This window comes from Zingiber officinale, chromosome 8B, assembly GCF_018446385.1.
Source record: "Zingiber officinale cultivar Zhangliang chromosome 8B, Zo_v1.1, whole genome shotgun sequence".
NCBI lineage: Eukaryota > Viridiplantae > Streptophyta > Magnoliopsida > Zingiberales > Zingiberaceae > Zingiber > Zingiber officinale.
The window spans coordinates 7872281-7933228 of record NC_056001.1 but is presented as its reverse complement, the minus strand read 5'-3'; the positions used below and the strand labels follow the sequence as shown (position 1 = coordinate 7933228).

Below are 60948 nucleotides of genomic sequence, written 5' to 3'. Positions count from 1 at the left end.
GAGAAGATGAATACTCTAGGGTTCCCTGGAAAGGGGAGAACCCTCCTCCCAAGGAAGGGGAGGAGCCGCTAGGTCGAAGATGGCTCAAACAAGGATTTTCTTGATCCTTTTATATCATCTCCAAGCTTTCCAGATCTGCCAGATTTGTTGGGCTCTACCAAAATAGGTTTTTTTACCCCTTACACTCGATTTTCTCAGTTGCACTCTAAACCAAATCTTGAAATTATCTACATTTTGATAGGTCGGATGCCTTATGGCTCAAACCGAGCTCAAAATTATGGTCGTTAGAAGTTTAGTCTACAGTTTGAGCCGGAGGCTAACACAGCCATGCCTGGGAGGCATGGCTAGGTCGTGTTTGGCTTGAGAAAAATGGGAAATTAGACACGACCTTGCTTGAGGCATAGGGAAGTCGTGTGAAAGGCTGTAGACTCCATTTTTGCTCTATTTTGCACCAAAATTCATCTGTAGGAATACACACATGTCATGAAACACGACCATAGCATATTCCTTAATTTAAGCTTCAATTTGATGATATTGTGAACGTCATTTTCTTCCCATATAATCCATGTTCGGCTCGATGATGAGGCACGGTCATGCCTAGGTTGAGCCTTTTTTCGCTCCATTATTCTTTTTTTAGTCGTAGGAGCATGCCCATGTCATGGGCACGGCTAGAGCATTCTCCTTGCTTAAACTCCATGTTACAAGGGTTTTATGTTCCAATTTAGCTCCAAGAATGCATCCTATCAATAAAAATAAGAAAAGAGCAGCTCTCCAAAGCAAAAGAGTAAAAGTAATAAAAACACATAGAACGAGGGTGTGCTAATGCAAAATATGCTCATGAAATGCAACAAAATGTATGCTAAATAATGCTTTAAAACATGCATAATTTACACATCACTACAAGTCTATTGTTATCTGGCATTGAATTTGATCAATTTTCTTTTTGAAAAAAATATTTGTTTCATGTTTACATAGCTTTTAATCAGATTAAAATTTCACAGAAGCAATTGACTTTCTTTATATAAAGAAAAAGACAATATTTGCAATATCTTTATCCGAAGATTCCATTAATTTTGTAGTCTTCTAGTCCCACTTGGTCAGTCACTAACCAAATCTATTTTGGCATTGCAGACCTCTATTTCATTATCATTCTCAACACTAGATCAACTAACTAATTTCTATTGGAAATTAAACATGATTTTGATAGAGATAAAATATTATGGATATAGATAGAATGATGAGGTGACAATTCTTGTTGAGAGTTCATGATAGGATAGAGATAGAATTTGATGAGGTGACAATCTTGATAAGAATAAGAGTTTCGTGGAGATAGAATAAAGAAAAATAAAAAAGGTCTAGATTCAATGTATTTGAGATTAGTGTTTATCCAATAAGCCTATAAATATATACTTTTTCCAATGAATGAAGCAAGTTGAGTTCTTTGTTTTATTCTCCTCCTCTTTCACGTAGAGTGCATTTTTCTCTTATAATTCTTTTTTCCAACAAAGTTGTATCAGAGTCATGGCTAATGGAGGTATGACTCCCTTCCAAGTTCCAGTACTCAAGGCGAGCAATTATGATAATTGGAGTATCAAGATAAAGACACTTCTTGGAGCTCATGATGTTTGGAAGGTTATAGAAAAAAGTACATTGAGCCGCATGATGACTTGGCGCTATCTCAGACTGAAAAAGACAGTCTGAGAGATTTAAGAAAGAGAGACAAGAAGGCTCTCTTCCTCATTTATCAAGCTTTAGATGAGGATGGTTTTGAGAAAAAAAAAGCATGGGAAAATCTCCAAGTCTCATATCAAGGAGAAGAAAAGGTAAAAAAGTATGACTTCAGACATTAAGAAGTCAATTTGATGCTCTTCATATGAAAGAAGGTGAGTTGGTATCTGATTATTTTTCTAGAGTCTCTACCATTTCTAATCAACTAAAGAGAAATGGTGAGAAACTAGAAGAAGTAATTATCATTGAGAAAATTCTTCGATCATTGGATTCAAAATTCGATAGCATTACAACCATCATCGAAGAGACCAAGGATCTACAAGCCATAATGATAGAGCAACTCTTGGATTTATTACAAGCCCATGAAGAAAAGAAGAAGATAAATGAAGAAATTACTCAATAACTCTTAAAGATGACTCTTCAACCAACAAAGAAAGATGAAAGCTTCAGTAACAATAGAAGTCAACGTGGAAGAGGTCGTGGATATGGACGAGGCTGTCCTAATGAGCAAGGATGAGTTTCCAACAACAACAATGAAAGAGGAGAACGTTCAACAAGAGGATGTGAAAGAGGGTACACAAATTCGAGGTACGATAAATCTCAAGTTAAGTGCTACAATTGTGACAATTTGGGCATTATGCTAAAGAATGTAGATCACCCAAGAATAAAGTATATGAAAGAGCAAACTATATGAAAGAAAAGAACGAAGAAGATAACACCCTACTGCTAGCATATAAAGATAATGAAAAAGGTGAAGATACAATCTGGTATCTCGACACTGGTGCAAGCAATCATATGTGTGGAAAAATAAACATGTTCGTAGAGCTTGATGAATCAGTTGGTGGTAATGTATCCTTCGGGGATGAATCAAAGATCGAGGTGAAAGGCAAAGATAACATTCTTATTCGTTTGAAGAATGGAAAACATGAATTTATCTCAAATGTATTCTTTGTGCCAAATATGAAGAGTAACATTTTGAGCTTAGGACAACTCTTAGAAAAAAGATATGATATTCATCTAAAAGATAATATGTTTATCTTGAAAGATGATATTGGTTGATTAATTACTAAGGTGCTTATGTCAAGAAATAGAATGTTCTTGCTTAATATTCAAAATGATGTTGTTAATTGTCTCAAAGCTTGTTATAAAGACATCACTTGGCTATGACATCTTGGATTTAGGCATCTCAATTTTGGAGGACTAGAATTGCTTTCAAAGAAGGAGATAGTGAGAGGACTACCTTGCATCAAACATCCTAATCAATTATATGAAGCATGTCTACATGGGAAGCAATTTAGAAAAAGTTTTCCAAAAGAGTCAAGTTCAAGAGCTCAAAAGCCGCTTGAACTTATACACACAGATGTTTACGATTCGATAAAGCCAAGTTCACTTGGTAAGAGTAATTATTTCATTCTTTTCATAGATGACTTTTCTAGAAAAACTTGGGTATACTTCTTAAAGCAAAAAATCGGAGGTCTTCGGCATATTCAAGAAATTTTAAGTTACTATAGAAAAGGAGAGCGGTCTTGAGATCAAAGTTATGTGTTCTGATCGAGGAGGAGAATTTACCTCAATGGAGTTTCAAGAATTTTATGAAGTCAACAGAATATGACTTGACATGAGTAGCAAATAGAATTTTAAAACAGAAAACCCCCTTGTCTGATTGGTGGTTGCACCAAATCAGAGCGGTACCTACTCTGATACCACTTGTTGGACCGTGAAGAATCGATAGAGGGGGGGTGAATATTCGATAACAAAAAAAACGTCGAAAAGAGTTTAGCGCAGCGGAAAATATAAGCAAAAGGAAACAAGGCTAACATAGGTTCTTTTTACTTGGTTCGAAGCATGTGTCGACTCCTACTCTAAGGCCCGCACTCGTCGAGTGCTTTCGTTGGGCAATTCACTAGCAATTCGAATATAGATTACAAATTAAGTACAAAATTGTCAATAAAAAAAATTACCGACAATAAAAAGAATTAGAACATAAAAGGAAAGCTTGTCGGAGATCATAGCGTCGCAGCAGCACGAGGAAGCAGATTGCCAATTCTGAGTTGTCTCTGAAGCTCCACCCCTGACCCTTCTTTTATATGATGCTCGGGGCGCCTGGAACCTTCAGGGCACCTCAACCATGACGTAGCAAGCCCAACCAACGAGCTTCACGTGTCGATGTCGCGTCAAGGGATAAAACTTGCCTCCGGGCGCTCGGATCCCCTCCGGGCGCCCGGACCACCTTTCTCCAGAGACTCCTTCTCCTGCAAGACAAGGTTAGTCTGAGGCAATGTATATCCTGCAAAACAAAGTATTAGCACAGTTTATAATTTTAACATAAAGAGTATGACTTAGATTCCGTCTTTCGAAGATCGGAATCTAGTCACGATCTCAACTTAGATTTCTGAAATGGATCTAAGTTGGATCGACACCTAAGTTCCCTTCCCGGGAACGCGTCCTCACAGTCACTCCCCTCCAGTGCATTACCTTTACTTACCTGCCAGACGTCCAGTCAGCCCTTCAACCCGTCTGGACTTCGTGGCAGCTATCTGGTCAGCCCGTCAACCTAGCTGGACTTCGTGGCAAATGTTCGATCAACGCTTCAACCCATTTGAACTTCGTGCCAGCTATCCGGTCGGCCCGTCGACCTAACTAGGATTCGTGCCAGACATCCGGTCAGCCCGTCGACCTGTCTGGGCTTCGCCTGCACACTCGGTCAAAGTGTTAGATCAACAACAAAACTAACTTAACCTAATTTGTCATTCATCAAAACCCGAGTTAGACTGTTAGTGCTAACCGCACTAACACATTTATCTGTCTAATGACCAGCCCTTAGAAGCAATAATAGCTAGAACAAGCACATTGTTGTCATTTTTGCTAATGGTGCAAATGTCTCATCATAATCAACTTCGTACTCTTGTCGATTTTCGAGTGCCACCAACCTTGCTTTGTATCGATCACGTGAGCCATTATATCTCATCTTAATAGAATATACCCATTTATAACCAATAGGTTTGATACCAGTAGGACAAGGGACAATATCCTAAGTATGGTTCTATTGAAAAGCTTGAAGTTCCTCTTGCATAGATTTCTCCCAACATACATATTTAGTAGCCTGAGATTAAGAGGTAGGAATTGTAATATCAGCTAAAATAGTAGAAAAATCATACCAATAAGGAGGACGACTGATATGATTAGATCTTCGAGGAGCCACTGAAGTGGGCACTCGATCAGGGTCGGGAAGGATTTGCGATGACGGGGATTGTCGTCGTTGATTGACAAAATCAAGTTTAAAACGCTCAATGGAGGGAGATATATCATCAAAGATAGGAAGAAGAACACAATTTGAAGGGAGATATTGCTGCTGAAAATAGTACTCATGTTCAAAGAAAATCACATTTCTAGAAACACGCAGTCGATTAGTGGCAGCATCATAACACAGAAATTCTTTGTGAGTAGTGCTATATCCCATAAATTCACACCTTACTGAATGAGTTGTAAGCTTGTGGCGTTCATGTGGAGGTAAGTGAACAAAGCAAATACATCCAAAAGTGTGAAGCATATGATAATCAGGCTGTATACCAAAAAGGCAAAAGTAAGGAGAATTAAAATTCAATTGTTGAGAAGGTAACCGATTAATCAGATAAACTGCAGTCGGCAGAGCTTCCACCAAAAATCTAGGCGGAATTGATATCTCTAAGAGTAAAGTGTGAACCATATCTAGCAAGTGATGGTTCTTCCATTCAGCCACCTCATTCTGTTGAGGGGTATAAAGGCATGATCGTTGAGATATAATACCTTTCTGTTGTAGGAAATCTTGGAAATCATCTGACATATACTCACCACCATTATCAGACCGTAAAACTTTAACGAAGGTGAAAATTGAGTCTCAATATAAGCCACAAAAATTCTGAAAACAGTTAACACTTCAGCTTTGATACGCAGAAAATATATCCATGTGAAACAACTATAGTCATCAATAAATGTCCATGAAATATTTATATTGCATATGTGAAATGATAGGAGTAACACCCCAAACATCACTATGCATACTCTTAAAACATATATTAGCACGAGTACCATAAGTAGGAAAAAGTAATATTTTACTCTTTCCTAGTTTACAAACAGAGCAATCAAGAGAGAAACTATTAGAAGAACACTGATTTTTGTTGCCAAGAAAATCATGCTTCATCAAATGAGACAATATCACATTATTTGGATGGCCCAATCGTTTATACCAAACGTCAGCCTTATTTTCAATAATAATAGAAGCCAAAAATAAAGTTCTAGGAATAGTAAATTGCAATGGAAATAATCTACCCACTTTAGGCCCCCTCGCGATCACCTTCCCTGACCTCTGATCCTGCACAAGACAATCACAGTGAGAGAAATTTACATCACAGTTATTATATACCAACTGCCCAACAGAAATTAAACTAGTAGACAATCCACGAGAGACAAATACATGACGAAAGGAAGGTCCAATATCACCAATGGTTGGAAGATTACTACCATTAGAAATTTGAATATTTTATTTACCAGTATACTTCTAAAGATTATACAACCAATTAGGTGATCTAGTCATATAATTTGATGCCCCAAAATCAACAAACCAAGGAGAAGAAACAATCTTACCCTGACCATGAAGTCCAAGAGTAGAAAATGCTGTGATGATCATTTGTTGGACCATTTCTAGAGTAGCAAAAGATTGATTTGTGCCATCAATTGTGGTTGTAGAGCTGATAGTGGAAGGGTTTGAGATAGCAGCCTGAAAAGCTTCGCCTCATCAATTTTCTGGGCGTGTAGGACATTGCTTGATAATGTGTCCATTTTGTTTACAATAATTGCAAAATTTCTTACCACAATTGCGGGCAATATACCCGAACTCTTTGCAACTATAGCATTGCATTTGTCCCTTTCCTCGGTTCTTCCCTTGAGCCGCATAAGCAACATTAACAACCTCAGATATCTCCTTAGTCGAACCTAGAACAACTTGTGTAGTCATTCTTTGTTCTTCACACAATAATTCTCTAAGACATATATCCAAGGAAGAGACAGGATTTCTATTCAGTAATCCAGCCCGTACAACTTCAAATTCTAGCCTCAGTTTCATCAAAAACTGATCATGTCTACTATCTTCATGAATTGGTTGAAGGCTGACTAAGGCCTCTTTAGGTACCTTTGAATAGATAAGACGAGAATATTCGCTCCATAGAATAATAAATCCAGAATAATATTGCTCAATAGGGAGATTACCTTGACTAAAGTTACCAATCTAAAGTTCTAGTTGAAATCATCTTGCAATGTTATCTTGATGTTATATGCGTTGCAAATAATCCCACATCTCCTTAGCCATGCTAAAGGAACGCAAATTGTTCACCATATGAGGTTCAATAGAACCTAAAATCCAAGAGATGAGCATCCTTTGCTTCCCATTGACTAAGTTCTATACCTTCTTTAGGAACAAGAGTAGATCCGTCAATGTGATTCCAAAGCTCCTTCCCTTTCAGAAATATTCTGAACTGAAATTCCCATGCTACATAATTCTTTCCTGTGAATTTGATAGCCAAAGTCTCTGTAGACATTCTTCCAAAAAAATTCTCAAACATTCTTCCAAACAAATAAAATCTCAAAGCCAAAGTTGTTGATCAAAAATTAATCAACCCAAAAAAAATGATAGTAAACCAGAAAACTTTGTAAGACATAAGCTAAAAGAAACTGACAAAGATTCGAAGATTCAGTTATGAATTTGTTTTGATACCATGACAATATTTGATAAAATGGCTAAATGCCTCTTTATTTAATGATCTTTTCTTTAGATAAGAATTACTGTACAACCTATTATAGACAAGAAAATATTTATAGCAATTACATTCATTACCGCTAATCTATTTTAGGTAAAAAAATATACTGCTAATGCACAAATTATAGTAAATTAGATTTTGAAATCTCAGCCATAATTTCTGCCATATCTTAGCAATTGATAGTGAAATCTCAGTCATAATTTCTTCCATAATCTTAGCAATTGAGAGTGTCATAATATTTGCCATCGATATCTCTCTCTCTCTTGAATGCACACAACCTCTATTGTCTAGATAACTAGCATTGTAATCTCACTTAGTGTTTAATCAACATTCGTTATAGATCAATATTTTTATTACTTGACAATAAATCGTGCACTTGTGAAATTTTAACTGGTTGAAGGTTATGTAAACTGTAAACATGAAGCATATTTTTTTTCTACAAAAAAATGATTAAATTCAATGGCAGATAACAATGGACTTGTAGCTAGATTTTCAAGTGTTTTACTTGTTTTTTCCTTCCTCCAAAGTGTCTGCCACTAAAATGTCAGGCAATAGTTGTTAGTGCATAAAAAACTCTAGTAGATAAAAAAAAAAGAAATATTTTGTAAACTAACAAGCTACTTATTGAGACCATTCTAAAAACTTGATTCAGTTTTCCTCATAAAGACCACCATAGCATCTAAATCTCCAAAATTAACGTTATTCACAATATTCCTCCTGCTGAAAAACCTCAAAAGAATGAAATTTCATCAGCTACGATTACCGGCTGGTTTGGTTTGCAAACGTACAGCAAATAATAAACTAGTAAACTTTTTCATTTTCTTATAGTTCTATCATCATCGAAAGGGAGACAAGTATGAAAATGATAGCATTTATTATTATATACAGGGACTAACAACAAACAGGTTATCTGCATGACTTCAATCACGAAAGCAAGATATGAAACAGGTAGGCAAAGAAGGCCTTTTTACCAAACCATTACTTTTATATTCCTCCGTAGACTTAGCAGGAATTCCACTCATGGAACACAAGCTGGCATTAGCATGGTTGCTTTTACACGGGGAAAGAAAGCAGGTGACAAGAAGACTACTCATGAGAGCCACCACTTCATCTCTTCGATCAATTAGCACAATGGTAGATTATTTATATTATTTTGATCAAAGCGGAAAAAAAAACCCTCCCATTGCCTAGCCAATTTACCTCTATTCATATAATCTGAAAACGAACTCTCTGAGAGACGAGCGTATCAACTTTTTGTTGATCAAAGCTGAAACAATTCTCGGGCAGGGAATTATCTATGCGTCTTGAGTGTGTGGTAATGAAAGTGATGGCCATTGGCACACGGCAAACCAAGGGACCTTTTAACATTCCAGAGAAGTTTGATGAATCTCTTGTTTGAGTGTGAATTTCCCGTGAGCCAAAATTTAATAAAAATCTTGTTCGAATCGATATCCTTTTCAAAGATATTTAACAAAAAGATTTTTTTGTTAGAATAAAAAAACTTTTGTGAAAGAAAAAAGATGAATTATTGGTATGCAGTTGACGTTTCAACTAACAACTAATATTATTGAAATTACAAGGAATGTATACCCCAGCAGAAGGGCTACCGTCACTCCACGAAAAACATGGTAGTAGCGTAAAACATTCTGATAAAATAAGATTTCCATACTAAAACATTTGCCAGGAGGAATTCATACAGAACATGAAGTGACATGAAACTTTCTTACATTCAAGAATCAAAATTCATATCAACATTTACTGGAGACCATAGACAACAAGCCCACCAACCGCAGCGATCCCGACCACTAGGCCAATTAGCACCCCAATGGGTGGCAACCCACTGCCGATTGTTTTTCCGGTAACAGCATTGTAGCGAGCAAACCGCTTCTTTGGTGCATTGCATTGCGGGCAAATGTATCCATCAGGCTGCAAATGTAAAACCACAAGCTTGCTATGTTAATGTGTTTTCAGAAGAAGAAAGGAAATGCTCATCTATAAGCAAAGCTTGTGTTCCTCCTATTCTAATAAGTTGAAACTCATGATATATGTTGAGTAGTAGCAGAAAGAGTTTTGCAGAATGCAAAGCAATGGAAGATTTGCAAAATTGCGCTTGCCTGCTCTTCAAAAGGCTTTGACAGAAAGTAAATAAAGCCACAGTCGAGGCATATGTGAGTTGCTCTTTCCTGCAAAAGATGCATGTAGGAACCATTTGAACAACTATGAGTGGAAGTATGGAGTTTATACTAATGATAGCATCAGTCACAGGACAACGTCAAGACTGAGGCATAACGATTAGCTTGCCTTTTGTGCTTCAGTCAAGGTGCGACCAAATCGAGGAGGAGCAGGCCTCTTAGTTAGTCTTTTTACATCTACCTCTGCTCCCCTGTTGGAGTGTAAAGAAATGCAACAGGGAGAATAAGAATCAGATAAAAGATAAAGAACGTATTAGGAAAAGTGCAAACATTGTGTCTATAAACTCCCTAATATTCTGAACATTTAAATGTTCCTCTCTTCAAGAAGAAAAGTACATAGATATATTACTGGATGGAAAGCCCTAACAAATATTTTCACCATTTCATATTTAGGTATTTCTGCCAGACATAACAACAGACCCCAGTAGATCATACCTGTTTACTACAAAATAAACAGAGTCTGGCTTTGCTTGGATAGCTGTTTTGGTAAAACCCAGCTTATCAGCAGGCCACAGCTCATCCCCAAAGAAGCTGCTTGTGTACAATACTTGGTCTCCAGCCCTAAGCCCTGCCTTTGCTGCATTTCCACCAGAATCTACTGCCTAGAAAATAATCAATCACGGTACATTAGTCAACCAAAAAAGATTAACCAAATGCCTATCGATATTATATCACTTGATTGGCGTTCTGTTTTATTATGTAGCATTAGAAGTGACAATAGTCTTGAATAGAATTCAATGCAAAAATAAGATTAACATATCATCATGATGAAAATGAGAGCATTATGGTAAGGTCAAGCTACTGGCTAACTTTACCTAGAAATGAAATCTATGCGAGAAACAGATACAAAATTTAATACACTGTTAAACTGACAAAATAAGGAAATATTAAGAGCAAGTAACTGGGAAAATAGCAAAGGAGATGTAAATTGAATGTACTTGGTTGAAACTTGAAAGAGAATACAATGAAGCCATGTAATTTTTGGATAACTTCTTTTTTAATTTTTTTCCCAATTGAGCACAAAGAGAAAGAGATCCCTGTTCATTACTTACTTCTAAGAGCTAAAATAGTACTAATCTCTACAAGTGTCTTTAGAGTTTTCACTTTCCATTGAACTTGTTGATCATTAATGTCAAGAATGCAATTGTGCCACAAGCTGTTAGGAAACGACCAATTTATATGATTATGCAAAAACTATACTTCTACAGATCAAAACTGATTGACTTATCACAGTGAAATGCGCGCAATAGCAACCATAGAAAGATCATCTCACAGTGATAACGACTCCACCGGCGGGCTTCTGCCCCAGTGTTAGGCCCAAGGGCTTGTCGACCTCAACCTCTATGTTCTTCGACGTCCCAGCCGTCCTCGCGTTGACCTCGAGCCCTCGCCTTCCTTCGAGAGAAGCATTCCTCCTCCTACCCTCGATCTTCACCCCCAATGACAAGCCAAGGAAAGAAGACTTCTACACAAGGCACAAACTTGAGGTCGATTAAGATCACGGCCTCATGTTTGAAGGGTCGGAGGAGAAGCACTTTACCTGTGCCGCAGCGCGCGAGGAGGGAGCAAGTAGAGCGCGCTTGGAAATGGAGGAAGCGGCGGCGACGGAGGAAGCGGAAGGTGGAGCTGCTGCCGCTGCTGCTGCCATTTGGGCGACGGTTGGAGTTGACGCATGGGTGGGAGATGGGGATAAAGGATCAAGAAAAGGGAGGTCTGGTTGTGGATGGAGGAGCGCGCACGGAGAGGATAGACTGGAACCTCGTGTTGTGGAAGCAGTTCGGCCACTGGTCTCGTTGAAGGGCAAGCGTGGTGTCAAATTTCCAAGTAAACAAAAACATCACCTTGTTTTATATTTTATCTTTCCAATTACAGCAGGGCCTCCACCGACCGGACCCACGGCCATCATGAAAGAGATAAATCACAGCACCCGAACTAACGGAACGGACCGGGTGAGATACAGGGATAGGAGATTTATTCCCCTACTGCCACTAAGTTTCGACCCGATGATCTCATTACAGCAACTCCCGTCCCATACAGTCTCGGATGACCCACGGGGTCATATTTTATCTTTCCAAGTAAACATAGCGGGTCAAATTTCCTTTGTAAATAAACAGTATCAGTTACCGGACAAATATTTTCCTTATTATTATTCTTTAGTCGAATCGAATTAATTCGAAACTTTTTCCGATTTTATGCGACAGAATAGAAGAAGCCAAAACCCACCGAACGAAAAACTCCTTTGCCAGTTGCCACTTCGGCCACCATCTCTCTCTTTCTCTCTTTCTGTGGATCCTTTCTTCACTCTTCTCCTGATCGAATTACGGTTACCCGAACCCTAACGCGCGGCCTTTGTCTGCTTCCGATATCGGGAGAGAATGGTTGCGGCGAAGAACGCCGGTGGAGAGGCTGCGCCGACGGCAGCCACCGTTAATGCGAACCTAGTCAGCGGCGCGCCACCGCCGTTCCTCAGCAAGACGTATGAGATGGTGGATGACCTCTCTACCAACTCTATCGTCTCGTGGGGAGATGCGAACAACAACTTCGTCGTTTGGAATCCGCCCGAGTTCGCGAGGAACCTCCTCCCCAAGTACTTCAAGCACGACAATTTCTCCAGCTTTGTTAGGCAGCTCAATACATATGTAAGCTTCTTTAAGCTCTGTCTTCCGTGCTTCTGGAGTGTCTGATCGAAGTGTTAATTTTAGCCAGAAGAGACTTGCAGTGAGGTTGGTCATCTAACAGAGATAGACACAAACAAATTGGATTTAGAAATACTATTAATTCCAAAGTTGGAAGTCGGGATTAGTAGGTCGGGTGAGCATGGGAATCCGTCCGATCAATATGTTTGGATGGAAACTTAGATGGTGAGACATCCTTTATCTGTAAGCCAGGGTTTAAGACCATTTGCAGCCGGAGTAAGCAACAGACACAATTGTCCAGTGGTACAATCCTAGTTTGCACAAGCATGATGTAGGTTCCTTGGTCCTACAATCTGTCATCTAGGGTTTTAGAACAGCCACTTTCATAGGTGTAATTTATGGAATATATTTCTTCAAATTAATATGCATTTCTAAGATCAACCTAGCTGCTCTTTTGTGGTACATCAAGAAGCTTTTACTCTAGATATTTGACTTGTTGATGTTCACATCAAATGGACATGTGGTATTTGTTATTAGAAAAAATAATTCAGGCTCGAAATGATAACAAACAAATACCTTTTGTCATTTCGTCTTGGAGCTTTTGGTTATTTCATTGTTATGCTTCACTTGCTCAACATCTTTTTGCATGCTGTTTGAAGGTTTTCAAGTTATTCAAGTTAGCTTGTGTCCTGATTATCTATGAGAGCTATATCTAAGAATTTGCTTACAAGGTATGGACAATTCCAAGTTTGGTTCCAACAAATAACAAACTTACTTGATGTTCATAAAAGATTTTTCATTTGAATACTCCTTAGGCACTTCAATTAACTTTCTTGCTGTTATGTTAATTGATGTGCATAAATGATCTTAATACTTAACTTGAAGGTTCTAGCAATGTTTAAATGACAGTTAAATGCTAGAATCTTGTCTCCATTATGCATTATTATCAAATTAGCAGATATTTTAAATTTTTTAAAAATTTCAGTGGTGTTTGATATGCAGTTATTCTTTTTGAGTGGGGAGGAATCTTGAATCTGCTTATGTTCTAACTGGTTAAACAGGGTTTTAGAAAGGTTGATCCTGATCAATGGGAATTTGCAAATGAGGGGTTCTTAAGAGGCCAGAAACATCTGTTGAAGACCATCAACAGGAGAAAAACTACACATACACAGAACCAACCTCAGGAGTTACAAACACAAAACGCTACTGGGGCAGCATGTGTCGAGTTAGGTAAGTTTGGATTGGTGAAGGAGATTGAGAGGCTTAAGAGGGATAAAAATGTCCTAATGCAAGAACTGGATAGGCTTAGACAGCAGCAGCAATCCACTGATCATCATTTGAAGACCTTAGTGCAACGTCTTCAAGGCATGGAACATCACCAGCAGCAGATGATGTCATTCTTGGCAAAAGCTATGCAGAATCCTGGTTTCCTATCCCAGTTCGTGCAACAAAATGACAGCAGTCAACGGATAGCTGGGGTTAATAAGAAACGTCGATATCCTAATCTGGATAGAACTAAGGTTGAAAACTCATCGCATGAAGGTCAGATTATCAAATACAAGCTGTTGATAAATAAAGCAGCTAAAGCAATGATGATGCAGATTCTAAAGTATGGCACAACTCCCAGGCTGGAATCTGTCAGTGAATCTAGGAACACTTTGGTCGATGACATCCATTCCTCCGTGGAAACCTTAGATTGTGAAACTTTGAGGAACTCCAGAGTTACTCTATCTGAGGTCCCTTCAACATCTAGTGTTTCTTGCTCTCCTGCTCCCACAGAACATTCAATGATTCTTTCATCACCTGCTCCATCAGAGATTCAATCTTCTGAGGCCATGATTACACCAGCTGAGATGGCAAAAACAAATCTGGAACCTGGAATATCGGAGGCCATTGCTCTCTACCATTCTGATCCTTTTGCCGCACAAGTTTCCGCAATGCAAGGTAGGATACCAATTGGGGAAGCTAATGTTACTCAAAATTTAAGTTATTCAATACCCCAGGCAAAGAGCAATTACGTAAACATCAATCATGAATGTGATCTGGTTGTTGTTGAAGCTGGAAAGTTCCCTTCTGATATTGGTATGGATACCTTGAATGAAGATGACAAACTTCCAAGTATAAATGATCCTTTCTGGGAACAATTCCTAGAAGCAAATCCACTTTATGTTGATCTAGAGTTGGTTAATTCTAGCAAAAATGAAGGGATGTAAGGCCAACTTTGGAAACTTTTGGATAGCCTCGAGATAGATCATCTAGCATCAAATATTCAGCAATTCACATCAGAGGAAAAAAGGAAAAAAAAAAACTTATGATAATTACATGTGCCAATTTGCTTTGTTAGGGCATTTTTCTCACGTTATGCTTGTGCTGTGACTAACATAGTTTTGGTGAACGACCAAGCGATTATCTTAAATAGTCGATAATCTAACTTGATCCCGTTACGAGAGTCATGAGTTTGATTTAGTCTATCAGTCATGGTTTGTGCTTCCAAAATGTGTTTCGCAGTTGGACTTCTAATGTGTTGATACAAGCATAGTAATTGCAGAGTATTTGAAGTATAACTAAGAGTTGAGAACACATTTAACTTTGTGCTTGATTGTCAAATCTATGAGGTCAACTATCTTAGATTAAGGAAGACAAATTGTATGGGGTGAAAAGTTGAGGAATATTTTAGACTTAGAGACGTGAAAACTTGAAGAAAATGTTTTACTGTCAGCTTGGTTGGCTAATCCAAGATGGCTTTCAAAGATTAGCGAATGTGAGCACTTATTTTAATAGTTAATTTATTGGAACAGTCTTTCCACGGGCCTAATATAACAATTATTTTTATTATTATTAGGCTTTGCGATTTTGAAACTCTTATATTTAAGCGTCTTGTTTTGTTCGTAATTATATCAAACTTTATCAAAATCTCAGTTGGTTTCTTCATCTTAGTTATTCTTTTCATTACAACTTGATATTTCTTTTAACATTATCAAGAATATGCTATTTTTTGGTTGTAAAAAAACCCTCAAGGTTAAGATTGATTCTCTTCACAAGGACCATTTGGCATATTCATACTGGGGGAGAAAAAAAATTCTGGTTGTTGTAATAAAGGCCTCATCGTGTTCATGAATGATCCTGGAAATATTTATTTACAATACTGAAGGTACCTGGTAGACAGAGAAAAAGAATAGATTGTACTTAAATAAACACTGTTAATTTTAAAAAAATGCCAAAACAAAATGTGATGGGGATGTAGCTCACATGGTAGAGCGCTCGCTTTGCATGCGAGAGGTACGGGGTTCGATACCCCGCATCTCCACTTTTTATTCAATTGAAGAATTAAAAACTCCTCTTTTTGTGCTTTTTTACCACTATAATAATTGAAGAGTAGGGTCGCAGATTTCTTATAATATAATAATATGGATTAATTTTCGATGAACATGCTCTCGGAACAAATTCCGTCCCTAATAATCAAACTGATTAATCATAAAGGTGATCGATCTAATCCTATAAAAAAAATTTACCGAATTGAAAAGCGCTTCTCAATTGAAATTAGGTCCACTTCCCAATTGAAAGAAAAAATTCCATACATGTTGCATCAAGACTCAAACCTTAAATACTTTAATTATCCATTAGAAAATCTAACACCCAAAAACAAGTGTAATAATCTTTTACTAGAAGAGTTAAATTTCTGGAGAATATTTTTTAATCTCAGAGATTTAAATGCATTCCTTCCTCCTTTTCTCAAGAAAGGAAAAGGAATATAGAGAAGATTAAGAAGTCTCGCATAATTTGTGAGTAATAATTTTATTATACTTTTGCTCTTCTTTTATATATTAAAATTCCATAAAACAAAAGCCCAAAAACTAACAGTGACCATTAGAAGTTATTTGTTCTCTTAAAAAACGATAATTCATTTTTAAAGTCCCTGCAAATCTTGTCTACGGTTGAATTCCTACAGAGCCATATTTTTAAAATACCAAAATAATTAGCGAGCGGGAAAAGAAAATGAGTCCATGTTGATATAACCGTGAAACACAAGATTACAACAACGCACACTGAACTCCTTGTAGTCTTGAGTAAACTACCCTGCTGGTGTACTTGAGATGCGAGCCATTTGGGAGAGAAGTAGGTCATGAACTCTGGCCTTCAGCTGATGATAGCAGATGAAAAAAAGAATCACAATAGTATGGTGAAAAAAAAATCTGGAAGAGGATTCAGAAATTCTTGTATCGTGCTTTTGTGATTACCTCGTCGACACCTTGATTGCTCATTATGGAGACATGAATGGCGCCATCAGGTCCACACCTCTTATATCTAGCAAATTCATCATCTGGTAAAATGCAGGCAGGAGACTCTTGCAGGAGATCGCATTTGGAAACAACATCAAGCCAGAGATGATCCTTGAATCTCTCTCTCATCTCTTTGTATGTGACTAACTGCAGTAGCATCAACCATGATAGGAAATGCAAAAGCAAACAATGATGGGAAAAATTGTGATTGTAGATGCCAGCAAAAGAGTGGCATCTGATTCAACATATGAACAAGCAGATACATTCATTAGTTGGTAGGAAAAACTTGAAGGTAATACAAATGTTGGAAAAAGCAATATCGAAATAAGCAGGCAAGTAATTAGCTTTATGCCTATCGTACCTGATTATTAGGTGAAGTCCCACATTCTCCAGACAGATCATGGACATACAATACGGCAGTTGGCAAATAAGAAAGGACAGAGAGTGTCAACCTTTCTATATTGTTCCTCTCATCTGGGTTCATATGATATCATATTTTTGTCAATAGAAATAATCAGTAATTGTAAGTAGAATACTTTGCTACCTCAGGTCACAAAGTAATGGTAGATACATCTCAAAGATATCTGGTAAGGTAAAAACATCAGATGGAAAGGAGAAACGTCACACAACAGGACTTGCAAAATTTCTATAACAAGTCCAGAAGAAAATTTCACCCAAAAAACAAATGTCTCAGTATCATGATGATTCATTTTCAGTGCATGCTGAACTAAAAAAATGCTATTGTTTGGATCACTAACCATCATGTCTTGTAAGAAGACCAGGAGTATCTGTTACCTGCAGTTCAAATGTCTTATTTCTATATGAAGATAAGAGAACGCATCAAACGGGAAAATCAATATAACTGAAATACTAACCTGAAATCGTTCATAGTTCAACATGATATGACCCATTAGAATTCCTCTAGTGGTGAATGGATAATTACAAACCTACATTAAGAAAACCACCATTTAGGAGAACTCTTTGTAACAAGAAAACAAGATAGCGGAACAAATTGAATCTACTTCTCAATTAAACATTCATCAGATAGGTGATGTGTCTGGGCTCATGAAAAGCTAAATAACATGAAAAGGTAAAAAAATTACCTCTGGTTTCCCTGTTGACAGAATACGTACTAGTGATGATTTCCCAACATTAGGCGATCCGACGAGACAAAGGGTAGGTGTTTGTAGGTCCACCACTGGCATCGCACGCAGAGTCTACAAAGCCAATGGTATAAGCAAACTCGGACAAAATGAAGGCAAAGCAAAAGTTAACGAACAAGAGAACCAGCATAGTTTTTCACATTAATGTACGGTAAATACTAATACATGCACTCAAGCATATTCACAATCTGGAAATGAAATCATGATATGAACCTACAAGAAAATCTTGCTAAAAAAATTTGTGAGTCACTGATTTAGAAACATGATTTGGTAAAAAAAAAGTCATATTACCTTTGCAACATTTAACAAATCATCAATAGCAGTTTTTCCAACTTGAAAAGCTTCCTCAAGCTTTTTAAGGCCCTAAAAGTTGAAGTGAATCTATGATGAACATCAGGCAAGAAGCACAATAGAAGTAAATACTACAGATAAATGTGATACACAAATGAAATTGAATCAGAACAAACCTCATTTAGTCGCTCTTCTGCTTCACGTTTTGTTGTGGACTGTCAAGATTAAAGAGCCAACCTGAATAACAGTCTATGCATTCATACTACACATAGAGAGGTGAGCAGGAAAACATTGAAGTTTTGAAAACACAAAGTGCATCGGAAATGAACTTCAATTCAGGCAATTGTTTCTGGTGATAAATTACAAAGCAGTTCTTTGGGACAGATATTATGATATCCAGTCAAATGACAGATAACTAGCAAACTGACTGAAATCATAAGTTTGTGTTTCAAATATGAATTTGATTACAGCAGTACCATTTCTACTCCTAAAAACACACAATATAAGAATTTTTGGGATAGTAAATTTGCATATGTAAACCCAAAACCTAAAAGCAGGCCTGGTAATTTAAAGACTAACCTCTATGTGCTCGTTGATTTTGTTTTCAATCATGAATTAGAACTGTTACATTATGGGGAAACAAGAAGGGGAGCCTTGGCGCAACGGTAAAATTGTTGCCATGTGACCAAAAGGTCACGGGTTCGAATCCTGGAAACAACCTCTTGCAAAAAAACAACAAGGTAAGGCTGCGTACAATGGATCCTTCCCCGGGATCCCGCATGACGGGAGCTTCGTGCACCGGGCTGCCCTTTTACATTATGGGGAAACAAATTATGTTTGTTTCTTAGGTAAACCCTCTATCTATATATGATATTGATCAATGAAAAATATTTCAGACAAGTCCTCATATTACAAGTATTTTCATTTTAATTGATTTATAATCCCCTCAAGTGGTTCAAATATGTGGAAATTTGGCTTGTTATACATATAATCAAGTGTAGAACCCCTTCAAGATTGGATTAGCAAGTTTGTTAGTTAATTGTTGGAGCAAATGAGGTGACAATCTCATTGGATTGCACTTGCTCTCTAATGGAATGGCAATCTGTGTTTTTTTCATAGACAGTCAAAATAGCAATATGGTTGAAAAATCGATATGGCAGTTAAAATAGATTAGTGCGCACTCAGGAATGTGATATGGCATCCTAAACAGACTTAAAGGTTGGACCAATTTAGTGTAGGCAAAGAGAGCATTATGGTTGAAAAATCATTTGAAATCTTTATGAGATTGTAGAACTTTGAACAAAGCCTATAAAATCAACAGTAAATTACACCAAGCAGACTGCAAAGGATGGATAAGTTGCAAAGCAAATGTTAGCCCAAAAGTAACTTTTGTGGTAGTAAATAACCAGGGAGCAATAGAAATTTGGATGAAGAATTGAACATGCAGAGATGGATATGTAATCAGCAAGCAATTGATACATCACCTAGGAAAAATTAAAAAAGAATAACAAGCTCCTCTCATAATTGGAGCATTCTTTCGCTTTTGTTTAGACTCACTCCAAATACATAGACACAACACAAATAATCCACCATAAAAAAACAAATCTATAACAGAGTCAAACCTGAGCGCAAAGAGATGCATGCTGCTTTCCAACAGAAACAAGCTTCTTCCTCAAACAATCAACTCTTTCTAATACCTGATGAGATAGTGAGCATTATGAGCATTAAGGAATATCACACTGTAAGTTAAATGTGCAAAGAGAAATGTCATAAGAGGAAACCTGTTGATTTGGACAGAATGAATAGATTCTAAATCTAGTGTTACTTTTCACTCTTTGGCATATACAAGGAATTCTATATCAGAGAAAGTAACTTAATGATTATAATGGTAAGTTAATTTGGCAAAAAAAAACATATTACATGTAAAGGATTTATCTCTGAAAAAGATTTGCAGAAGATTATGAATTGCATGTACACTTTCTTATGATGCAAGACAGACATGGATTCCAAAGATGAAATAATGAATACAAGTCCAGAAGAGTATTGACAACTTCTGTTTTTCTAGTTGATCAGACTTAGCAACTGCTAAACTTCTGAACCTTTACTGCTTATGAAGATTTATCTTAAAATAACTTTGCTGGTCATATTTCAGTAAGAGCTCAAAAGTGTCAAACTGAACTCCTTTTAAAACCTGCCAAAGCCTTAACTGGTTCTAAGACAAACAGGAACAAAACTATCACGCTTTAGATTCAGTTATATATTACCAATGGTGTGGTCTCCTGAAATTAGAATATAAGCATGTTTCTAAGATGCACCAACATTGAATGCAAGGTTGTCTTTGAAAATATAAGAAAACAGCATTTGTTATGATTATGTCTCTAATTGATATGTGAAAAGCTAGTCGCAACAGGAGACATTTTCAGCCAATTGAACAATGAATTAAAATATCCAGCACTTGACAATGACAAGTTTAATATATTAAGCTAATTGAATAATGAACTTTAAATACCAAACATTTGGTGATGAAAAGTTTAGCATATTCAGCCAACTGAGATTGAACTAAAATTTCAGCACTCGGCAATGTGAACCCACAAAAGAAACTACTGAAGGCAATATGATTATTGGATCAATAGTAGTTGTGAAGAAAACACTTTTTAGTGCACAAGTAGTTGCATCATGAGAAAGGCTATTGCATCAACGAGTAGGTATCTAGTGTCAATTGATTAGTGTGCATATTAATGATGCTAGATCATTCATGTTGATTGTAAAAGGAAGAATGTTAAACAACCTTTTCATAGTTTCCTTGGCCAAAAGTAAGCTCGATGAGAGATCTTTCATATGGATGTAAGTGTCGCTTGTCTGGGAAGGTTTCTGTGTATTGTCTTAAAGGAACAGCTAATTCCTGTAAAATAATTTTAAGTAGAGAACTGATTCAAATACTATTGACCACAAAGAAGTTGCATAAATAAAAAGGAAAAAAAAATAGTATCTAACTTTCATCAGCGCATCAAGTTGTTTCGCGCCTCTATTTCTCTCTCGCTTTGCTATGTTCTGAATACCTATAAATTATTGAACATATGGCTATCAATAACCTAAATAAGCAAAACATCACATTGAATTATAATAAATTGTAATATGACCTAAGAGAAAATCACAAGATGCATTACCCTTAGTAGGAGAGATGTTCCTAGCTTTCCTTTGTGCTGAGGAAAGAATATTCATAGACGGCATCACCATAGGTAGCTTCTGAAATGCACCAGTTGTTTTATCTTTAAGTGAAGGTTCCACCTGAAGATAGTTACAAAGCATTTAAGCATAAAATGATGAAATGAGTCTATACAATTAGTGGGATAATGGTTATCACTATAACAGTCCAAAACCATATTAAGAGAATAGAAGAACTAAGAAATAAACAACAAAAAGGTCATCCCATGGTTCAATAGTCAGCAATATAGTTAAATGTCCTCAAAAAGACATGAAGAGAACCACAGTACTATTGATGCCACTAATATCATAATAACTCAAAAAGAATCTATGGATTTTCATTATCACCCAAACAGGAAGGTGTAGGCTAAAATTTTCAGGTGTGATATCAAATTTAAGGATCTCTTGTCTTAACTATTAATACAAAAACTTCACTATTTATTAAAGTTTGGAGAACGGGTGACACATAATAGATGGAGGCACTAAATCAATAATCTTATAAGCACTACAAAGTGCGAAATACAGGTTTTCATACTGAGGCAATAAAGCACTGGATTTAATTATTACAATTATTAAGATGTCATCGATCAAGAAAGGCATTTCAGAAGTCGGATATACCCAGTTGCATCTCATGGTCATTTTGGCAAAGGAAAATTACCATAATGATGTTTCCATCCTCAGTGGATCTCATCGGATTCTTGTTAGCGAACCCCGGACATGAAGCAGAGAACATTCTTCGCACTCCAAAACCTGACACGTGACATATAAGAAAAAAATGGGAACATGCCGATCCAGACAATTAGCGCCAGCAATCCAACAGCAAGAAAAGAAAACGGGCAAATGCGTAAATTCATTATCGTCGAAATTTCCCATCCGAAAAACTCAATAAGTTTGCTTAAAACTATCCAAACAATCGTGTACGCGGATAGAGGTGTCAAAAGTAGCTTCTGAGATTCGAGTCTCAAAGTAACCACAAGACGAACCATAGATAAAAGTAGGGGGTAAAGAACACTGGTACAAACATCAAATGCTCGACGAAATGACGCAGAAAGATATAAAACGCGAACACAGCATCTGAAACAAGAAAAAAATGACTACGTCTGGAAAAATGGGTGCAAGAACAAATAAATACAGACAAGAAAGCCGACGCTTTGCTAGGTGGCTCGTTCATCGACACTGCAAGGTGGGTGTTTGCTGAAATGGCAACAGGTGATGAAGACGCTGAGTAAAGTAACAACAACCTTTATGAGACGACGGAGAGCTCCTCCTTCCAATCCTTCCCCAGAGTAACTTGCCGGAAGGGACACGCCATTGCTGGAGGAGACCGAAGGCTCTGCCGCTGTTCATCTCCCTCCACAACCCCTCTTTGCTCGACTACTTCACCGTATCACTTCAGCGCGATTTTTATACTGTGCTGACATGGGATCGGATCCATCCGACGGCCAGAAGGTTTTGACAATCTAACAAGGCCCAGCCCATTTATGGCCTATCACTGATCGGATCGACCGTAAAAATGTCCACAACGAAGTAAAGAAAGAAATAAAGAAAACAAACGAGAAGGAAAGGAATCCTCCGTCGACCGCCACCGACTCAGCCAGGCGAACTCGCGGCGAGCCTGCACGAGTTCGCGGTGGTGGCCTCGAGTTCGGCCGCTTGTTTATTATTAATAATTTTTGTTTTTCAAAGCTAAAGTGCTTGGTAAGTATATTTGGCAAACCCAATTATTTTTGGCATTTTCGATGTACTAGTGTGAGAATTTAGAGTGAGATTAACGAGCATAAGAAACAGCACCATATGAAAAGTAAACGAAACAATCATCACAAATTCACAATTATTGTGTGATCAGACGCTTTCCGAGTGTATTTGCTCAACGCATTCAGATGACCGAGAGCCTGTGAGGTATTGTCCATTTCAAATTCTAGATTAGACCTCATCAAGAAAGTAAACAACTAGAAGGTAATGCTTCCTTGACTTGCAAAAAATGATCGAGTTGACTCTAGAGCAAGAAGGATAGATCAATCCCTTGGTGGGCTTTGGAGGGAGAATGTTTTTCCACTAGGATCTGAAAGAACTGGATCAGTTGCCTTGTTTCTGGAAGTTTCAACGTCATCAATCGCATGGCCAGTATAGGTTTTGCTATTGACAGAGGTCTCTGGATGGGAACTTTCTGCAGAGGAAGTAGAGAGATTGGCAGGATTGAGCTGCTTGTATATTGCTAGAGCCTGAGCTATCATGGAAGAAGGATTTTGGATGGCACTAGGGAGTAGAAGGGTAGTTCCCTGCACAAAGAGATGAATGATTTAAATCAGAAACTCTTGCATGTAAAAGGATTTCAATGAACTATTTTAAAATTTGGTTTCATACCTCCTTTGCTATGTGACCAAATGCTTTGATGTATTGCTCAGCAACTCTCAAACTTGCTGCCTGAACACAAACAAAGCACGTTTTTAGAATCCAGATGTATGACCAAATTCAAATTTTAAGAACAAAATTTAAGTGACAATGTTTTTGCTCAGTCTGAGTGTGACGAGGAGGAAAGACGATCTCACCTCTGCACCACCATCAGCTTTGATGGCTTCTGACAATATCTTGAGACCTTGAGCAGTTGCCTGAGACCTAACAAGGATTGCCTCAGCTTCTCCTGATAAGAGGAGGATAAGGTGAATCTTTTAGAAGTTCAATCAATGTGGAATCTCAATATTAAAAAAGGAGTGAATCCTTACAGCAACACTGACATGTTTAGACAAAAATCAAGGATATAATGATAAAACTATAGGTTGTAAAGTGAATAGACCACACCACCTAAGTAGTTATACAACGTGTTCATTTCCAAAGGATAGTCTTTATTTCATACATTAGGCAGCATGCTCTAATGCATCACATAGATTTCTGTTTTCCTCAAATGTTTTTCTTTCCACTTTAGAGTTTCCAGGTAACCAACGTGTGTTTGCATATGGTACTTCTTCCATGGGCTCTTGTATGTGATATGCTAGTATTAGTTTGGAAAGTGATTTAAGAGACCTAAATCATGTTTAACAGTTACAGCATTGAAAATCAGAGAATAATTGTGGCCAATGAAGGATAATTCTTAGTAACTCAATGAAAATATTACTGCATTGAGATCAGTGGTAAAGTATAAACTACAATCCAGTAGTCACAAGTACACATCGTACATCCTAATCTCAGTCATGTAGAAGTCAAGGTCAGGACTGGAATAATACAAGATTAGCGACCTCTTGTATTAACCTCCAGTTAATGACAGGGCATCCAACTATACTCAATGTGTCAATATGATAAGGCCACAAATTTCAATAGTGTTGCAATCTCCCCCACTTGATGCTTATTTCCACTTCAAGGCCCATATCTACTAAGCCATTCACTATTAGATATTTGGATTCCAACAACAAGAGGAGAATTAGGTCCATTGAGATACCAAAATTGTAACCAAGCAACAACAACAACAACAACAACAACAAATCAACAACCAAATTTATCCCACTAAGTGAGATTGGCTATATGGATCCTCTATCCCTTATTATATCATCATCTATATTTAAATGAATTTTATCATGTTTTATCATTATTAAGCATATCTTCTTTGGTCTTCTTTTTTCTTGTTTAATGTGTATTTGTCATTCTCACATCGCTTAACTATAGTATTTATTGGTCGTCTGAGTACATATCGATACTATCTTAAATGTGTCTCTAGGAATTTTTTCCTCAAGCACAACCCCGACTTTTCCTTTAATGTTTTATTTCTTATTCTGTCTATCCTCATATGTTTACACAGTCATCTCCTCATATATTCGCACATCCACTTTAACATCTTCATCTCTGTGACTTTCACCTTTTGCTCGTGTGCTCGAGACAAAGCCCAACATTTAACTCCATATAACATTACAAATCTATCCACCATTTTTTAAACTTTTTTTTAAGTTTTAGAGATACCTTGCAATCACAAAGAACACCTAACGCTCTCCTCCATTTCAACCATCATGCTTGTATTATATGTAAAATATCTCTCTCAACCCCTCCATTCTTTTGCAAAAAGAATCTTAAACACTTAAAGTTCTCAATTATAAGTAACTCGTCATCTCCTATTTTAACAATTGTCTTACTACGTCTAATATTGCAAAATTTAAATTTTATTTATTCTATTTTTATACTATTAAAGCCTAAAACCTTTCACTTCAATATTTTCTGTTAAAATTCAAGCTTAACATTTAAGTTTTCACGTGTCTCATCTACCAACAACATGCACGATGGTAACATGTATTGGATATGTCCAATGAGTTCATCCATGATTAGTGCAAAAAAAAAAAATAGGGACTTTGAGCTGATCTTTGATATAACCCTATCTATATAGGAAACTCTTCGGTTAATCTTGTTGAAGCCTTCACTCTCATCATTACATTCTCATACATATCCTCAATTATTTTAATATATGTTACGCTAATGCCTTTTTGTAAAAAATTTCTCCACATAATTTTCCTTATAACTCTGTCATAAGCTTTTTCTAATATGGTCTAATATGATGTTACATAAACCAAGCCCAATCAGAAAATTGAACATTGTCTACCATGCATAAAGCCAACTTGATGGCAGTTAACTTATCTAAGCCTATACATTCTGACATGACTAGCTAATAAGTTTCCTTTTGAGATTAAATTGCAGTATCACAAAAGGAAGTAGTGAATATGGTAGAAATTATACAATAGAAAATTAATTTGATGATTAGAGAAGAAAATGGTACCATTGGCTGATCAATTCAGTAAATAAGAGAATTACAATTCCTAATGGTATCTATAATTAGAAGTAACTTAGATGTTGGTGCAAAAGTCAATGTTCTTCCTTTTTGAAAAAGCACAAGTCTTTTCACATGTTATAGATTTTAAATATATACATGTATATGAAAGAATCTCTAGATAAAATTTATGATGGGTCTGAAGGAGAAAAAGTAGTGGAGAAATATGATTTTGTAACCATGCCCCAAAAAATTAGATGGAAGATATTTCTTAAATCGTGAGATTATGATTCTGTAAATTATGGGATATAATATTAGTTAGTTTGCATAAAAGGATGTCTAGTTTTTTAAAACAGTCTTGAGTTTTTATATAAATGTCTATTATTTTATAAAGAATAAGTCTTGGCATCCATTTATAAAAAAGGGTTATTAGGATCCCATGTATGGGAGAAGTTTTGAGTTAATACAATACTTAATTATAGTAAAAAATATCTAATATAATTATATCTATTTGATAAAAGCTATATAGGATAATGATGTTATAGTGTTAGAGCTACTGGAAGTGTGACACAAGAATTGTCTATAGCTATTGTAGCTATAGGTTTATCATCAACTGTCAACTCTGAGCTTCGATAAAACTTAAAGTTCTTTTATTATAAGTTTATGACAACAAGAGATAACCAAGAATCTTTCTTTCCAAAAAGTACAAAACCATAAAAGTAACTGCTTACATTAAGGCATGGTAACTTAATTCATATCAGAAAATAGGGTAAAGCTAACTTATTAAAAGTACCTTTTGCCCTGTTAACCTGGTCCATCATTGCTGCTTCTGATTGTAGTATCACTGAATTTTTCTTTCCATCCGCAATGTTTATGTGAGCTTGTCTCTCTCCTGTTAAATATAAGTTTAAGTGTTTTACTTGAAATTGAATAGATGGCAGATGAAATAATTCAAAGATCTAATAGAGTTGATACTTTGACAAGATGAACTTTGTCCAATAAACCTATCTATAATGGCATGCTACGGAAAACATTTTGTGACAAAGGACATTACTTAGCACAGTACAGAAGTACCTTCAGATTCAAGAACTTGAGCACGTTTTCTTCTTTCTGCTTCAGCTTGCATCTCCATAGCTGCCTTAACTCCAGGTGGTGGAGATATATCCCCTGCAGAAAGAAAGCAATCCATATTTACAAAAGAAAGTGAAAGAAACTGATACAAGCACAAATATAAAAGAAAATAAATCCTTCAACTTACGGATTTCATAACGCAAACATTTAAGACCCCAATCAGAAGCAGCCTCATTGATTGCTCTCTGTTGAAGGGACAAACATGGGTAAAAATGAAGCCAAAAAAAATACTGATTAAACTTTTGCAATCATGAGCACAACTGCACTTCTAGCAATCCTAGGCCTATCAAATGGACTTATTACCAGGTTACATTTGCTGAATTACTTCGGCTCAAAGAAGGATGCTACCCAAATATCTCTATAATAGACTTAAGTCTATAAATAAAGCAGTTCATTGAAGAAACAAACAAGTGTAAAGTTCTAGCATAAAATATTAATGTAGAAGCTTTAAGATTAGTTCTGCAGAGATAAGGATGAATTATTCCAATATAGACCATGTTGGGAGATGCTATATAAACATTGATTTTCTTACGGGGAGTGAAGTGTATGAGTATATGCCATTGTGAAGGTATGAAATTTCATAGCATTTCCAAAAAATAGTGTGATGTAGAAAGCCATGAATCTCAACAAAATAATTTGGCCTTGCTTTGCATAGCATACAGCCAACTCTAAAATACCACAAGTATGGAGGAAGCAAAAAAAAGAATTCAACGAAATATCCAACAAAAGTAAAACAATGAAAATTGTAATCAGGCCCAGAAAGGAATGCTATTTTCTTCTATTCATAAAGGAATTTCCAAACAAATTTTTGCCCGAGAGATGAAATTGCATAGGAAGAAAAAGAAACACACACCACAATGTTCTCATTTAGAGCATCCCTTTCTTCAAAGGTTTTATCTAGAGTGATCTTCCCCAGCTCGCTCCTCATCGTTGTCTGTGCCAGCTGGATTACGGCATATAGTGGGTTCTCCACGCCATAAGAAGCAAGGATGGGATCAACAATCTATGTAAATTTATTTACAAACTATAAGAAACCCAAGTATAATCATCATAACAAGAAAAAAACCGCATTTAGACTAAAAAATGTCAGATAAAAAAAAATAGCAACCTTAACATACAGAACCCCATCAATGAGTATGCTAACATTGTCCTTGGTAATGGCCGACTGGTCAGGAACGGGGATAGCCTCCTCCTTGAGTGAGTGCACATACGCGATCCGGTCAACGAACGGGAGAAGGACGTGAATCCCAGAGTCTAGCGTCCGCTGATACTTTCCGAACCTCTCCACAACATAAGCCTTCTTTTCAGGCACGATTCGGATGCCCCAATTGATAGGCAGCGACTGGTGCTCATACCTAAAAGAAACCCAAACTATCTTTTTTAGCAATCACGCCTAGAGAAACTTGTTGATCAAGAATAGTAAAGAGGGAGAGAGGCGTGTCGCACCTGGAGGAGGGCAAGTCGTCGCGAGAGCGGCTGCTACGGTACTCGCGAATGGGAATCAGAGGAACTACTCGGCGGAGGAAGAAGGGTGATTGGATGGCAGCGGCCGCAGCGGCGGCGGCCGGGCGGAGCGGAAGGCGTTTGGATCTCAGCAGCGTCGCCATCTCTCGTCTCAGTTCTTTATGCTGTCGAATCGGCTCGCGAAAACCCAATTGGGTCCGAGATTGAACGAAGCTCCAAAATTTTATAGTCAAACCCTCACGGTAGAGCCAAAAAAAAACAAAATTGCTATAAAAAATATTATAATTCAAGCCCACAACTCTAAAATAAAATCTAATTAATATCAGAGAAAGTTTTCTACGGCACGGTAGAATCGAATTAACCGTTAACTTGATGTGAAACACAGAATTTAACCGTATTTTTTAGCGAATGCATTATTATTTTCCATTTCTGATATTTCTCAAATTATTGAGTTTCTTGGGAAGCAAGTTAAAGGATAATAATAATAAAATGATTAAAAGAATAAAAGAAAGGAGAAATTGTTTCTTTCAAATGCAAAAGAAGAAGTTTTGAACCAATTTCGGCCACAAAATATCCCTCAAGAGAAAAATGTTTTTTAAAAATAAAACTTATACGAAAAGATTCATTAAAAACTTATAAAAATTTCTTTCTTAAGAGTCAACTATTAACCAAAAGCGACAATTTAAAGTGATTCTTACTTTGATTAAAATAATTTAGAAAAAAAATAGTTCTGTGCAAGAAGTTTTGAGGTTTCGAAAAAAAAGGTTTATTGCACGTATTAGAGATTATTTTTTTAATTAGAATTTGTGATTTGTGATTTAATGTTGCACCATCTAACTTCAAATTGAGCTTGACTTATTCTAGTACAAACACTCGCATAGATAGAACCTCATATATCGATGACAGTAATACTTCACCATAACTCACAGTGGCAAAAAGATGAATATATTAGTCCCTAGTATTTTCGTCAATTCATTCTAGGATCAACATGAACGAGATAAATTACGAACGACTACTAACCTTTGAAAAATTCACCACAACTCACGATCTTACTGAAAGAGTAAACCAAAGTTTCCAACATTCTTGTTCTAAAATCCTTTGCACAGTGACAGACAAAATCCAAATTCGTACTTCAGTACTTAGCGCCACTATTTGGAGCTGAAGGATAGCCTGGCACAGAGTACTGATACAGTGATACTCATAAGGCTGTCCATACGGCGGCGGCGGCGGCGGCGGCGGCGTCGTCGTCGTCGTCGTCGTCGAGGATGATGGAGGATAGGTGTAAGGCTGCGCGTATTGGGGCGGCGGCGGCGGATAGTAGCCTACATTTGGAGGAAGTGGCTGGTCTAAACGAGACATCTGCTGGAATGGGGGAGCAGCCATCACTGGGTGATCGCCAAACTTGCCATCTGTTTTGTCCATTTCAATCTTGGGCTGTATCTGCGCTCATTTTATCCTTCAATCAGTGACAAATTCATGATAGAAAACTCATGGAAACGATTAAAACTCAAGCTTATACCTGCATGCACGCACAAACCCTGCAAAAAGAATTGAAGTGTTATTGCTTGAATCTGAAGAAGAATTTTAGCATGGATATTAAACTTACGAGTAGTAAACTATGTCAGCGCGCAGTTGAGTATTTGGGAAGCTTCTGAGAGCTCACCACTTCCAACAATCATTGCAACGATGGATTTTAGGGTTTTATCCCTGGATTTTATTTCACTCGGGAATTAAGCAGTTGGGCATAGATACATTTTTATGGAAAATAAACAAAACGCTATCACATTGTAAAGAATTATACATACAATGATGCAATTATTATCACATTGTGTTGTCTTTATGTTGAACTCATCTTGCAGCAAGAAGAGAGTTGATGCCACTGAGTTGCCAAAGCAGAGGAATACCTGCAAAGAATTAAAATTTAAAAAGCTCAATGATATATAGTTAGTGATTTTATCCAACAATAATAATAAATTTTGTGAACTGACAACTAAAGACCAAAATCTAATAAGACCTAGAACAGCTGGACTACCTCAGTAGCAAGACACAACTCTGGGCATCTGCTTTCACCACAATTTCCACTACAGCGAACATAACCAGCACAGCATACATACCTGCAAAAACAGGGGCAAATTTTATGTTAGAAATTAAAAGAGGTAAGTGTCTTTTGGATAGTTAAAGGATGACATTTTATGAAGAGGGAGTGTGTCTTTTAGGAAAAGATGTGATTTACATTATCCAATTTAAAATGGATGGATAAGATCTAGTTGAATCAAGAAATTTTTATACCCCGTCATTTAGTATAATAAAGTCTCTCGCATCATCATTTTACTCACTCAATTCCTTCCAAGCAAAGCAGGCATTTCCATACTTGCATTGGAGAGTTCGAGAAGTCTTTTTCGATTTGGAGGTGTTACGATTTGCAGTGCTGTTATCGCAAGATAAAATCATTGTATCTTAGAAAATGATTGTCGTGTTCCATGAGCACCATGTGCGGGACAAATTCGTCTTAAAGAAATAGAGTTTAATTCTAACCTCGACTCAACCAAAATAACAGTATTCTACCCGCATTCAGATTACACCAACATAAAGATCCCAACATTTTATGAGTAAATAATTACACCTTAATAATAACTCGAAGAAGGATTGAAAAGAACTGTTATTACCTTGACATGTCATTGTAAAGAGCCCTTTTCCTTAGCATGTATGACACACAAGGACCACTGCAAAAAACCAAGTCTTTTTATTCATGTTAAGTAAGGTATATCAACAATGCTTTTGCTAATGGTAAAAAGAAGCTAAGCAGCTTTAACGTCCTTTCAAAGTTGGTAGATTTAAGAAGTAGAAGCTTGAGAATAACAAAGAAGGCGAATGAAACAGAGCCAGCAAACACACTAACCACCAGAGCGCCAAAAAGCAATATGATGTGGCAAAAGGCGAAATCGTTCGTCTCCAGTGTCTCCGTCGCACCCGACCTAAGGTCATCACAAGGGAGGTAAATCATAGCATCCTGAGCGAGCATGTGACAGGTGAGGTGAGTTGCACAGGGACCGGGGATTTACGCCCCGACTACCCCGAGTTTCGGCCAAAAAGTAATCTGAAATCACATGGAAGAAGGGTGAATTTCAAAAAGTATTTCAATTACATCCTTAAATAATTTTAGGAGTTGAATGTGTTCCTTGTTTCTTAAATGTGTGTCGAATATATTCTTCTTGTTAATTCTGTCCTTTATAATTAACGGAATGAAGATGTGCTTTTCACGTGAGTCCGCTTTGTTAACCCTTTAGATCATGTTTCAAACTAAAAAACTCAAATTCTTCAAGATAATCTGTAAATAAAAAATAAATACATAAAAATAAGTTTTATGAGTGCAATGTACCAAGAAATTAAACAACAAATATATAACTAAAGTATTAAAAAAGATAGAAAATACCAAGGGTGAATTTCAAAAAGTATTTACTTCCTTTAATTAGTCATCACAACTCAATGCAAAAATGCATCTTCACTATTTAATATAACAATAACAAAATATTAAAATGAGTTTTCAGGAACAAATAATAAATAATTTAATTACTACTTTACAATACAGAAGGTTAGGAATTTGAACCCAAATTTAAATGAATTCAATTCCCTTAAATTCAATAATCAAATTATTCACAAAAGTTTTCTAGCTTGTAAGATTGAACACAAAAAATAGCTCTCAATTTCACCGATGAGCATAGAAAGTTCAAGATTCATATCAAAAAGAAGAGAAAGATGAGCACAAATAAAATGATGTGGTTCGATAAAAATACCAACTACACGGCAGCCAATACCAATAGAATTTTTCATTATCAAAATTAAAAAGTTTATAAAATTTTACAACTTGTTCACTCCTATTCTAGGAATCGTCATAAAAATAACTAGCTCACTTTATAGTGGTTCAATGACATTGTTGTAGCTCCCGGCACCATCGCAGCTCGTAATCAGAGGAAAGTCGGTGATTTGTAAAGAAATCAAGAAGGGATTTGGAAATTAGGGCTCACATAGATAACTTATATGGGAAGATTGAGGGGGCGTTTGGTTTAGAAGAATAGGAGTAGAGAATGGGAATAAGAATCATTGATTGTCATTGTTACTATTTGGATTACAGGAATAGAAATACAAATAAGGGAATGAATCCTTGAAATTGGGTAATAACTCATTCCCATGTACCTCCCCTTCAATGAGTTATTATCCTATTTTCATCAATCAAATATTCCCTTATTCCAAAAATACTCTTGACCTAAAACTAAAATTTTCTCCCTTAATATCAAATATCAAATATATTTATTTATTTTTTCTTTCATATCACTTCTCTCTCCTTGTTCTCTCTCATCATATTTTCTCTTTCATCATGTTATCACGCTTTCTCTCTCCTATCACACTCTCTTTCCTTTTTTCTCATTACACTTTCTCTCTCATCATACTTTCTCTCTCCTCAATCTCTTCCATCGCACTATCTTCTTTTTTTTCTCATCATACTTTCTCTCTCCTCAATCTCTTCCATCACACTATCTTTTCTCTTTTTTTCTCATCACAATTTCTCTCTCCTCAATCTCTCTTGTCACACTCCTTCCTTTTTTCCTCAACACACTTTCTCTCTTATCATACTTTCTCTCATATCATACTTTCTCTCTCTTCAATCTCTCCCATCACACTCACTGTTTTCTTTCTTTCTCATCACACTTTCTCTCTCACCATGCTTTCTCTCTCCTTAATCTCTCTCTCCTCATTTTTTCTCATTACATTTTCTCTCTCTTTATCCTCTCCCATCATACTTTCTCTCACATCATATTTTCTCTCTCATCTTCTCTCATCATGCTCTCTCCTATCACACCCTCTTTTCTCATTTTCTCTTATCACACTTTCTCTCTCTCCATTCTTTTTCATCATACTTTCTCTCTCATCATTCTCTTTCATCATATTTTTCTCTCACGTTCATCTTTCTCTCACATATAATTTTTTCTCTTATTTTCCTTTAAAGGTAAAAAAGGAAATTTTGATTTATTCCGATAAAAAATATACAACTTATCAAACATTGCTTTTCAGAGTGATATTCATGCTTATACCCATTCTCATTCCGCAATACAATGATTCTCATTCCGATTCTTATTCCTAGGAAAGAACCAAACACCCCTTAAGTTTTTAATTAATGTTGCAAACTCATGTGAGAAGCATATATTTATTCTGTTAATTATAAACAATAGAGTTAACGGAGAAAATATATTTGAGACACATTTAAAAAAATAAGAGATGCATTTAATTTTAAAAAATTTTAACAGTTGAAATCTTACTTATATATATCTTACTATCTAATTAAAAATCTAGACTCTTTTATAACTAATTTTAATAAAGCCTAAAATTAAATTACATTAATATCATATTTTTCTTTCCAATGTGAAAATAATTTTAAGGCATATTAGTAATAGGGTAATCATGCATACAATATTAATAATAAGATAATTATGTATACAATTTATCTCATAGCAAATAGTATCGATTAGTATTAACAGTGAAAAAATGGTGAAAAAAATCAATCAAAATTATATGAATCATAATAAAGAATCAATGAAATTTTCTTCTTATAAAAAAGAAAAAATGTCGATGAATTCATTAAAAAAAAACAATATGCATTGTCATGATTTTAGATAGGTGTTAAATATATAAGGTTTTCATCATATTTTCACACCATATTTAACTCACTTTTGCATGCATAATTTATGATAACTTGATTATAATTTTCATTTTCATGTTTTATTACTCTTGGATATTGCTCTCGTATATTTTGGATGACAGAAGCGAAGATCGGAGTGAAATAGGAAGCGAAAAGGCCATGCTAAAGAAGGCTTGCTCTGCCACGGGCGGTTGTGCCCAATAGCATGACTCGTGGTCGGCTCTGCCTCCCTGCCACGATCCACGGCACGGGCTATGGCACATTTGGTCGTCGTGCCATGGACACCTGTGCCCTATGACATGAGTTGTGCCTAGCTAGATATGGAGATTCTGCACTTGACATGACTGCCCATTCCCAGCGGCATAGGCTGTTGGAGCCATCCCAATGGTCTGCGGGACCATGTATTTTGGTGTTTGGGCAAAGAGTTTAAGTTAGGTTCACTCTGTTATTTGATATGTGTACTTGAGTTGTGCAGGACTGCAGGATACACATGAGACTCAGGTTGACGGCTTCGGGTCCGGTGAAAGATGGAGTATCCGAGGGACCGTGGACAAGGCAGTAAGGACAAGGGCCGAGGGAAGCGACTTCGAGGCATACGCGAAGGATGACATTGAGGACGAGCCGCGGGCTTGAATGCATCCGAGTGACGAGAGCCAAAGGAAGTAGACTTGAAGGCAAGAGGTCAAAGCTGCAAAGGAAGTATCAAGTGAGTCGTAAGGGTACGAGTGCATGAGAGATTGTACTCGGAGTAAAATCCTAGTTTTAGGATTTTACTGTAGCGGCACTGTAGCGGCACTGTAGCAGTTACTGTAGCAGTCGACTAGTGCATGGACCAGTCGACTGATGCACTGTAGCATAGCCGTTGGGTTGGCACTAGTCGACTGGTAACGGGCAAATCAGGATGTTGATTTGCTCCAAGCTCTATAAGAAGGAGCTTGGGATGGCCGGCCAAGGTGACGAAATTAGACTTGGTTAAGGTCTAATTAGTAGTCTACAAGTGCCCAAGAGTTTCCCTTGTGTCCAAGAAGTCTTGGTGAGTTTGTGGTGAGGTTTCTCCACCCACAAGGAGGTTTGAGCTAGCCGGAGGTCTTCCGGGGAGTAATCCACCGACGGATAGGGATCGTCCACCTTACGGACACGCCGTGGAGTAGAAGTTTTATCTCCGAACCACGTAAATCGGCGCGTGTTGGTTTGCTTGCTCTTTCTTGTTCTTTATATTTGTATTTAGCTTTCATATTTGTGTTTGTATTATTTGTATTCCGCTGTGCAACTAACAAATACATAGAAAGCGATCGATTTGGGGGCGCCGTCTATCCAACCCCCCTTCAAGCCGGCCATCGATCCTCCAATAAGTGGTATCAGAGCGAAGGTCGCACTTCACCGGACTAATCACCGAGAAGAGCAAATACAAGAAGATGGCCGACTTGATTGAACCTCCAAAGTTTGAAAGAGGAAGCCTTGGGGACATCACCTATTGAATGATAAAGATGGAGATCTTCTTCGACGCGGATTGGGATATCATGATGGTGATCAAGAAACCGTTCGAAGTCCCGAAAGACAAGAAAGGGAAGAAGCTCCGACCACGACATTGGACGGAGGAGCAAACCACACGATCAAAGGCAAACGATAAGGTAATATCTATTTTGATTAATATTTTACCTAATGATGTTGTGAGTCATGTAGGTAAATATGAGAATGCCCATGAATTATGGAGCAAAGTGAAGAAATTTTCATGGGAAGAATTTTTTCCTACACAAGAAGAAGAAGAAAAATCCGAAGAAAGTGATGAAGTGGTCCAAAAGGAGAAGAAGGATCAATTGGATGTGGAGCCCAAGGAGATGGGCTTAGTAGCTCAAGTAGAGGAGGAGCAACCGGAAGTTGAGCAATGCTCAACAACCGAGGAGGAGAAGGAAGATGAAGCATCATCTACATCCTCAAGGGTTGAAGAAGAGTCCAAGACAAATGAAGAAGAAATCTTGGAAGTGGTCAATCTAGCAAGCACCTCCACCGAAGCAAAGTCAAAGGACCACATCATTTGCTTCGGTTGCAATGAGAAGGGACACTACAAGAGTATGTGTCCTTTGGGTAAGAAAGAGGTAAATCCTAAACTCAATCAAGTTATTTTAAATACTAACATGGGTTGTAGGAATAAAGAAGCCCAAAAGAAGGAGAAGAAATGACACATAGTGTGCTTCACGTGTGGTGAGCGGGGTCATTACCACACCAAATGCCCAAAGAAGAAAGAAATCAAGAAGTTGGCGCATTTGAAGAAATGGGAGAAGAAGAGAAGAAAGAGCTCTAGGGGGAGCTCCAAGAGTCAATTTGGGACCCATGGTCAATGGATCTCAGGTGGGTTCTACTTGGTGGTCTAGAGGAGCCATGGAGTGTGCCAAATGGTTTAGAGACAGACTTGAGTCTCAAACCTAGGGATTTGACACACATGGATTATGTTTCATGCAAGGAAATATGACATTGGGGTCATTTTGAATGATAATTGATTTTGGATATATAGATGTCATATAAACCAATGCTAGGGATGTATTTTGGGTTGGTATGGGCAAATACATCAAGAGGAAGCCAAAACTAGGACTTTAGGTCAAGGTTCAATTGAACCATTTAGCTAGTTTTGGATTTTGTTTCAATCTTGGGATTGGTGATAGATATATATTTTTATATATTTTTCCCAGGTAGACAAGGGTACAATAGACCTCTCCATAAAATTTGGAAATTTTTGGAGGTCTAGGGAATTTCCGGTGCATTTCTGAAGTTGGCCTGAAAAGGTTAATTTTTGCAGAAATAGGGTGCCAGTCGACTGGTGCAGATACCAGTCGACTGGTAACAATGTTTTTGAGCACAGAATGTCTCTGTAAGCTCATTTTGTCGGTACCAGTCGACTGGTGTCAATACCAATTGACTGGTAACAATGTTTTTCGACCACAGAATGGTTCTGTAAGGTTACGTCGAAGGGTGCAGTCGACTGGTACTTGGGGCAGTCGACTGATACCAGCCTGATATTGTTTCTCAGTGATGTTCTTAACCATGTCAACTCGTTTAGATGTATGAGATCCATGGGGGATAAATATACGAGTTTAGGGTCAGTTTGGATGATAAGTTTTCAACAATTGGGATATTGTTGTAGAACTTTTTAGATGTTAGGCAAAGGGGGAGAAGTAAGATTTAGTTGTGAAAACCTTAAGTGCCTTTGCGTAGGGGGAACCTTGGGATAGGTTCTTAAATATCCCTGTGGGAAAATCCTAGCTCATTGGAGAGCTTAGGTGTAGGGGAGCCTTGGAATAGGTTCAAATGCATGTTCCATTTTGTTTCGGCAGTGTAAGTCCAAGTGTGTAGCCTTGGCAACGTAAGTTCATTCGGCGGTGTAAGTCCAAGTGTGCGTAAGTCCATTCGGTGGTGTAAATCCAAGTGTGTAGCCTTGGCAACGTAAGTCCATTCGGCGGTGTAAGTCCAAGTGTGTAGCCTTGGCAACGTAAGTCCATTTGTTTTAGCATATTGTTTTCCCTAACTTAAACGTATTGCCAAACATCAAAAAGGGGGAGATTGTTGGAGCAATCCCAATGGTCCACGGGACCATGTGTTTTGGTGTTTGGGCAAAGGGTTTAAGTTAGGTTCACCCTGTTATTTGATATGTGTACTTGAGTTGTGCAGGAATACAGGATACACATGAGACTCAGGTTAAAGGCTTCGGGTCTGGTGAAAGATGGAGCATCCGAGGGACCATGGACAAGGCAGCAAGGACAAGGGCCGAGGGAAGCGACTTCGAGGCATACGCGAAGGATGGCATTGAGGACGAGCCGCGGACTTGAATGCATCCGAGGGACGAGAGCCAAAGGAAGTAGACTTGAAGACAAGAGGTCAAAGCTGCAAAGGAAGTATCAAGTGAGTCGTAAGGGTACGAGCGTATGAGAGATTGTACTCGGAGTAAAATCCTAGTTTTAGCGGTTTACTGTAGCGGTACTGTAGCGGCACTGTAGCAGTCGACTGGTGCATGGACCAGTCGACTGATGCACTGTAGCAGAGAACCGTTGAGATAGCCGTTGGGTTGGCACCAGTCGACTAGTGCATGGACCAGTCGACTGGTAACGGGCAAATCAGGATGCTGATTTGCTCCAAGCTCTATAAGAAGGAGTTTGGGATGGCCGGTCAAGGTGACGAAATTAGACTTGGTTAAGGTCTAATTAGTAGTCTACAAGTGCTCAAGAGTTTTCCTTGTGTCCAAGAAGTCTTGGTGAGTTTGTGGTAAGGTTTCTCCACCCACAAGGAGGTTTGAGCTAGCCGGAGGTCTTCCGGGGAGTAATCCACCGACGGATAGGGATCGTCCACCTTACGAACACGCCGTGGAGTAGGAGTTTTATCTCCGAACTACGTAAATCGGCGCGTGTTGGTTTGCTTGCTCTTTCTTGTTCTTTGTATTTGTATTTAGCTTTCGTATTTGTGTTTGTATTATTTGTATTCCACTGTGCAACTAACAAATACGTAGAAAGCGAGCGATTTGGGGGCGCCGTCTATCCAACCCCCCTTCAAGCCGACCACCGATCCTCCAACATGGGTCGTGTCACGCGACCAACCTCATCCCCTATAAAAAGGGGTTCATCCCATTGGACCTGTGGGGCGAGAGTGGTTTGGATCGGAGGAATGGGTCCTCCTCCTTGGAGAGGATTTTCCCCTCTTGGGAAAACCCTAGGGACATCACTTTCATCAACTACGACACTTAATCCATCTCCGACACAAAGAAACAACATCGAAGATACTGGGAATCTTCTTCCTAAGCATTTCTTATTTCTATTCTCTAATTTGAATCGTATAAATGCTTTCATTTATGTCTTTGGGTTGTAATTCCTTTGTTATGGGGTCACCCTCTAGATCTAAGATGTAGAAAGTAATTGTGATGCATGTTTGATGAATGAACTATATAGTTGGATATTTTCTAATGCAATGATATGTTTTATAACTTGTTTTATCATGTTGTGCCTTGAATGTATTTGACGAAATGTGTGTGAGGGGCAATACATGTAGATGCAAAGTTTTGATCATCATGTAGAAGAGGTTTTTTGGATTGTATAACAAGGAGCCCTGTGACAGAGGATATCTTTTACTTTCTGATCCGGTGGTAAAAGCCCGGGACCCCCTAACGAGGGGTCAACGCCACGTGGAGGTCAAATGGCCAAGTAGCCCTCCGGAGAAGGGTGAGCCAACCGAACTTGGAAGAAATGGATAAGGCCGATCGGCCGACCAATGGACATTCGGTAGTAAAAGGCGCCCTGACCGGGTTGGGGTTCCGACGCTCAATGAAACAATGTCTCAGAGCCGAGAGGAAGTCACTCGCCTGGAAGTCTCCCCGGCATCTCCGCACAAGCGACAGGCGAGATGTGAGGGGCGTGCCGTCCGGCCGACGCAGGGGATGAAGGCCGTCCGGACGATGTTCTCCATCCAGCTGGCCGGACGTACGTCCCGGCCGGCGGTAAAGGAGAACAGGAACATCTCCTAATAGCCGTCAAGTCACATGACTAAGCCATACTCCTAGTCTGACAACGGGGTGTCTTGTTGTCCCATCGAAGGCGCGATGGGACTGTTGCAGTATGGCGTCAGGTAAGTTTTCTGACAGGCACACACCGAGGCATGGGCTGCGGATACGCACGCGCCTCGATAGGCGTGTAGGAGCTTTTTCATCGCCCTATATAAAGAACCGTAGACTTCGCCGGAGGTACGCATTCTACAAGCTTGGGAGCTCCTTTTTCCACTACTTACCTGACTTGAGCGTCGGAGGGTCGCCGCCGGGAACCCCTTCCCGGCTCGACTTCTGTGCAGGATCGTCGGAGCTTCGGAGGCCTGTGCCATCGACTAGGAGAGCGCCACGTGCCCAGCGTCCCTTGGTTCGACGATTCGGACAGGATCAATTTGGCGCCGTCTGTGGGAATGCTCCTGCATCCGATCGAAAACAATGGACGAGGCTGGACGACAACACGCGGTGACACTTTCGACTGAGGAACTCGACGCTCTGATCGAGATAAGGGCCGCCAAGCTTGTGGAGCAAAAATAGAAGGCAGCAGCCGAGCGGCCGGAGCAGCAAGCAACTTCAGCGTCGGGCGGCCGAGCGGAAGCACCACCTGCCACCGTCGCATTTCATCGGGCTCTGTTCCACACCCCTGAAGCCGTGGCAGCCCACCGGGATAGGGGATCTTCTTCGGATGAAATGCCTAGACGAGACAACAGAAAGGGGAAAACCCCCCGAGCGGACGTGTCGCCCGAGCGGATCAATCGCCAATTTTCAGAGGCTATCCTACGAGACCCTCTGCCAAAGCACTACGCGCCTCCGACGATCGGCGAGTACAATAGAACAACCGACCCGGATGATCATCTGGGTAAGTTCGATAATATAGCTACTCTCCATCAATACACAGATGGAGTAAAGTGCCGAGTTTTTCTTACCACTCTCTCGGGCTCGGCTCAACGGTGGTTTCGGAGATTGCCGGACGGATCCATCACAAGCTTCAAAGATTTCTGAACGGCCTTCCTCCACCATTTTGCAAGCAGTCGACGCTACCAGAAAACGAGCGTGAGCCTGTTCGCCATCAAGCAAGAAGCCCGTGAATCGCTTCGAGCTTACATCCAGCGGTTCAACCAAGTGGCGATAGACATTCCAACGGCCACCTCAGAAACCATGATGAACGCCTTCACACAAGGCCTGGTGGATGGGGATTTCTTCCGATCGCTCATCCGAAAGCCGCCCCGAGACTATGATCACATGTTACACCGGGCGAATGAATACATCAACGTGGAAGAGGCACAAGCGGCCAGGAAAAAAGAAATTCCAATCGAGCGGGCTCCTCCGTCCGAGCGGAAACAACAAGCAACCCATCAGCCGCCCAAAGGACCAAGGGCCGAAGCAATCCGATCCCCCCATGCCAGGTCCCACGTGCAAGAGGTAGCCGTCGCCCGGCCCAAGCCAAAAAAGAAATGGACCCCGATGTTCTGCTCCTTCCACCAAACGGATATGCACAACACAAGGGATTGTCGAAGTCTTCCCTTCGTGTCTCATCCCGTACCCCGGAATGCCGGACGACGGTCTCCCTCAGTCGACAGGCGACAGAGAATTCATGAAGCCGATCGAACGCGAGCTGATAGGCGACAGCAACAGACTCCCGACCGACACCGATCCCCAAGGCAGGAGAATCGCCGAGCGTCCAGAGAACGGTCTCGACCGTCCGCGCGGGAAGAGGAAAATAAAAGCAATACCTCCCGAGGCGAGATCAACGTTATTGCTGGCGGGCCGACCGGAGGAGACTCTAACAGAGCAAGAAAGGCGAGCGTCCGGCAGCTCCAAATCCATGCCGTTGGCTGCAGCCAAGAACGGGCGAACGGACCGGAAATCAGTTTCGGGCCAGAGGACTTGGAAGGAGTTGAAGTACCCCACGACGACGCTCTGCTCATCAAAGCGGTAATAGCCAATTACACAATTCACCGCGTATTTGTTGACACAGGGAGCTCAGTCAACATCTTATTCAAGAAGGCGTTCGATCAGCTGCAAATTGATCGAGCCGAGCTGTTACCCATGACAACTCCGCTCTACGGGTTTACGGGTAACGAAGTTCAGCCGGTCGGACAGATCCGGCTGGCTACCTCGTTGGGAGAAGAGCCGCTCAGAAGGACAAGGACAACAAACTTTGTGGTGGTCGACTCTCCCTCGTCCTACAACGTCATTCTGGGACGACCGGCGCTCAGCGAATTCCGAGCGGTCGTCTCAACCTTCCATCAGAAGATCAAATTCCCTGTGGAGGACAAAGTGGGAGAAGTACGAGGAGATCAGCTAGCAGCTCGGCGATGCTACATAGAGATGGTCCGAGCAGAAGCCAATTCCGCTCGGAAGGCGCCCCGGATCGAGGTGAACGCCATCACCGAAAAGCCACCCTCTTTAATTTATGAAGAAAAAGAGGAAGTGCAGATTCACCCATCCCGATCGGAGGCCACAACCTTTATTGCGTCCGATCTGGAGGAGAAGCAGAAAGAAGAGCTGATCCAATGCCTCCGAAGAAATCATGATGTCTTCGTCTGGTCGACACATGAGCTGCCCGGAATTTCGCCGAGCATAGCGCAGCACGAGTTACATGTCCGACCGGACGCTCGGCCGGTAAAGCAGAGAAAAAGAGATTTCAGCGCCGAGCAGAACGTCATCATCCGGGCGGAGGTGGAGAAGCTTCTGGAAGCCGGCCATATACGCGAGGTTCAGTTCCCGAGCTGGCTGGCGAACGTAGTATTAGTCTCCAAACCGGGCAACAAATGGAGAGTGTGCATAGATTTTCGGGATCTCAACAAAGCTTGCCCGAAAGATTTTTATCCTCTGCCCCGGATAGACCAGCTGGTGGACTCTACGGCCGGCTGCGAATTAATCTGTATGCTCGACGCCTACCAGGGCTATCACCAAGTGCCGCTCGCCCGTGAAGATCAAGAAAAGGTCAGCTTCGTGACGGCCGACGACACTTATTGCTACAATGTGATGCCGTTCGGATTGAAAAATGCGGGAGCCACATATCAACGCTTAATGAATAAAGTATTCAGAGAGCAGATCGGGCGGAACTTAGAAGTTTATGTGGACGACATTCTCATCAAATCCGTCCGAGCGGCAGATCTCTTCAAAGACATGGAGGAAACCTTCCGAACGCTGCGCAAATATGGAGTCAAGCTAAATCCTCAGAAGTGCCTGTTCGGAGCAAAAGGGGGACGTTTTTTGGGGTACATAGTGACCGAGCGGGGAATCGAAGCAAATCCCAGCAAGGTGAAAGCCCTACAAGACATACCGCCCCCAAGAAATACAAGGGAAGTACAGCGTTTGACCGGTCGGATAACCGCTCTATCCAGATTCATCTCCAAAACGGCCGACCGGAGCCTTCCTTTTTTCAAGATCTTATGCAAAGCTACAAAATTTTACTGGGACGAAGAATGCGACCGGGCGTTCGAAGATTTGAAGGCATATCTGAATTCACTCCCGGTATTAGCCAAGTCGACTATTGGTGAGCCACTTTGTATTTATCTATCCTCGACCGAGCAAGCAATCGGCTCAACATTGGTGAGGGCGAGCGGAGAGGAGCCTGTGTATTTCCTTAGTCACATTTTAAAAGATGCTGAATCTCGCTACACTGGGCTCGAAAAGCTAGCCTTCGCTCTGGTCCTCGTCGCTCGGCGCCTTCATCCATATTTCCTGGCGCATACAATATTGTCAAAACCAACAGCCCGCTCGGACGTGTCCTACTAAATCCGGAGGCATCCAGACGGCTCATTAAATGGACGACGGAGTTAAGTGAATTTGATATCCAATACCAGCCCCGCTCGGCGATCAAAGCGCAATCCTTGGCCGATTTTGTGACTGAGGTGCAAAGGCCGGAGCCGGAAGCTATGTGGAGAATATATGTGGATGGGTCGTCCACTCGGCTCGGAAGCGGGATTGGAATATTGCTGCTCTCCCCACAAGAAGAAAAGATGCACCTATCCGTCCGGCTGGATTATAAAACTACCAACAATGAGGCGGAGTATGAAGCCCTCATAGCTGGCTTGCAGGCTGCCCTGCATGTAGGAGCCGGTCGGGTAACACTCCACTCGGACTCGCAGTTGGCCGCTCAACAGCTCTCGGGTACCTTCGAAATCAATAGTGCTCGGCTCAAGCTCTATGCTGAAGCTTTCAAGAAACTGAAAGCAGATTTTAGAGAAGTTATTGTCCAGAATATACCCAGAGCAGAAAATCAAGCAGCTGATGAGTTAGTCAAACTCGCGAGCTCAATAACGCCGGTCGCCATTCAGCAGCCAATTGAAAAAGTACTGTTAGTGGCCCACATCGACCGGATGGAAGGCCACACATTTCCAAGCGACTGACGGACTCCCATTTAGAGTTCCTCCGCTCGGGCGCCACACCATCCAATGAGTATGAAGCCCAGCTGCTAAGGAGGAGAGCCGGTCGGTTCACACTAATCGGCGATCAACTTTATAAAAAGGCTTTCTCACGCCCGTTGTTGAAATGCGTGAGCTCGGAGGACTCGGCTTACATCCTCCAAGAAGTACATCGAGGATCATGCGAAGGACATCCGGGCGGACGAGCACTAGCTAAGAAGATCCTGCTAGCTGGATACTTCTGGCCGACTTTACAAGCAGATGCCGCTCGGACAGTGTCAACGTGCCTTTCATGCCAAAAGTACCATAACTTCAATCATCGACCGGCAGAAGAAATGAAGGCATCAACAGTTTCATGTCCGTTCGATCAATGGGGAATGGATATTGTTGGTCCATTCCCGATGGCGACCGGGCAGCGGAAATTTTTGCTAGTGGCGGTCGACTATATTTCTAAATGGGTGGAGGCCAAGCCGCTGGCAAAGATCACTGAACAGATGGTTAAAAAATTCATCTGGCAACACATCATCTGTCGGTTCGGCATCCCTCGCCGATTGGTTTCCGATAACGGGAGGCAATTCACAGGGAAGGTACTAGAGGATTGGTGCAAAAGCTACGGCATCGAGCAACACTTCACGTCCGTGGCTTATCCCCAAAGCAACGGTTAAGCCGAAGTAGCCAATCGGGAAATTCTTCGTATTCTGCGCGCTCGGCTCAACCATTTGGGAGGAAGTTGGCCGGATGAAGTGCCGGGCGTCTTATGTGCCATCCAAACAACTCCGAAGGAAGGGACGGGCGTCACACCGTTCCATTTGGTGTATGGCGACGAGGCGGTCATTCCGGTTGAAGTCGGTGTTGAGTCCGTCCGGAGGATGAGCTATGATGATGGCAACGCCGAACGGAGGAATATGGAGCTGGATTTGGTTGACGAGGAGCGAGCCAAGGAGTCCGTTCTGCTGATGGCGTACCGGCAACGGATGAGGCAAAACTACAACCGCCGCGTAATCCCCAGATCATTCCAGGTCGGCGATCTCGTTTGGAAGAAAGTCAAGCCGGTCGGCGACGTCGGCAAACTGGAGGCACCGTGGGCGGGCCCCTTCAAAGTTATTGAAAAGCTCCGCTCGGACGTATATTATTTGGAGGATGAAGCCGAGCGGCAGCTGGATCGACCGTGGCATGCAAATCATCTCCAGCCTTATCGAGCTGGATGAAAGGTGCACGAATGTAATTCATTTTTGTGTATATGCTAGTCGCCTATGTACTTGTAATGCAGGAAGCAAAAAGATGAAAACACATTGAGCATTCTCCGCCGAACGGCTTACTGCGTGAAGACCCCTTGCCGTTCGGCCGGGGCATATAAATATACGAGCCGCGCGCTCGATAACGAAGGCCCCTCGCCCCTCGGCAGGGCGTATATAATCAGTTAAAGTTAGCCGTAAAGGCCGTCGAGCTCCGACGTTAAATATCGAGAGACGAGCCGGCGTCTATAAACGTCCGAGCGGAAGACCGTCGAGCTCCGACGTTAAATATCGAGAGACGAGCCGGCGTCTATAAACGTCCGAGCGGAAGACCGTCGAGCTCCGACGTTAAATATCGAGAGACGAGCCGGCGTCTATAAACGTCCGAGCGGAAGACCGTCGAGCTCTGACGTTAAATATCGAGAGACGAGCCGGCGTCTATAAACGCCCGAGCGGAAGACCGTTGAGCTCCGACGTTAAATATCGAGAGACGAGCCGGCGTCTATAAACGTCCGAGCGGAAGACCGTCGAGCTCCGACGATAAATATCGAGAGACGAGTCGGCGCCTATAAACGTCCGAGCGGATAGCCAGTCACATGATGCAATCAATGATAGCCTGGTTATACGACTGAGCGGCTCGCTTATCAAAAATGTACGGAAAAACCCTTTGGGGGTAAGGCACAAAGAAAAAGTGGGTCAGTGGAAGTTAGGGATATTAGCATGTAAATGTCGAGCGGTTATGTTCGAAAGCCTAGCAGCTGCGCGGTCGCATGATAGATGTCATTAAGACGATCGAATTGAGTCGGACAGAAGCGTGGTGCCGAGCGGAAAGGATATAAAGAACATTTTGGCGTGACGACGGAAAAATGCCTTGCTAAAACAGAAGTGAAAGGAGCAGAAGGTCATCTATTACTCATTAGGTAAATCAAATAAGTCATTACAGAGATAAGTTGGGCCGAACGAAGGGAATACAAAAAAGTTCATAAAAACGCTCCTCACACATCAAAATCAAAAAGAGCGTCGGGGATGGAGTCCATCACGCTCGCGAGGTCCTCGGGGGGGATGGTCAGCTCGGCAGGCAGGTGGCCTTTGGTCTTCAGATAGCCCACCGCCGCCTTGATCGCCTCCTCGAAAGTGAGGGATATCTTGTCGGTAAACTTCTCTCCGAAGTCTTCCGAGCGGAGGAACGCCTTCCTCCCTGTAAGACCGTTAGATTCGATAGAGGGGGGTGAATATCGATTCGAAAATCTCGAGTTAAAACGCAGCGGAAAAGTAAGGAAGTAAAGAGATGAACACGGTTGATTTTTACTTCGTTCGGAGCTTATGACGACTCCTACTCGAAGGCACGTACTCCTTGAGTACTTTCGTTGGGCAATTAACTAGAAATTCGGATAATTACAATTTACGTACAAATATTGCTAATGAAGGAAAAACAAAGCTATACCGACAAATAATGAATTAAAAGAAAACCGGAGTGAGTCGTCGGAGCTTTGTGAACGTCGTTGGAGCGCAGAGTAGCAGAGTGATTGAACTCAGAGTTCTCAGAACACAGATTTGTTGAAGCTCCTGCCTGGGGCTTCTTTTATATGCTGCTCCGGGCGCCTGGATCCCTTCCGGGCGCCTGGAATGTGACGTAACACTCCCAACCAGCATGCTCCAAGTGTCAACGCCGCGCTGGATAAAACTTGCCTCCGGGCGCTGGATACCTCCGAGCGCCCGGATCCCTCCGGCGCCCGGACCTCCTTCTCGACTCCTTCCTACAACAAGGTTAGTCCGAGGTAAAATAAAAACCTGCAAAACAGAGTGTTAGCACATTTTATAAGTTTAACAACAAGAGTATGACTTAGATTCCGTCTTTCCGAGACCGGAATCTAGTCACGATCTCGACTTAGATATCCGAAATGGATCTAAGCCGGATCGACGCCTAATGTTCCCTTCCCGGGAACGCGTCCGTCACTCCCCTCCGGTGACTTACCTCACTTACCGCCGAGGCGACCATGACGGGCCGTCGGACTTCTTGCCAAGCGTCCGGTCACCCGTCGACCCGCTGGGCTTCTCGCCACTATCCGGCCACCCCGACCTAGCCGGACTTCTCAAGTGTCCGGCCACCGTCGACCCGCTTGACTTCTCGCCACTATCCGGCACCCGTCGACCTAGCCGACTTCGTGCGGACATCTGGTCGGCCCGTCGACCTGTCTTGACTTCTCCTGCACACTTTATCAAAGTGTCAGACAACAACAGACTAACTTAACCTGATTTGTCATTCATCAAAACCTGGGTTAAATCGTTAGTGCTAACCGCACCAACAATCTCCCCCTTTTTGATGGAATGACAACCTGGTTAAGTTAGTGAAAACATATGCAAGAAAAAATAAGCATTTAAAGGGTTTTTAAGTTAGTTTGTATTTTCAATTCTGGTTTAGCTAACTTAACCACCTAACTCTCCCCCTTTGGCATTCATCAAAAAAAAAAAGAAGCAAGAGTAAACAAGCATAGTGTGGAGTTACTGTAGAAAGTTATTAATTTAAGAAACAGCTTATTTTGGAAAATATCTACGTTTGATTCAAAGATACTGATAAAAGTGTAATCTTTAAGCCCAAATTAAAAGATAGGCAAGTTGCCTTGGGGGAGTCAAGTTGAATTTTGAAAAGTATAAGTTTAAAGTTAATCAAGTTTAACATTTCAAAAGTGTAAAATTTTTCAAATCAGGTTTTTCAAATTAGATTTTAAGTAACATTTACTTTTCAAAAGGTAAATTCTAATTTTCAAACACTAAGTTGAATTTAGTTTTCAATTTTGATATTTTCAAAACAAAGCAACATTTTTAATTTTTCAAAAGTAAGTAAAATTTTAGTCAAAGTAAATTTGCTAAGTTTGGAAAGTTTAATTTTCAAGCATATGTTACAAAACTGACTAAATTTAAATGTAATAATTTTTAATTGAAAATCAATTTTAAAAATTAGGTGGGATTTTTAAACTTCCAAACTTTTAATTAATTTCTCCCCCTGAACCTGATATCTAAGATAAAGCTTTTGAAAATATTTGCTAAGAATTTTTAATATAAGATTTTCAAAGTAATTGGAGTAGAATTTTCAAAAGAGATTTTAAAAAAAATACTTTAGTTAATCCTCCTGAATTTGATACTCAAATTTACATAGCTGTCTAACCAATCAGTTACTAACTAACTATCAGAAAATAGCAGTTTTCACTTGGTTAGTCAGATTAAGTTGATTATAAGCAGTCAGTGTTTGACTTGACTGATGAGCTTAATCTGATTAATATCTGAGTTGTATTTAACGTCCAGACTTATGCCGATGCACTGATATAAGCATCTTAAGTCCAGACAGTTGACCTATGCATCTCACCCCTTTCTATGTTTTTCAAACACAAGCAAGGTAAACCTAAGGTGTTGGTGAGATGCTCAAAGCTAATCCTATGGGTACATGCTTTCTAAGGATTCAAAAACTAATCTAAGGCCAAAACTGTTTTTGAAAATCTAAAAATGGAAAGTTTTGAAAACAGACAAGTTTAACCTATAATTTGATGAAACTATTTTTGAGAGTATTTTTGAAATTTCCTAGTCTATTGAGCACATCCCTAATTGTCGTCGTAAGTTGCTAAATTCACTTTCAGGGAGTGGTTTTGTAAAAATGTCAGCTAAATTTGATTTAGACTCAATGTACTTGAGTTCAATATCACCTTTAGTAACATGATCCCTGATGAAGTGGTGCCTAATTTCAATATGTTTGGTTCTTGAATGATGCACAGGATTCTTGGTTAAGTTAATTGAACTTATATTGTCAATTAATACTTTTACATTTGTGATATTTAAGTTGAAATCTTTTAGAGTATGCATCATCCATAATAACTGTGCAACACATTCGCCTATAGCTATATATTCTGACTCAGTTGTAGATAGTGTAACACAGTGTTGCTTTCTACTAAACCAGCTGACAAGGGATGGACCAAGTAGTTGGCATCCACCACTTGTGCTTTTTCGGTCTAATTTGCATCCTGCATAATCTTATTCAGAATATCCTATTAATTCAAAGTTGTTGGTCCTAGGATACCAAATTCCTACATTTGTTGTTCCCTTGAGGTATCTAAAGATTCTTTTGACTTGAGTCAAATGAGATTTAGCACAAGTTTGGTATCGAGCACACATACTAACTGCAAATAAAATGTCGGTCGACTTGCAGTTAAGTAAAGTAGACTACCTATTACACTCCGATAATGTTTTAAGTCTTGATTTTCCATTAGGATCATCATCTAGGATTGTGTTTACGGCCATAGGTGTTTTTATTTCTTTAGTATTTTCCATTCCAAATTTTCTAAGTAACTCCTTAGTATATTTTTGTTGATAAATATAATTTCCTTCATTTGTTTGTTTGACTTGTAACCCTAGAAAATAAGTTAATTTTCCTACCAGACTCATTTCGAATTCGTGTTCCATTAGGTTTGTAAATTCGTTTAAAAATTCTGAGTTTGTTGAACCAAAGATGATATCATCTACATAGATTTGAGCTATAAAAATATCTTCTTTTATTGATTTCACAAATAGTGTTGGGTCAACTTGACCTTGGTTAAACCCTTTAGAGATTAAGTAAGAGGTTAGTCTTTCATACCATGCCCTAAGTGCCTGTTTAAGTCCATATAATGCCTTTTTTAATTTGTAGACATAATCAGGGTGTTCTAGGCTTTCAAAACCAGGTGGCTGACCTACATAAACTTCTTCTTTTATTAATCCATTAAGAAAGGCAGACTTGACATCCATTTGGTATAGTTTGAATCCTTTATGGGTTGCATAGCTTAGTAACATTCTAATGGACTCTAGTCTAGCTACCGGGGCATAAGTTTCATCATAGTCAAGTCCTTCAACTTGACTGAACCCTTTGGCAACTAACCTGGCCTTGTTTCTAGTAATTTCTCCAGTTTCACTTAACTTGTTTCTAAATACCCATTTGGTTTCTATTATTTTCTTATCGTTAGGTGGAGGTACTAGGTCCCAAACTTCATTGCGCTCAAATTGAGCTAATTCTTCTTGCATAGCTATGACCCAGTCTGGGTCAAGTAGGGATTCAGCTACAGTTTTGGGTTCAATATTTGAGATTAACGAGATTTGACTTAGGTTTCTGAAAGATGACCTAGTTTGGACCCTAAGGTCTGGGTCACCAATTATTTGATCAGTAGGATGGTTTGGGTTGACTCTTATGGTTCTAGAAGGTTGACTTTCTTGTAGTTGTTCTTCTTCTTCATGATTTTGGGTTTGGTTTGTTCCTTCAGAAATGATATGTTCATGAACAGGGTCAACTGGTTGGGGTTGGGCTTGTTCTAGGTTTTGATTGGATTCTTTGAATTTTACATTGGTGGTTTCCTCAATTCTTAAGGTAACTTTATTATAAATTCTGTAGCCTCTGCTATTCAGAGAGTACCCTAGAAAAATTCCATTTTCTATTTTGGAAGTGAATATGCCTAAGTGTTCTCTAGTATTTAGGAAAAAGGCTGGGCAACCAAATACCTTAAAGTGTTTTATATTAGGTTGTTTGTTGTAAAATATTTCAAAAAATGTTTTATTGTGTTTTTTGTTTAGTGTTGTTCGGTTTTGTACATAGCAGGCTGTACTAACAGCTTCTGCCCAAAAATATTTAGGTAAGTTGTATTCGTTTAGCATAGTTCTAGATGCTTCAAGTAAAGTTCTATTTTTCCTTTCTACAATTCCATTTTGTTGGGGAGTTTTAGGGCAAGAAAATTCATGATGGTAGCCATTTTCAAGGCAAAATTTATCAAAATTATGATTTTTAAATTCTCCTCCATTATCACTTCTGATTCTTTTAATTTTTATGCCTTTTTCATTTTCAATTTGTTTGCAGAAATTTGTAAAAATTTCAAAGGTTTCATCTTTATTTTTTAAGAATTTGACCCAAGTGAACCTAGAATAGTCATCTATTATAACTAAACAGTATAGACTTCCATTTATTGATTTAACTCCATGGGAGTCAAATAGGTCTAAGTGTAAAAGTTCTAGGACTGAGTTGGTTTGGGATTCATTAATTGGTTTGTGGGTAGATTTTGTTTGTTTGCCTTGTTGACAAGCATTACATATCGTTAAATCTAAGTTAGGTAATTTTGGTAAGCCTCTAACTAGACCATTTAATTTACTTATGTTTCTGAAATGTGTGTGTGACATTCTTCTATGTCATAACCAGGTTTCTTCTTTTTGTGTTAAATAACACTTGACTGAAGAAGTGGTTAAGTTAATGGCATAGATATTATCTTTTCTAAAGCCTTTTAGGCTTATAGTTGGATTATCTAGATGTTTGATCAAACATTCTGTGGATAGAAATTTTACCTTATACCTAGTGTCACATAATTGACTTATGCTCAGAAGATTGTATTTAAAATTTTCAACAAGTAGAACATTTGTAATTATGAAATCTATTTTTAATTCAATATTACCTATACCAATTACCTTGAGTTTACCGTTGTTTCCAAAGGCAACTGTTCCTAGGCTTTTGTAGGTTAATTGAGTGAACTTGGTGTGATCTCCAGTCATATGTTTGGAGCAACCACTGTCCAAAATCCACTTGCTTTCCTACAACAAGTAGGATTTTTATGTTAGTCTTAGTTTATCAATTTTTAAGTTACAATTAAAATTTTGAAATTAATTTTTAAGTTAAAATTAAAATTTTGAAATTTAATTTTTAAGTTAAAATTAAAATTTTGAAATTAATTTTTAAAATTAAAATTTTGAAATTAAATTTTAAGTTAAAATTAAAATTTTGAAATTAATTTTTAAGTTAAAATTAAAATTTTGAAATTAATTTTTAAGTTAAAATTTTGAAATTAATTTTTAAGTTAAAATTAAAATTTTGAAATTAATTTTTAAGTTAAAATTTTGAAATTAATTTTTAAGTTAAAATTAAAATTTTGAAATTAATTTTTAAGTTAAAATTAAAATTTTGAAATTAATTTTTAAGTTAAAATTTTGAAATTAATTTTTAAGTTAAAATTTTGAAATTAATTTTTAAGTTAAAATTTTGAAATTAATTTTTAAGTTAAAATTAAAATTTTGAAATTAAAATTAAAATTTTGAAATTAATTTTTTAAGTTAAAATTAAAATTAATTTTTAAGTTAAAATTTTGAAATTAATTTTTAAGTTAAAATTTTGAAATTAATTTTTAAGTTAAAATTAAAATTTTGAAATTAATTTTTAAATTAAAATTAAAATTTTGAAATTAATTTTTTAAGTTAAAATTAAAATTAATTTTTAAGTTAAAAATTAAAATTTTGAAATTAATTTTTAAATTAAAATTAAAATTTTGAAATTAATTTTTTAAGTTAAAATTAAAATTAATTTTTAAAGCCTTATTCATCTCACCCGAACTATATTATCAATCAGGGAATCCTATGATTTTGTGAGATGAAATTGGTTTGATTACAGACTTTTGGTTTAACTTGTGTTAGATTCAGACTTAGCTTTGGTTTCCACAAATAGGCATTCTTCGGATAAACTTCTAAGCTTGGTGAGTCACAAGGGCATCATTAGAAGTAACCAACCTTTCGAGGTTTTCCGAATAGTCCTATCCACGGAACTTAGTACTAAATCTTGGTCTAACTGGTTAGGATTCGTTTAAGGGTAGCTTCGGTCAGTTCCACTTGGCCAAATGCACCAGATCGAAACCATATCTTTCTAGACATGCGATGCCCAAGTTTCTCTAACGTACTATCATCCAAAAATTTCACCAATACCATGATTCAAGTTAAACTTGGTCTCTAATTCTAATTGCCCTGCCGGGTTTGTTAGTTTTGGGTTACCCTGTCGGGTAAGCTAGAGGTGCCAGCTATTCCGGAGCCTCCCCCTGAATTTTTAGCTATTAATTTAAGTTTTAATTTTAGGCTTGTGTCGATTCTTTTTATAGTTATAGTTAACTTGGTGATAATTTTGTTGTTTCTTAAACTGTTTAGATTTTGAATTTGATTTAGGTTTGTATTTTGGATTTTGGTTTGGTTTATTTATAAAATGTATTTTTCTTTAGGTATATAGAATTGATTAAGTCCTACTTGCGTGGTTAAGCACGCTTTCGGGACCCAAGCTTGTTTAGTTGCTTTGTGTTGGGTTAATAATGATTTAAAGGTTTTATTTGAGTTTGACTTATATCCAAGTCCGGTTTTATTATAGCATGCCTTTTGGTTATTTAGAATTAAATCTAAATTTTTAGATCTTGTTGTGAATTTTTCCAACATTTCCTTTAACTTATTAAGTTCATTTTTTAATGATAAATTCTCCTCCTCAAGTGTTCGATCTTGAGTTGGATTCGAATTTTTTAATTGTTCCTTGAGGTTTTGATTTTCCTCAAGAAGCGATTTATTTTTATTTTCCAATTTAACTAATTTTTTTATTCAAACACGAGATAATTCTAAAGAATTTACGATTTAAGTTTAGGTATACCTCTTTAGAACCTTCGGAAACGAGTACGGACTCGTGGCTCGATTCGGGTTCGGACCCGTCTTCCGATTCCTCCGTTTCAGCTTCGCGAGCCATCAGCGCGAGGTGACTTTGGTGCTTTTCCTTTCTCCTTCCGATTCGTCTGAGGAGGAATCGTCCCATGTTGCTTTGAGGGCTTTCTTCTTTGTTGACTTTGGTTTGTCAAGTTTCAATCTTGGGCATTCGTTCTTGTAGTGCCCCTTTTTGTTACATTCGAAACATGTGACATTTCTTGAGTCGGCTGGCGAACTGATCTTCTGAAGATCCTGTTTGCTGAAGCTTCTCTTTTTCCTGGTGAACATTTTCCTTACCAGGTTCACCATGTGTTCTTCGTCTTCAGAGTCTTGATTGGAATCTTCTTCGGATTCGGGCTTGTTCTTCTTTTCTTTAGAGGAACCTGCAAATAAAGCTACACCTTTCTCGACCCTGGCGTTAGTTTGCTCATGAAGTTCTAATTCACAAAAGAGTTCGTCCAATTTTAATTTAGATAAATTTTTTGAAATTTTGTAGGCATCTACGATTGATGCCCAAAATTGTTTCGCGGAAAAGCATTTAACGCGTACCTGATTAAGTCTCGGTTCTCCATTTGGTGGCCTATCGCGTGGAGACCGTTGAGGATATCTTTGACCCTCGCGTGGAGCTGACTTGCCGTTTCTCCTTCCTGCATTTTTATATTAAAAATTCTATTTAACAGCAAATCTCTCTTTGTTACCTTCGCGTCGCTTGTTCCTTCGTGCAGCTCGATCAGTTTATCCCAAAGCTCCTTAGCGTTTTGATGCGGTCCAACCCGGTTCAGTTCTTCTCGTGTTAGTCCACAGTGTAGAGTATTGATGGCTTTGTTTTCAATTGATGCCTTTTTCTTCACATCATTTGTCCAGTCTTCAGGGTCTAGTATGTTCCCGGAGTTGTCTACTGGAATTTTGTAAGCCCTTGTGACGCTCATCCATTGGTCGTAGTCTGTCTTCATGTAGACCTCCATTCTCCTCTTCCAGTACGAAAAGTCATCCCCGTTGAATAGAGGAGGACGTACTGTGCTGAAGCCTTCTTGTTGAGACATTATAACCTACACACACGAAATTAACTGGAAAAATATCCCAAGACTTCGTCTTGGATTAGCAGTGCGGGAGAAACAGAAACTCTAAGTTGGTGTTGCACCAATTTAGATTTTAAATGCAAAAAAAATCTTCCAAAAGATAATAATATCAGTTTTAAAAAAATACCCCCTCATTTGGTGGTTGCACCAAATCGAGCGGAACCCCGCCCGGATACCCCTTGTAAGCCCGTTAGATTCGATGGGGGGGGGGGGGGGGTGAATATCGATTCGAAAATCTCGAGTTAAAACGCAGTGGAAAAGTAAGGAAGTAAAGAGATGAACACGGTTGATTTTTACTTCGTTCGGAGCCTGTGACGACTCCTACTCGAAGGCCCGTACTCCTTGAGTACTTTCGTTGGGCAATTCACTAGCAATTCGGATAATTACAATTTACGTACAAATATTGCTAATGAAGGAAAAACAAAGCTATACCGACAAATAATGAATTAAAAGAAAACCGGAGTGAGTCGTCGGAGCTTTGTGAACGTCGTTGAGCGCAGAGTGATTGAACTCGAGTTCTCGAACACGATTTGTTGAAGCTCTCAGGGCTTCTTTTATATGCTCGGCGCTGGATCCTTCCGGCGCTCGAATGTGACGTAACACTCCCAACCAGCATGCTCCAAGTGTCAACATCGTCTGGGATAAAACTTGCCTCGGCGCTGGATACCTTCCAGCGCCAAGACTCCGGCGCCGTAACCATCCCGGGCGCCGGACCCTCACTGCTTCCTACCGCAAACAGCGGTTAGTCCGAGGCAAAATAAAACCCTGCAGCACAGATTTTGTAAGCACATTTTTATAGATACGCTAAGTAATAAAAATTAACAACAAGAGTATGACTTAGATTCCGTCTTTCCGAGACCGGAATCTAGTCACGATCTCGACTTAGATATCCGAAATGGATCTAAGCCGGATCGACGCCTAATGTTCCCTTCCCGGGAACGCGTCCTCGCAGTCACTCCCCTCCAGTGACTTACCTCACTTACCTGCCAGACGTCCGGTCAGCCCGTCGACCCGTCTGGACTTCCGGTCAGCCCGTCGACCCGCCTGGGCTTCTCGCCAGCTATCCGGTCAGCCCGTCGACCTAACTGGACTTCTCGCCAAGCGTCCGGTCAGCCCGTCGACCAGCTTGGACTTCTCGCCAGCTATCCGGTCAGCCCGTCGACCTAGCTGGACTTCGTGCCAGACATCTGGTCGGCCCGTCGACCTGTCTGGACTTCTCCTGCACACTTTATCAAAGTGTCAGACAACAACAGACTAACTTAACCTGATTTGTCATTCATCAAAACCTGGGTTAAATCGTTAGTGCTAACCGCACCAACACTCCCTTCTTCGGAGCGAGCCGACTCCCCCTCTTGATATTTTTTGAGCGCGGCGTGGGCAGCGTCGCTGGCGGCCTGAAGATCCTTCAAATCTCCATCAAATCTTTGGAGATCGGCCGAGCGGCTCTCCTTCTCGGTGGCTAGCAGGGCGTCCAAAACTTTGATGCGTTGTTCCAGCCCCCTGATCTCCACCTTCATGCGGTCCATATCATTGATGGCCTGTTGCTTCCGAGTGGTCGCCGTTTTGATCTCCTTATCTCGTTGCTTGATCATCGTTTCAAGCCGAACGACCTTGCTCGCCAGATCGGAAGCCCTTTTCCGTTCGGCATCCAGTAGTTTTTTGGCCTTCTCCAAAGCGGCCGTCGACGGCCCGGCACCCCCCGCAGCTTTTTGTTTTTTCAACTCGTCCTCCAGTTCGGCCAATCGATCGCTAATGGCGATCTGCTCCACCCAGTTCTGCTAGCAAATGTGGACATGTTAAAAACATAATTTAAATACGTAAACAAAGAAACAGAGCATACCCCGGTGTAGATTGTTGTCGCCGGCTGCCCGGGAGTCATCTTGGCTATTCGACGCCGAGCGTCCACCCAAGCTTGGGCCGAGGGCCTGTCATAATCCGCCGGGGACCACAGCCGATCAAGCATGTACGCCTCCGAAGGAAGGCGCAGAACGATTTTAATTAAATTTTGGCCGGCTCGCCTGGAAGCGCGGCCTTACGGACGCCCACCGGTGGACGAGAAGGAAGCTTGCCACCGACACGGCGAAAGTTCTTGAAGGGCCGGACGGCACTCGTGAGCCGGCCCTGAGAACCATGAGGGGTCGGAGTACTCTCGAGGGAAATCGTCCCGGACAGCACCGGTGCATCCGCGCCCCGCTCGGGCTGTGGCTCATCAAGTGTAGTCGAGGCAGATGCGAATTCCGGTCGTCGGCGTTTCCGAGCGCGTAGCGGCACATCATCGGCCGAACGGCCCTCCACCTCAGCTTCGGTAGGAGGTTCTATGTCGCCCGCGGCCTCATCGTGAGAGGCAGGGGCGTCTGAGGCTTCGGGGACAGTTGGTGTCCCCTCACCTTCTTCGCCGGCCGGATCAGTTGGAGCAAGGCCCCGTTCGGCGGCCTCCTTGTTCGTCACTGCCTCAATCTGAGCGGCCTTCAATTTGAGCTTCTCGGTAGCTTTGGCGCACCACATGACTTCAGCGGCAGGAGCAAAAAATAAATCAGTTAGAACAAAACAAACGGGAAGATAAGGAAACTTACTCATGCTGCAGGGCAGATTGACTGTGGTAGAGGACAAGCCGAATATGTGCATTACTCCCGGGAGGAGTAGCTTGTCAATATGATAGTGCTGGCCAACTAGCCGTTAGGCTGCATGAAGGTAGGCCGCGTCACCTCTAAATTTGCCGAGCTCCGGTTACGATGGCATCGCCGTCTGCCACTTGATGCGAAAAGTTGGCCGCTCGGGAAAACGTATATAGAAAAAATGCTCCTTCCAATGTTTGTTGGAGCTCGGCATATTATCAAAAAGGACGAAGCCTATCCTAGACTGGAAAACAAAGGTGCCCCACTCGGCTTGCTTGGGATAAAAAAAGTAGTGGAAAATTTTTGGTTCTAAGGGGATGCCATTCAGTTTGAATAAAACTATCACTCCGCTCAGCAGCCTAATAGAGTTGGGAACTACCTGGCCGAGCGGATTGCGAAAATAATTGCAAACTTCTAAGAAAAACTTGTGGGGTGGAAAACGCAGTCCGGCCAGAAATTGGTCTCGGAAGAAAAGAACAGTGCCGGGCGGCGGATCGTGAGGCCGATCGACCGGTGTGGCTAACACTATTTGGTGGTCGATCGCCAGGTCATAGGCTCGAGTGAGGCGCAAGGCGTCCTCCTCGTCGAACCGGCTTTCCATGTTCGAATACCAAAGACCCGGAGCACCGCCGGTCGGCTGCGAGGTGCTAGTCATGGTCGACAGACAAGGATACGGGACCAAAAGGGAAGGTTCAAGTAAGGAATGAAGGAAAACCGACTGAAGGAAACGATTAACAGAAAGAAGAAAACGTTGGGAACGAGAAGGAGGGTCTTACGAGCAAGAAAGATGATCGACGGGGGCCTGGGGGTTGCCGAAGAATTGAGGGGCGAGGTCGCCGGAGAAAAATAAACGAGCAGAGGAGCGCCGGAGGAAGATGAAGCAACAAGGCGGCGGAAACGGAGTCGCGGGCTTTATATCGCCGCCCGGGAGCAACATCCACCGTCCGATCCAGGTCGTCGATAACGAGGTCATCATCCAGCCGTCCATTTCAAACGGCGGTTGTCCCATCGGAAGTGACGCCACCGCCATACTCTGACAAACGCATGATCGCCACGTGTCAGCTGGATATTGGCCGCATTTAATGAGCTCCCCTTACCGTGCGCAGTGCACATGATGAATAGTAGGGGAGAGCATAGGACATGGAGTCCAAGAGACCACAAGGCACGGATCAGATATCGCCGAACGGGCGAGCATCATTAGACCTGGCCGAGCGGCCCAATGCAATTATCGTTGTTCGGCAGTCCAGTCAGTCGGACTTCGCCTCCTTCGACTAGACTCGAGGGGAAGGCAAGTGATCCGGTGGTAAGAGCCTGGGACCCCCTAACGAGGGGTCAACGCCACGTGGAGGTCAAATGGCCAAGTAGCCCTCCGGAGAAGGGTGAGCCGACCGGACTTGGAAGAAATGGATAAGGCCGATCGGCCGACCAATGGACATTCGGTAGTAAAAGGCGCCCTGACCGGGTTGGGGTTCCGACGCTCAATGAAACAATGTCTCAGAGCCGAGAGGAAGTCACTCGCCTGGAAGTCTCCCCGGCATCTCCGCACAAGCGACATGCGAGATGTGAGGGCGTGCCGTCCGGTCGGCGCAGGGGATGAAGGTCGTCCGGACGATGTTCTCCATCCAGCTGGCCGGACGTACGTCCCGGCCGGCGGTAAAGGAGAACAGGAACATCTCCTGATAGTCGTCAAGTCACATGACTAAGCCATACTCCTAGTCTGACAACGGGGTGTCTTGTTATCCCATCGAAGGCGCGATGGGACTGTTGCAGTATGGCGTCAGGTAAGTTTTCTGACAGGCACACACCGAGGCATGGGCTGCGGATACGCACGCGCCTCGATAGGCGTGTAGGAGATTTTTCATCGCCCTATATAAAGAACCGTAGACTTCGCCGGAGGTACGCATTCTACAAGCTTGGGAGCTCCTTTTTTCACTACTTACCTGACTTGAGCGTCGGAGGGTCGCCGCCGGGAATCCCTTCCCGGCCCGACTTCTGTGCAGGATCGCCGGAGCTTCGGAGGCCTGTGCCATCGACTAGGAGAGCGCCACGTGCCCAGCGTCCCTTGGTTCGGCGATTCGGACAGGATCACTTTCTATGACGTCCCCTTGAAATGAAGGGCAATTCCCTATAAGGGAAGTCAATTGGAGTTTGTGAGTTTTCTCCATATTAATGTTAGGAAGTGATTTACGTAATCTAGAGATTGTATAACTAAGGAGGCCCTTAGTAACAAAGGGTGGTTCTTTAATCGGACTTTCTAGGTCACTGTTAGATTTTGAGAGATGTTATAAGGCAATTGTCTTACAATTTTTACTAAATAAAGATTCACTATTTGAATGCATATTATATGTTTGTTTGTCTTAAACTCATTTACTGAATGTTCACAATACAATTCATAACATGAGAGAAATTATGATTAGATCACAATTAGTGATTAACTCTACATGTTTAATTATAAACATATTGTAATTTCCCTAGTCGTCAAATTGATGCATTCGGACATCATCAATTCTGAAAGACTAACACGGGTTATACTTCTTAGTTCGCCAAGCAGCTATTTTCTCGCTGGCTGGAGACATTGGGATGTCGAGAGTTAAACATGGATGCTAGTTATGGTAACTAGTTCATTGGAGTGACCCGTTGTAAGACTTTATATGTTTATCTATGTATGGATATGTCTGTAAAGCTCTTACTGTAGCTCGAGTGCAAGTTTCCTTCGACTTGGTGTATACAAGTCATCTTGGTCATGGAGACTTATACTTTGATATTTTAAGCAAGCATCTCATTAAGGTGTAGACCTGGAATGATTGGGTATAAGTCGAAATACCCGAAGATGTTTGGATAGCTCACAGAGGATTCACTGCTCCTTGCGAGGAGACGTATACCCTATGACCACTCATTAGGATTATTACTCAAAGTCTTTGGTCAAAACATCATATGTTAAAAGTATGAGACTCTTGTACACATGTACGAGTAATTTGAATCCATAGAACTAGGAAGTATTACTTGGGCTAGTTGTAACGTAGTCAATCTAGTGGGGACAAACACATAGATCATGTCCTAAACCAAGTGGGTATAAGACGAGTGAAAAGAACAAGACACAACTCACTGTATCTACTGAAGGGTTTAGAGTTAGTTATAAGATCAACTATAATTTTTCGACTAATTGGGGATCATGATATACTACTAGGTGTCACTCATGATCGTTCTATAATTAATTAGTTAATTATGAACGTCCAAGATCAATCATGAATCTATTGGGTCACACGCACTAACGAGTCTCTAAAAGACGTAAAACAAGTTAAAAAA

At 40.1% G+C, this 60948-nt stretch overlaps 4 protein-coding genes, 1 non-coding gene and 1 pseudogene across 5 annotated transcripts; 2 read left to right on the top strand and 4 right to left on the bottom strand.

Moving 5' to 3' along the window:
* Positions 1–9167: 9167 nt before the first annotated feature.
* On the bottom strand, positions 9168–11496 carry LOC122013428. The gene is made up of 6 exons (XM_042569706.1): positions 11253–11496; positions 10986–11177; positions 10148–10314; positions 9822–9903; positions 9635–9703; positions 9168–9446 (listed from the first exon to the last, which is right to left on the bottom strand). Exons 1-6 carry the CDS (start codon positions 11358–11360, stop codon positions 9276–9278), a joined length of 789 nt encoding a protein of 262 aa, XP_042425640.1. The 5' UTR covers positions 11361–11496; the 3' UTR covers positions 9168–9275.
* A 414-nt stretch (positions 11497–11910) lies between these two features.
* LOC122014958 (heat stress transcription factor A-1-like) lies at positions 11911–14710 on the top strand. The gene is made up of 2 exons (XM_042571527.1): positions 11911–12351; positions 13410–14710. Exons 1-2 carry the CDS (start codon positions 12088–12090, stop codon positions 14559–14561), a joined length of 1416 nt encoding a protein of 471 aa, XP_042427461.1. The 5' UTR covers positions 11911–12087; the 3' UTR covers positions 14562–14710.
* An 872-nt stretch (positions 14711–15582) lies between these two features.
* TRNAA-UGC lies at positions 15583–15655 on the top strand. Its single transcript has one exon. It is a non-coding gene; the product is annotated as a tRNA-Ala (tRNA).
* Positions 15656–16288: 633 nt separating this feature from the next.
* Positions 16289–22683, bottom strand: LOC122014959 (GTP-binding protein 4-like). The gene is made up of 14 exons (XM_042571528.1): positions 22528–22683; positions 21945–22036; positions 21250–21370; positions 21077–21141; positions 20871–20984; positions 19705–19779; positions 18259–18297; positions 18083–18154; positions 17732–17845; positions 17504–17575; positions 17387–17423; positions 16990–17102; positions 16587–16775; positions 16289–16489 (listed from the first exon to the last, which is right to left on the bottom strand). Exons 1-14 carry the CDS (start codon positions 22631–22633, stop codon positions 16421–16423), a joined length of 1278 nt encoding a protein of 425 aa, XP_042427462.1. The 5' UTR covers positions 22634–22683; the 3' UTR covers positions 16289–16420.
* Positions 22684–23081: 398 nt separating this feature from the next.
* On the bottom strand, positions 23082–28839 carry LOC122017380 (stomatin-like protein 2, mitochondrial). Its single transcript, XM_042574978.1, has 9 exons — positions 28608–28839; positions 28270–28516; positions 28015–28164; positions 27289–27346; positions 27105–27197; positions 26824–26922; positions 23836–23927; positions 23651–23710; positions 23082–23565 (listed from the first exon to the last, which is right to left on the bottom strand). The coding sequence occupies exons 1-9, from the start codon at positions 28766–28768 to the stop codon at positions 23302–23304; spliced, it is 1224 nt and encodes a 407-aa protein (XP_042430912.1). The 5' UTR covers positions 28769–28839; the 3' UTR covers positions 23082–23301.
* Positions 28840–29666: 827 nt separating this feature from the next.
* Positions 29667–31610, bottom strand: LOC122013459 (annotated as a pseudogene).
* Positions 31611–60948: the final 29338 nt, after the last annotated feature.

Bases quoted from the DNA above. Each gene is read 5' to 3' on its own strand.
- LOC122017380 (XM_042574978.1), bottom strand. From the start codon at position 28,768: ATGGCGACGCTGCTGAGATCCAAACGCCTTCCGCTCCGCCCGGCCGCC. The intron at 28,517-28,607 runs GTGCGACACGCC...GGTTTCTTTTAG, and splicing joins GACGACTTGCCCTCCTCCAG to GTATGAGCACCAGTCGCTGC. The intron at 28,165-28,269 runs GTTGCTATTTTT...AAATTTACATAG, and splicing joins ATGGGGTTCTGTATGTTAAG to ATTGTTGATCCCATCCTTGC.
- LOC122014958 (XM_042571527.1), top strand. From the start codon at position 12,088: ATGGTTGCGGCGAAGAACGCCGGTGGAGAGGCTGCGCCGACGGCAGCC. The intron at 12,352-13,409 runs GTAAGCTTCTTT...CTGGTTAAACAG, and splicing joins TTAGGCAGCTCAATACATAT to GGTTTTAGAAAGGTTGATCC.
- LOC122013428 (XM_042569706.1), bottom strand. From the start codon at position 11,360: ATGGCAGCAGCAGCGGCAGCAGCTCCACCTTCCGCTTCCTCCGTCGCC. The intron at 11,178-11,252 runs GTAAAGTGCTTC...TGCCTTGTGTAG, and splicing joins CCTCGCGCGCTGCGGCACAG to AAGTCTTCTTTCCTTGGCTT. The intron at 9,447-9,634 runs GCAAGCGCAATT...TTACATTTGCAG, and splicing joins CAAAGCCTTTTGAAGAGCAG to CCTGATGGATACATTTGCCC.
- LOC122014959 (XM_042571528.1), bottom strand. From the start codon at position 22,633: ATGAACAGCGGCAGAGCCTTCGGTCTCCTCCAGCAATGGCGTGTCCCT. The intron at 19,780-20,870 runs GTTGTTTAACAT...CTATCTCATCAG, and splicing joins GCCAAGGAAACTATGAAAAG to GTATTAGAAAGAGTTGATTG. The intron at 16,490-16,586 runs GTAATCACAAAA...TGCTATCATCAG, and splicing joins GCAATCAAGGTGTCGACGAG to CTGAAGGCCAGAGTTCATGA.